The sequence below is a fragment of the Gossypium hirsutum genome, chromosome A07, assembly GCF_007990345.1.
Source record: "Gossypium hirsutum isolate 1008001.06 chromosome A07, Gossypium_hirsutum_v2.1, whole genome shotgun sequence".
NCBI classification, from domain to species: Eukaryota; Viridiplantae; Streptophyta; class Magnoliopsida; order Malvales; family Malvaceae; genus Gossypium; species Gossypium hirsutum.
The window spans coordinates 29,936,081-30,008,169 of record NC_053430.1 but is presented as its reverse complement, the minus strand read 5'-3'; the positions used below and the strand labels follow the sequence as shown (position 1 = coordinate 30,008,169).

Below are 72,089 nucleotides of genomic sequence, written 5' to 3'. Positions count from 1 at the left end.
AGTTCAGCCAATAGACTTCCATCGTCATTGATACTAAACTGAGTAAACATTGATCACAATTCAATTGTTGTTTTCCTACTCAATGCATCAGCTACAACATTAGCTTTACCAGGGTGGTAATCAATAACACAATCAAAATCTTTCAGAAGCTCTACCCAACGACGTTGTCTCAAATTCAACTTCTTTTAATATAGAAGGTATTTGAGACTCTTATGATTGGTACAAATATAACATTTTTCACCGTATAGATAGTGTCTCCAGAGCTTTAGAGCAAAAACCATATCATGAGTCGGATAATTGCGTTCATGCATTTTTTGCTAATGAGATGCAAAAGCAATCACTTTCCCATCTTGCATCAAAACACAATTAAGACCGCCTAAGAAATCGTTACTATAAATGAAAAAATCCTTTCCTGATTCTAATAAAGTCAAAACCAGCGTTTTAGTCAACATCTACTTTAATTTATCAAAACTTTCTTGACACTGATCGTCTCAAATGAACTAAACATTCTTATGCAACAACTTTGCCATTGGCAATGCTATCTTCGAAAATCCATTTACAAATCTTTGGTAATAACCAGCTAATCCAAGAAAACAACGAACCTTTGACACATTCCTCGGTGTTTTCCATTGAACAATTTACCCTATATTTTTTGAATCAACTCTAATTCCATCTGCAGAGATAACATGACCCAAAAATACCACCTCTGATAACCAGAATTCACACTGACTAAGTTTTCTGTATAACTGTTTCTCTCGTAATACTTGTAAAACAATTATGAGGTGTTGCTCATGCTCGAATTCGGATTTCAAATAGATTAAAATATCATCAATAAATACCACCACAAAATGATCCAAATAAGGTTAGAAAATACAGTTGGAAAATACGATTAATGAGATCCATAAATGCTTCCAGAGCATTCATCAATCCAAAAGGCATCACTAAAAATTCATCATGACCATATCATGTACAAAATGTTATCTTCGGTACATCATTTTCTTTCACTTTCAACTGATAGTAACCCTATCTCAAATCAATCTTTGAAAAGACAGAAGCTCCTTTTAGTTGATCAAATAAGACATCAATACGGGGTAGAGGATATTGATTTTTAATTTTCAACTTATTCAATTATCGATAGTCAATACAAAGCCGCATTGAACCATCTTTCTTTTTAACAAAAAGTTTTTGAGCTCTCCAAGGCGATATACTAGAGTTTATAAAACCACGATAAAATAAGTCTTGCAATTGTACTTTTAATTCTATTAACTCCATAGGTGACATACGATAGGGGGCATTGACATAGCAACTGTACCATGAAACACTTCAATTGCAAACTCAACCTCTCGATCTGGTGGCAATTCAGATAGTTCCTCAGGAAACACATTAGGGAATTCAAAAACAGTTCAAATTTTACTGCACTAGCTATCAACAAAATTCGAATCGATAACATAGGCTAGAAAAGCTTCACAACCTTGATTAAGAAGTTTATTAGCTCGAATTGTTGAAATGATATGAGTTAAACCACTTGTTCGAATACCATTCACCTTAATCATATCATCACTTTCACTCTAAACAATAAACTTCTTTTTACAGCAATTCAGAATCACCCTGTGCTCCATAAGCTAATCTATACCAAAAATTATATTAAAATCTCCAAACAGCATTATCAATAAATCAATAGGGAAGGTTATATTCTGTATCACTAACGAACATCTCCTACACACCTGATGCATTAACACATATTGTCCCAATGGACTAGACACCACTATCGATACTCTATACGTATCAGATTTTAAACTTCCCGACTAAACCAATTTAGTATTAACATATGAATGTGAAGATTCTGAAACTATCAAAACATAAACAGGTTCTGAATGTAATAAAAATATATCTGTCACAATATCATTAGCATTACCATCCTTACGAGTCCGCACAACATAAGCTCGAGCTAGCTTTCTGGCCTCCGACTGTTGAGTAACAACATCATTTCCCTTTCTAACATCACTTCTCGAAAATGAACCACTTCGACTGGACCCACGACTCCTAGAAGCAGACATAGATCTCTGAGAAGTAACAGGTGTAGCATTTTCAATCTTTAACACTCTAACAAAATGTTCTGTAGATCCATAGCGAAAATAGCCTCGAGTTAACTTCCAGCATTCACCATAATGCTTTTTCCCATAATGCTCACAATTCAGAATATCAATATCCCTGAATGGACCTTGCACGCTACTCGTAGGCACAGCCGGTTGTCTATCACGATTTCTTTCAGTTCTATTTGACTTAAAATTTGATCTCCAACTACAAAAAAATTCTTTTGATCTCTTCAGTTGTGGATTTAAACTTGCAGCTCCAATACGTTTTCCAACAGTACGAGTGTTTTTAGTCTTTTTATCAAAACCCAGGACTTGTTCTACCATTCTTGCCCGTTCAACTAAATTTGCAAACTCAGTAATTTTGTGCAATACTAACTGTACTCGTAACTCATCTCGTAAACCATGCAAAAATCGCTTGCAACTGTAAATTTCAGTTAGCACAAACTCAACAACATACCTTCTAAGTCACGAAATTCTCGTTCATAATCAACCACAGGTGTTTCACCTTGTTTCAACATTAAAAGCTCTTGTTTTTTATCTTCAGTATACAATTCACCCAGATATTTCTTTTGAAATTCCTTTTAGAAGAATTCCCAATTTACCTAATTTGCAGATACATGACGCATCACTGACTGGCACTAGGTATATGTTTCTCTTTATAGTAGAGAAACAACACATATTACACTTTCACGCGGGTTGCATTCAAGTTGTTGCAAGATACGTTTAGTGGATTCAATCCAAACTTCAGTTGCGGAAGGATCAACTCCTTTCAATCCTAAGAATTTAGTTACACCGTATTTACTCAATTCTTTAATCGGAACTCGACGAACAACAGGTGCAGATGTCGTAGCGAAAGTGGTTCCCACTACACGCTGAAGAGCATCAGCAATAGCTCTAAGTAACTGTGTATCATTTCTTTCCTCAATATTACCTCGTTCAACGTTAAGTTGTTGAGTACTAACTGGATTAACACTTGGTGTTGCCGATTCGGTTCCATCTAACTTATTAGAGACATCATCTTCGATATACATCTTTTGATCAATATCATCATTATAGTCATCCGACATTTTCAACTATCAAACAAAAAAAAATATTTCAGCATCCAAATCCTAACTCAATTCAACTCAATTATAGCATGTACCTCTAGACTCAATTTCGAGCTTGATTTAATCCGAGAATCAGCTAAACCTGCAAAACTCTGATACCACTAAATGTAACACCCCTAACCCATATCCGTCGTTGGAATATAGTTTTGAAGCATTACAAAAGTTTATCTATCAAACAGGTAGAATTCTTAAACATTTCATATCATAAAAACATGTCATCAAAGCATCATTTTAATGCAAATTATAAACATGCCAAATCTAAATCAATTTGGCTAGTCCATAAGCACTTAAACATAGAATTAAATTCACATGCGCATATCTAGATTTAGTTCAATTTACCATTTCATAATATGGCTTCAAAAACAAACACATATTTATATGTATAAAACCAACCAATATTAAACTTATAATCTCATTTACATTCAATCCAAAAAATAACTATTATTTACATGCCAACACAAAAGAGTAATCATCACCACGTTTGAGTTCGGGAGCGTTGTTGGATGTTGAATCGGTGATCAAAATTAAAGTACCTAATCTATTCCCGGAAAACAAAACCGTACACTGAGTAAAACTCTGTGGTATTTCTACAATCCAAATATTTAAAGAAAAGATAATATAATATGCATATTTTAATTATAAGCACATTTGAATATTTAAGACCATATTTATTCATACAATGGCATTATCCATTCAATATTCAATTCATAAATACATCATTTCATACCATTCTCAAATCTTATCACTTGCTATATAATAGCTTTTCACAATTTAATATATATCATTTAAACAATAATATTATTCAATCCATATCCAATTCATGAATACGTAATTCATGTGCCTTATTTTCATGTTTCAATTTGCTATCCCATTTTCATTTACATACAATATCATCCAATATAAATCATAGTACTATTTTATTTAATTACCCCTATTAACATTGTAACGCCCCAAATTTCTTATATATATTTCTGTAAAATTTTGACACAAATTTATATCTGCTTCAGTGGTTAAGTGTTCTGGGTGTGTGTGTGAGGCCCCAAGTTCAAGCCTTACATTTGTTAAATTTTGATGTTTTTCTTACTTAAGCCTTATACTTGTTCTGTGGGTTTATCTTTAATTATTATTAAACCATATTAGAGTGAGCCTGCTGGTTCGGTGGTATGGGAATTGGTGTGCTGGAGGTCCTGAGTTTGAATTCCTGCGTGAGTGTGGATGATATTTTGCTCCGTTTTACGTCAGAGTTTCGGTGGAATTTAAATTCTGAGGAGTTGGGTGTTAGTGGGTTAGTGGAGAGATAATTAAGGGATTTGAAAAGTTATCAAATTTTATTTTATTTTTTATTTATTTTATTCTTTTTCAAAAATTTTGACTTTCTTTCCTAAATTTTATTGTTCTTCAAAAATTCCCTTTTCACCTTTGCAGTTTTTTTTCCCTTACTTTTGTCAAAGAAACATTTTTCTTTTCCTTTCACAGTTTCTCCCTCGTGCCTTGTTTAGCGGACGTACTTGTATTGGTAAGTATGGTGTCGATTGGTGAGTGTTAACTTTCGGTTGGAAAGCGTTGGTAGAGGTTATGTTACAATGTTAATGTAGCGTAGTTTCTAATTCTTGTTTCTGCAATTGTTGATGTAGAGGAAGGCTGCGAATAGTAGTTGTCGCTTCAATTGTTTGGACGGAGGCTTTTCGATGAGGGTAAGTCAGGTTCTATTAAATCATTGTCAATTTATTAATAAACCCTCTAAATTAGTATTGGGTATTCTGATTTTAGGTTTTAGAAGGCTCAGGATTATTTTAACATCGGATCAATATCAGGTGTGTACCTGAAACACAAAAAAGGGATTCGGCGAAAACTGAAATTGTAATCTATCGACACCACACGGGTGTGTGGTCGCCTATGTGGTAGGCTGTGTGCGACGACACGGCTGTGTGGTAGCCGGATTGTGGCAGTGTGGGCTACACTGGCTAGGCTAGGTTATGCATATGGGCCACACGGACGTGTGGGCCCACACGAGTAAGACCAAACTGGGTGTGTGGGCCTATACGAGCAAGCCACACGGGTGTGTAGGCCCATTTATCTGAATTTTTCCCTAGGTTTGCACGGGTTGTCCCAAATGACTGTGCCTACTGTAGGGTCAGTAAGGGCTAATTAAACCCTAAACTATATGAATTGTCTGTTTGATATTATGATCTGGTTAGAATTCTGATGGATGTCTGCTTGCATTATTATCCGTTATTTGTATACGATCATAAGCATGTGAGCATGTTAGGTTATTATTTTGTACTTAAGGCTTACCGAGCTTAATGCTCAACTGCAAGAGCTTCTGGACCGTGGTTTTATCCATCCTAGTATGTGTCTATGGGGAGCACCAGTTCTGTTTTTTCAGAAAGATGGGACCATGAGGATGTGTATCGATTATCGGTAGTTGAACAAGTTAACTGTGAGGAATAAGTATTCGCTTCCGAGGATTAACGACTTGTTTGATCAATTCAGAGGGGATTCCGTGTTTTCAAAGATTGATGTTTATTCTGGGTATCATCAGTGGAAGGTTAAGGAGGTTGATGTACATAGAACTACATTTAGGACTCATTATGGGCATTACGGGTTCCCAGTTATGCCTTTTGGTCTGACGAAAACTCCGACAACATTCATGGATCTGATGAACCAAATGTTTCAGCCTTATCTGGATCAGTTCATCGTGGTCTTCATTGATGACATTCTGGTTATTCTAAGACGGAGCATGAGCATGATGAGCATCTTAGAGTTGTACTTCAGATTCTACGTGAGAAGCAGCTTTATGCCAAGTTAAGCAAGTGTGAGTTTTGGTTGCGTGAAGTAACTTTTCTGGGGCACGTGGTTTCTGCTGAGGGGATTCGTGTCGATCCTTGAAAGGTTGAGGCTGTGCTGGATTGAAAATAACCTAAAAACGTATCTGAGATCTGTAGCTTCCTAGGTTTGGCAAGATCTTATCGACGGTTTGTCGAGGGGTTCTTTTTGATTGCAAGATCTTCTGCGTAAGAGTATCCCTTTTGTCTGGACTGATGCACAGTAAGAGGGCTTTAAAAAGCTAAAGTCTATTCTGACTCAGGCTCCCATTCTGATACAGCCTGAATCTGAAATGGAGTTTGTAGTGTACAGTGACGCGTCGCATGTCAGTTTGGTTTGTATTTTGATGCAGAATGGTAAGGTTGTGGCTTATCCTTCCCATTAGCTTAAGACACACGAAGGGAACTATTCGACGCATGATCTAGAGACATTATCTGTATAGTGAGAGGTGTATCATCTACACCGATCACAAGAGTCTCAAGTATCTCCTTACTCAGAAGGAGTTAAATTTTAGGCAGCGTCGTTGGATTGAGCTGCTTAAGGACTATGATTGCACGATAGAGTATCATCCTAATAAAGCTAATGTGGTAGCCGATGCTCTAAGTCGTAGGGCGATGTCTGATATGGAGGTAGTGTTTGCTCGCCTCAGTTTGTTTGATGATGGGAGTCTATTAGCCGAGTTGCAAGTTAAGCCAACTTGAATTGAACTGATTCGAGATAAACAGTTAGTGGATGAGAGTCTGGGTATGCGGTTTCGTCAGGTTGAGACTGGCAGCACTTTAGATTTTAGATTCAATAATGATGGGGTATTATGTTTTCAAGGTCGGATCTGTGTTTCGAATGACTTTGATTTGAGGCAGTCGATTCTGAAGGAGGCGCATAGTAGCCCTTATGCTATGCATCCCAATGGTAATAAGATGTATCATGATCTCCGTGAGTTGTATTAGTGGACGGGGTTGAAGCGTGAGGTTACGGATTTCGTTGCTTGTTGTCTAACATGTCAGTAGGTTAAGACTGAGCATCATTTACCTTCGGGTTTGCTACAGCTGATTAAATTTCTCCTTTAGAAATGGGAGCGAGTGACGATGGACTTCATTATTGGGTTGCCTTTAACACCCATTAAGAAAGATTCTGTTTAGGTCGTCGAAGATCGATTGACCAAGTCTGGTCACTTCATTCCGGTTCGAACTGATCATTCTCTGCAGAAGCTAGCGATGTTGTACATTTCTAAGATAGTAAGACTACATGGGGTTCCTTTCTCAAATATTTCTAACAGAGCTCCTTGCTTCACTTCTTGGTTTTGGAAGAAATTACACGAGGCTCTGGGTTTAAGGTTTGACTTTAGTACGACGTTCCATCATCAGACAGATGGTCAAGCTAAGAGGGTGATTCAGATACTGAATGATATGCTTCAGAATTGTGTGATCGATTTCTAAGGTAGTTAGGAGGATTATCTGCCACTAGCTGAGTTTGCCTATAATAACAGTTTCCAAGCTAGTATTCAGATGGCACCTTACGAGGCTCTATATGGTAGTAAGTGTCGCATTCCATTATGTTAGACTAAATTGGGTGAGCGACGAGTATTGGGTCCTGAGTTGGTTTCTGAGATCGAGGATAAGGTTCGACTGATTCGGGATTGTCTAAAAGAAGCTTCCGATAGATAGAAGTCTTATATGGATCTGAAGAAGAGGGGTATTGAGTATTCTGTGGGGGACTCCGTCTTTCTTAAGATTTCTCCGTAGAAGAAGGTTCTGAGATTCGGTCGTAAGGGCAAGTTGAGCCTTAGGTTTATTGGGCTGTATCAGATTTTGAAGCGAATAGGGCCAGTTGCTTATTAGTTAGAACTACTTCCAAAGTTAGACCGTATCCACGACGTCTTCCATGTTTTGATGTTGAGACGGTATTAGTTTGATCCTTCCCATGTTGTTTCTGTTGAGGAGGTTGAGGTTAGACCAGATTTGACCTTTAAGGAGGAACCGGTTCAGATTCTAGATCATAATGTTAAGGTTCTGAGGAGGAATTCTATACCATTAGTGAAGGTTCTATGGTGGAATCATGGTGCTGAGGAGGCCATATGGGAACCTGAGGATTCAATGCGTCCACAATATCCTCATTTGTTCTGATCAGGTAAATTTTGAGGTCAAAATTTCTTTTAGGGGGTAGAGTTGTAATGCGCCAAATTTCTTATATCTACTTTTGTAAAATTTTGACACAAATCTGTATCTGCTTCAATGGTTAAATGTTCTGGGTGTGTGTGAGAGGTCCCAAGTTCAAGCCTTACATTTGGTAAATTTTGATATTTTTCTGACTTAAGACTTATACTTGCTTAGTGGGCTTATCTTTAATTATTTGTAAACTATATCAGAATGAGCCTGCTGGTTCAGATGGTAAGGGAATTGATGTGCTGAAGGTCCTGAGTTCGAATCCCTACGTGAGTGTGGGTGATATTTTGCTCGATTTTGTGTTAGAGTTTTAATGGAATTTAAATTCTGAGGAGTTGGGTGTTAGTGGGTTAGTGGAGAGATAATTAAGGGATTTAGGAAGTTATCAGATTTTATTTTATTTTTTATTTATTTTATTCTTTTTTAAAAATTTCGTCTTTGAAACATTTTTCTTCTCCTTTCGCGTTTTCTCCCTCGTGTCTTGTTTGGTGGACGTACTCGTGTTGGTAAGTGTGGTGTCAACTGGTGATTGTTAACTTTTGGTTGGAAAGCGTTGGTAAGGGTTATGTTGGAATGTTAGTGTATCACAGTTTTTGATTCTTGTTTCTGCAACTGTTGGTATAGGGGAAGGCTGCGAATAGTAGGTTTCGCTTCAATTGTTTGGACGGAGGCTTTTCGACGAGGGTAAGTCGAGGTTCTGTTGAATTGTTGTTAATTCATTAATAAACCCTCTAAACTAGTATTGGGTATTCTGATCTTAGGTTTCAGAAGGCTCAGAATTACTTTGGCATCGGATCAATATCAGGTGTGTACCCGAAATGCAGAAAAATAAAATTCGACGAAAGCTGAATTTACAATCTGTCGACACCACACGAGATTGTGGTGGCCTGTGTGGTAGGCTGTGTGTGACGACACTACCGTGTGGTTGACGAAGACATGGCCGTGCACAGCACACGGCCATGTGGTGCCGAAGTGTGACTGTGTGAGCGACACGAGCTAGGCCAGGTTATGGCCTACACAGGTATTTAACACGGGCGTGTGGATTTTTGGCCAGGCCGTGTGGGGCCACACAGGTAAGGCCAAATAGGGTGTGTGGGCCCATACAGGCAAGCCACACTAGTGTGTGGGCTAATTTTTTAAATTTTTCTCTAGGGTTGCACGGGTCGTCCCAAACCACAGTGGGCCTACTGTAGGGTCAGTAAGAGCTAATTAAACCTTAAACTGTATAAATTGTCTGTTTGATATTCTGATCTGATTAGAATTCTGATACATGTCTGCTTGCACTATTATTTGTTATCTGTATACGATAATAAGCATGTGAGCATGTTAGATTATTATTCTGTACTTGTATATTTGTATCTGATATTGGGGTTGGGATGATGTGTATTGGAGGAAGTGTTCTCAAAGGCAATTTACGCCTAGTATCTGGCAGCATGGCTGCATTATATCTGTTATGTGCCGCATCGGTACAACATGGTGTGTAGGGCTGGGTGGGTGTTTTAAATCCCACATGGTGTGCAAAGATGGTAGAAGATGGTGTGTAGAGGATCGGTGTAGGATATCTGATTTTTTATTCTGATTTACACATCTGTATCTGTGCTTGGGATGGGCTTAGGTCCGAATCTGCATTTCTATCTGTAATGGGCTTAGGCCCTAACCTATATCTGACTGATTATAATTTTTTGGGTGTTTGCATGCTTAATTCTGTGAGGTTACACACTGATTTTACTTAAACGCACTCTTTTCTGTTTATTCTGTACAAGTAATCCACAGTCTTAGGCGGATCAGTGATATGGAGTCCCTCAGTGACTACATGTTCGAACTGGTTATAGTTACAGTTAAATTTTTATGTTCTAGTTTATTCGGGGTTTATTTTATGTAATTCAGAGGTTTATTTTATGTAATTCAGACCTTACGAACTATTTTAATTTAATTTGGGTTAGACTACAATTTTACGATTTTATAACCGCAAAATGTGATATAACTCGGTTTTACTAAAAGCAAAGGTTTCTAAAATCTTGCACGATTTTCTAAACACAACGTATTTGTTTTAAAGCTTCCACTACAAAATGTTTTACCTCTTAGCAATTAAAAGAAAGAGAGTTTTGAAATTGATAATGACGATAAGGGCTAATGAACTGGTATGGTTTAACTTAACGACAACGATTTTCAACCCCATTTCATGTGACACTTTCAGATTTGGCCATAACGTTTAGGCCGGGTTTGGAGTGTTATAAACACGACTTGGACTCAGACGGATACACAAATCCGACCAACACACCATTTTGGCTCCCAATGCCTCATCGAATAAATCCAAAGTAATAACTGTGCACAGTGCTATATAAATTTGACACCCAGTGTCACATTGGTTAAACCGAAGTAAATTGGCACCCAGTGCCTCATCAATTCGATGTCGAAGAAATCCCTAAACTCTTCCAATGCTATTGCATGCCATATATATCTGACTCAGTCTGATACAGTTAATAGGGTTTAATTTCACTTTCAAAATACAACCAATATTCAATTATCATATTTGCACATATATATTCATTTCAATTCAAATAATCAATATATTCATAATATATATCAATTGAATCCATTAAATCAACTTTTAATTCAATTCAATGTCAAAGTGTCAAATACTCACCTCAATACTTACCATATGCATTAAATAAAAAAAATACAATAATTAATAACTAGTTTCGGATTATAGAAATACAAACCAGAAATTTCGAGCTATTGATGTCGACTTTATCTTTCCCCTTTTTAGTTCAGGATTTCGGTACGACGTTAGCTGTGGCATTAAAACAATTAAAATTAATTAATACAACACAATTTAATTTCATATTGAAAATTTCAATTTTGACTCAATATTTGCCTAATTTCCAATTTAGTCCCTAAACCGAGACTAATTTTTATTCTTCACAATTAATTTTATATTTTTATACAATTTCCACTTTAAACTAAATTTAACTCCCTATTTTCACTTAAATCCCTAAATTTTAAGTTTTTCATAATTTAGTCCATGTTATTCAAAATTTACAATTCATTCTACAATTTAATCCTTTTTCATTTCTAACTTAAAAATCTATCAATTTAATACCTAATACTAAAATTATTCAATATTAACAACATTTAAAAACTCAATAATTGCTAAAATTTTGACATGGGTCGGATAGTACTTAACACCGAGATTCCAAAAACATAAATATTACAAGAAAAGGGGACTAAATTGACTAACCAATTAAACTTGAAACTTTGAAACCCCTAAGCCGTGGGTTCTTCTTTATTTCTCTTTTTCTTTTTCTTTCTTTCTGTTTCATTTTGCTTTTGTCTTTTTTTTTCTTTTATTACTATAATATATATTTAGTTAAATATTAAGTAAAACGTATTATAATATATATATTTTAACTTTAATTTATTAACAATATATAATAATTTTATACCTTATCCCGCATCATTAAAGAAGTATGGCATAATTGTTTTTTTAGCCCATTTAATTATTCTTTAATCTATAATTCTACTTTCACCCTATATGCAATTTAGTCCTTATACTTAATTACTCTTAATTCATGCAAATTCACTTAACCAAAACCTAATTAACACACAACTAACTTCTTAAATATCATTAAAAATATTTATGAGTCCGATTTACGAAAATGGAGTCTCAAAAATGCACTTTTTGACACCCTGACTATCGGGTCGTTACATATTGAGTTATCGTTATTCTGTCACAAAATAGTGGTAATTTATGTACTTTGAATAAATTCGATTTTTCAAAGAATTACAATCTTTATTAGTTTCTATTGAGAGAATTACTTTCCTACAGAAAGTAATAATCTTGTTTCTTATTATCTGTTTGCTTCATGTTGCTCAAGGCCACACTTGATGCAATTCATGGTACAGGGATAGCAGAGAAGGTCGTTCAGTTGAAAGCTAAGATTGATTCAAATTTATCTACACAAAGAACGATAATTTTCGGTAAAAAAACTAGTGCTATAAATATCACAAATTGGCTCGTTTGAAAATTTTGAACTTCTGCTATAACTGTAAACCAGTTTCTTAACCCAATTTTTTCAACACCAAAAACATTGAAATTAGTTGAGTAATTAAGCTTACTCAGCGCTCCCCTTTTGATGACTAGGATTTTCGATCCCCTGATCTGGAACTATTGTCATAAGTCACAATGGGGGTTTAAGATACCACCATTTGAAAAGAAAGAGGAAGGAAAGGTAAATGATTTTGGAATTTATAAAACAAGCTTTCTTTGAACTTATAGATTTGTGTTTTATTACTACTGAAGGTATCGTGTGAAAACTGAGCATTAAACATAGCCTCTTTAAGCACATCGGCGACTGTATTTGATTGAGAAAAAATGGAGACTTCGCAGCTGAAATTCTCGAATTTAAGGTTGAGGTTATTAGAAACGATGGTGGGGCTAGAAAAAAGAATGACAAGCTCCACTGGAGATATTGGAACGACATCATTAGTGTTTGGTGTACTCTAGTGGGATTTTATGAAGGATTAAGTAGAGCTGACAAATTAACGGGCTTAGATTAGCTCGGGCTCAGATTTATTACGGGCTTGGATTTTCTCGAGCTCAAGTCCTTACAAACTCGGATTTTTTTAGATCAAATTTTTTCGAATTCGGGCTTAGATTAAGTTAGAAAGGCTCTTACAAATTCAGATAATTTTGAATTTTATAAGTTACAAATATTTTAATTTTAAATATATTACTTTTATACAATGACAACACAATTCATATTTTCCTTATAAAAATAATAAATTATATATATTTAATAAATTTAGTTTATATAAAATAATTATAGTCTTTATTATATGTAAAATTTATTATTTTAAGATATTATATGAATTAATGAAAATATTTTGTATTGTTCATTATTATATTATATTGACAATTGAATAATTTTTTATCTTCCTTATTAAATTTATAAACCTAATACTCATATTTTAAAATATTTATTCCAAAATTCAAATATATTATATTAAGCCCAAATCCAAATAATATGCTCATTATAACCCGAACTAAAAATAAACCTAAAACTCAAGGTTATTATAACCTGGATTCAAACATATTAATATATAATATATTATTTCATTATATAATACTATATCACATTCTATAATAATAGAGTAATACATAATATATTAGTTATTATCATATATTATTATTTATAATACTAGTTGAAATATGCTTTAAGTCTCTATATTTTTCTACATTTGAAAATTAGCCCTCATAATCTATTATAGAATGCTATATCATACCATATTATATACTATATAATATGTTAATAGTTTATATATATGCATCAATGATTAAACATTATAATATCATGTAATGCTAAATCTTTTACTCTATTCTATAATATAATAGTACATTATATAGACATTATTACGATATATTATTGTTTATTATTCTACTAGTTGAAATATGCTTTAAGTCTCTGTAATTTTCGTATATTTGAAAGTTAGCATTCTTACTATAATGTTAGACAATATCATATAGTATATAATATATTTGTGACACCCTACACCCGACCCGGTCGTCAAATCAAACTCGAATCATTTACAAAATCATTAAGCATATGATTACATAATTCAAACCATTTTCAACTACGAGTATGATCAAACATTCCAAATGTACAACGTTATCATTTAGAAAGTTCCAGGATTATTTGGGGTCGATTACAGAGTTAGGATTAGAATCCAACTCAAATTAACAAAATTCAACAGTGTATCTGGAGAACTAGAGTTCCATGTCTTAAAACTGCTTCCCTTATTTCATATCCTTGTGTTTAATGTTTTGGTGACTCGAGACATTGGAGTTTATGTCTCGTTAGATTGAGCAACTAAATGAAGGTTAACTACGTGAGGAATAGAGGATTCAATCCTTACTCCAACACTGACAACTCGAGGTGGCATGACTATCCTAACCTTAGGTGGCGAGGGAACCGAGGAGGTCCTCAAATAAAGGATTCCAAAACTTCAACACTCACCAACACAATGCACCATATCAACCTCCATTTCCATTTAAGGCACCCTTAAGATCTAAAGAGGAAACCCACATTTAATAGCGACCCTCCAATGTCGATTAAGGTAAGCAAGGTTGAGGAAGGATTGTATGTAGTGCAAGTTGATGTGCATCAAATTCGTGGTCAATTAGACCAAATTTTACATTTTTTTCAAAACAAACCAACCTCTAGCATACCTAGTAATACTGAGCCCAATCCAAAAAGAGAAGGGAAAGAGCATGCCAAAGCCATCACTCTTAGGTCAAGGGCAATGGTAAAAGAACTTATTCGGTCAGTTAGTGAGGAAAAGGAAGTGAGTGAGAATTATGTAGATACTCGAACTCTTAGTGTTGAAGATGGGGTGGGAGAGATAGTTGAACCCAAAATTGAACTCGTACAAGCTAAACCAGAAGATAGAACTGTTTTACCACCACCACTCGGTCCCATACTGATACCTTTTCTTTCATGTCTAGAGGATAAGAAAAAGAAAGAGACAAGTTCCTGGACTTCCTCAATATGTTCAAGGCCTTGAATGTGAACCTCCCATTGCTAGAACTCCTTTAAAAAATTCCCAAATATGTCAAGTTCCTTAGAGATGCCTTGTCTCATAGGAAGAAAATAAGGAGGGGAAAGCAAATAACTCTTAATGTGAAATGCAGTGTAATAATGTCTAAGAGAGTTTCCTCCAAGCTTAAGGACCTCATTAGCTTCGCCATCCCAATAAAGATAGGAGGAGTAAGTTTTGGGAAAGACTTGTACAATTTATTGGTAAACATTAACCTCATGTCATTGTCAATATATAATAGGTTAGATTTAGGGGAGCTTAAGGAAATGACAATAACCTTGCAATTAGCTGACCGATCTTTAGTATGTCTGAAGGAAGTTCTTTAAGAAGTGTTAGTGAGGGTTAGACAATTTATTTTCCTCGTTGATTTTATTGTGCTGAATATTGATGAGGATCTTGAAATGCCTATCCCATTAAGGAGACCTTTCTTGGTTACGTCTAAAGCCACAATAAACATAGGAAAAGTTGAGTTGACCATGGACATTGAGGGGGAAACTGAATCCTATAAATGTGTAGGGCCCAAGTCTAGGTCTAATGAGGTGTTTCCATCCCAAGGGGATGAGTGCTAGGTGGTTGAGATGAAGCCTTGTATTGCTAACTATGTGGTAACGTTTTTGGAATGGTGTAATTTTTCAAGTGTGCGTTTGATACATAAGAGAATCCAAAGGACAAAAAAGATTAGGAAGATTTTACGATTCTTAGGATGTCTCAATTGCACATTGAATAAGAGGCATACCCAAGTATAGAGGAAACCGACAAAACATCATTTCGGGTGTATAACTAGTCGACCTGAGTTGCATTTTTAACTTGTCACATATGGAAATTAAACTCTAAATTTGTAAATAATTGAAAGCATGGACTCATTTTATTTTTATTGCTTAAATTAAATTTACTTTCATGCATATTTTAATTTTTAGACTACTAGGTTAAACTTTTGATGATTAGGAGGAAAGAATACCATTTTTATGTGTTTTGGAGGGTTTATTATAGTCAAATCGCGATATCTAATGGGAGGAATCACGATTTCCTTATCAATTTCAATGGGAGGCTGAAAACATGATGGATATCGCGATACCCACCCATGGTATCATGATATCCCTAACAGTTTCACGAATAAATTTTTTTCGCAAAACCCAATGCTATCGCGACATTGAACCATTGGTATCATGACTCTCTAGACAATTTCAAAATAGGGGATCTAAACAATACATGGGTATTGCAATACCCACCCCTGGATATCGTAATACCCATGTCGGGTCAAACGATACCCAATTAGCTCATCGTGATTTATGTGTTTTGGAGGCTGAACACCCTCAAACCATTCATTCTCCTCATTTCTTCTAACTTTTAAACGCTAACCCTAAAAGCATCCCCCTTTTTCATATTTCCTCTCAATCTCTTCTCGAATTTCTCCCTATTTTCCTCTCAAAATTTTTTTCTTTTTCTTTTTTATTTTCTTCCTCTTATTTTTTGCAGGTTTCTTCTCTTATTGCTTAGGAAACACAGAGCTTCGTCGATTCAAACAACCAATCCATAATATGATTCAAACTTTCCTCTTTTTCTTTTATTTCCATTATCACTTTTGTGTTCTTTATTATGTTTTTTTCTATTTTATTTTAGTAGTAATGTTGGACTGTTGTGGTTAGTTGGTTAGATTATTATTGTTATTTTTGGCTTGATTAAACTATTGAATCCAGAAAATGTCACCTCGTCAAAATAAAAGAATTAGGTCCCAACCCGAGGCTCTTCTTCCACTTCCACCGCCGACGATGGCACTAGAGTATTTTCAGAACAAGAAGGTCAATAAATGTTACTTATCTATCCAAGGTCTTATGATCATACTTGAACGAAGGTTAGACCTATCTGCCTCATATTGTAATGAAGTTTGGGACATAGTTTGTCATCATGAGTGGTTTAATTTTTGCCTCGTTTTGAAAATGATCGTGGTTATCCCTATTGTTTTTGAGTTTTATGCAAATTTAAAGGTTTACAATAGAGACAATGTACTGGTGCGCAATTCAAAATTTGACATTTACCCAAATGCTATTTGTGAGAACTATGGTGTCCCATGGAATAAAAAAGATATTATCAATGAAATTGACCTTGAGTTTTATAAAAATGTAGACATAGACGCCATATTAAACTATTTGACGAAGGTAGTGGAATGGAAATAAGAGAACTACAAACATTTTTCACTTTCATTTAATCAAACTATAATGTTTCCCTTGCTAAACTCTAGATTCAATTCATTTCAACTCATGTTGTAATATCCTGATTTTCGGGTTTTGTCGTGCTTCTCGATATTTTGGTAAAGTTTTTAAAATTAGGTATTTGATTGTGAAATTCATAATTGGAGGGTGTAAATGGGCTTATGGAAGGCCCATGTGTTGGCCAAAACCAGATAGTATTTTTGAATTTTGGACTAAGAAGTTAGGGGATTTGGATAGGTGGTCTTATTAAAAATTGTGGGTAAAATGTATCACAAAAGAGCCTCTGGTAAAGTGGCTAAGTGACGCCACTAGGGAGCTAAAAAGGTGGCGTGTAAGTGGTTGAGGGAAGACCTGTGTTCGATTCCCTGTGATGGCAAAGGTAATGTTAATTTTTATGCTTTGAGCATGCAAGAGTTGTAGCCGAATGGAACTCTATGGGAGAGACTTTGAATAACCCAAACACATGGATTAAGGAGTGATAAGGGGAGAGATTTTAGGGATTTGAAAGAGGGATTAGATTTGGCCGAATAGGGGGGATTAGGGAGGAGAAATCGGCTAGGGGGAATTTGAGGGTTGTATATTCGGCATTAGGCTATAGTTGTGTCGATTTTCCTCTGTTTGAACACCGTAGAACCATTCTTTTCTTTTTATTCTTGTCTCTAACCAAAACTGCCACCCTACCCATTCATCTTTCTCTCTTTTCTTTTTCGAAACCAGCCCATTATCCCCTTTCGCTTCATCTACTACTCCTTTTCTTATCTTCACCTTTACCGAAAAGCTACAAAAGCCGAAACCTGTGAAGCTTGGTTGTGTCGATTCCATTGTTGACCAGTAACTTTCTTTGCTCTTCACTTTTTGGTGGCCAATTCCTTCTTCTGTCGAACTCTAAGTGGTACAAAGGAAGACGGTGGTAAGTATTCGTACTCTAATCGATCCAGTAGTAACTGTTGACAAAAGTCAAAACCCCCTATAGTTTAGGGAGGTTGCCGATTTGAGATATAGGCCTTATTGGGCTTTTTCATTTGATTCTTATGGTCTGTATAGCGGAGTAGATAACTTTGGAGGAGCAGCAAGGCTTGGGGTATCGATTTGGATAACTTGGATCGAGCGTCAGACTCGGTGAAGGTAAGTGATCTATGGCCATTAGGGGGTTCTTTGGCCGAATATGGTAGGGTGGATTTTAGGTTTGATAAGTATGATTTGTACACTAAGTATGGTGATGGTTAATTGTAGGTTGGCGTGGGAGACTTTGCTAGTGAACGTCACAAAACAGGTGTGTAACGAACCCTCTTTCGTAGCTTAACTCGATATTTACTGAAAAGCCGAAATGCCGAAATTCTGGCATTTCGAGGACTCTTGAGCATGCGAACGCTCATAGGTTAGTTAGATTCGCTAATTTCGATGATCGGGATGGTTGGAACAGGTAAGGGCACGATTTGGTACACGATGGTAAGTTGGGCCTCGAGGGGCTAAAATCGGGCCCAATGGGCTTCCAGGCCCATTTGGGTAAATTTGGTAGAAAATGGAATCCTGTCAGATTGCGCATTAATACAGCTAAGACCGTTATGGAAGATGGGCTAAATGGGCCTAGATGACTAATTCGGCTACGTAGGGCCCATTAGGGGTTTTGGCCCAATAACTCGGTTTCGCTAAGAATGGGCTAGGATCACTATCAAAACACATGAAATTGTTAGTAACTGATAATGAACACGGAGAACCCTAATATTTGGTAAAATTAAGAAATTACCCTTATAATATGAAAAATGACTGTTTTGCCCCTAGGTAAAAATGACCATTTTACCTCTAGGGTTTAATTATAAGTTTGATGCATGAAATTTTGATATATATATGATTTGATACGATATGCACATGATATGTATGATATGCACATGACGTATTCATTTATGCATGGGTTGGGTTTATATGGATGGAGGAAGTGCAAAAGGGCTATGCCCCAGTTACCGAAAAGGGCTTTGCCCCAGTTTACCGAAAAGGGCTTTTGCTCCAGTTTATCAAAAAGGGCTTTTGCCCCAGTTATTAAAAGAGGTTAGGCCTCCAGTTATATGATAAAGCAACTATGCTACCAGTGGAGAGTTTGGTTGGGTTGGTTGAGTTATTCTTCACATGGAGAGCTTGGTTGGTACGGGTGGAGAGCAGCGGTTGGTGGGTTGAGTAGTCTCCCCAAATGGGCTTGCATATGTTCATTGATGTTGCATGTATTATTGAAATAGGCCTATAGGCCATATTGTTGCAGTAAAGGCTTCGGCCCAGTGATATGAATAATGAAAAGGCTTCGGCCCAGTATATGAATAATATAAAGGCTTCGGCCCAGTATATGCTGAGATTGAATTTGGGCTTAGGCCCAGCAGGCTGATATTGTTTGGGTTCTGAAAGGGGCTTGTTGCACACTGAGTTTCCAAACTCACCCCTTTTCTTAACCTTGCAGGTGAGCCTTGATTTGGGGACTTGGAGTCGGAGGGGATTCAAAGTGGCCACGGTGATCGCTTTTGGGCTTTGAAATAAGCGACTGGTTTTCTTTAGTTTATCTTATTTACTATTTTTTGGGGGGTTGTAATAAGGCCATTTTAACTTTGTTTTCTTCTTCTTCTTCTTTTTTTTCTGGATTATTTTATTTTTAATAACTTTAAACTGGTTGATAATAATTCAAATGGACTAGACTTAGGGCACATTTTCAAAACGATACTTGTTTTCAAAATAACATAACGTCACGATTATTCTATTTATCAAAGATATCCACTCAAAGAAATTTCAAACCGTTATAACCAAGTGTGGTAATGGTTGTGGGCATGTCTAGGATTGGATCCAATCGAAGAGCTTGGTACTTAAGCAGCCTTCATGGCTCACCTCCTCTGTTACAGATTCCTACATGGTGCCCAGCTTCCATTCACTTGGTTAAGCTTAACAAAAGTTGGTTTTAAAGCGCTAAAACGAAACGTGGATTTTTAACTTCAATGTGGCACGTCGGATTCGACCGTAACGTCTGGGCTGGGTTTGGGGTGTTACACATGTTAGTTCTCTGCTCAACACTAGCATGATTAACATTTTCGAGCAATATTATTATTTGCTATTTTGTAGTGGATGCGGATTTGCCTCGATAAATGGATAAATCGAGAAATGAATAAATGTGTTAGGGGTAGCAAAGTTGGCATCTACTTCCCTCACTTGATTACGGACTTGCTTAGTAAAAAGGGGGTGAGGATGGACCCAACCGAGCAATTTCACCACCTTACACAGAGTGTGACTGGAGACATAATAATGATGCAATTCTGCGAGTTGTATAGGAAGCAAATACATGGGTGGAATCAAAAGCGAAAAAATAATATGGATATGCCATCAGCCCTACCGAAGACAATGAAGGTGAAGAAAGCTAATGAGGGTACCGATTGGTAGTGCCAATTATTTAGGAACATGCGCTACACCACTTATATGCTCAGTGCTATGAAACCATTTTTGGACCGTCTAGCAATGAGTCAATGGATCAAAGGCCTGTAGAGGCTTGAAGACTCGAGTGGAGGAGTTACTAAGAAGGAAAACAAAGAAAAGAAAAGAGAAGAGGATGATGATGAGGCTATGGAGGAAGACGACTTCGAGCCGTACCATGATGATTTTAAGAATTTCTATGTGCCTATGCACCTATCTGCCGCAAGCCTCATCATCAGTGGCCCGACCGCTCAATCAAAATATTCTTATAAGATGAGGGTCATGCAGGGCAAAAGAAAAAGAATTGTAAGATTGAACAAGGGTCCTTGAGGAAATTTGATATAGTTACAAACTTTCGCTTTTTAGTTTTATTTTAGTTTTATTTTGTGCGTCATGTAAACTATTTAAACTACACTATTTTTGAATTTTTTTTTGTTGTTTTTATTTTTCGTATTTTGTTATTATTTGCTTAGTTTTGTTTTTGGTTTGTTTATGTTTGTTTTATGTGAAATCAATTACCTTGAAAGACCACACTACAATTGCGAGCTTTAACGAGGAGTTGACACCCGAGCTAGTCTGGTGCTCTATTTAAGGAAGTCTAGTAACCTTCTATCCTTTTTTTTAACACACATTAAGGATAATGTGTAGTCTAAGTGTGGAGGGGGTGATGCACACAATTTTATGTTCTTTATTTATCTTTTTTTTGTTTTTTTGTGTGTTTATTTTCATTTTTAGGCCCTTTTCAAAAAAAATTCAAAAATCCCAAAAATATTTTTCATTTCTTTTCTTTGTTTTGTATGTTTGCGTAGTGCTTGGACTATAATTAGCCAATAAGTCATTAGTAGTAAATATTGAATAAGTATGTTGAATTGTCAAGCTTGTAAATTTTGAATGATACTAGATAACTTGATGTTATTAAGTATAGACTAATTAATTCAATTAGTTAATCTGTATAATGGATTAGAGGTAATAATCTTAAGTGAAAATGTATAAAGTGTACTATAGGATGAATGAAGTATGTTGATCCTTATTGTCAAAAAATTTGAATTGTTAATTGTTCATGTGAATAGATGTTTGCACGATAGAATTGGTGTTTTGTAAACATTTCGGGAAATACTTTAGGCATTGTTTGAACTAGTTTATAACTTAAAAGCTTAGCTTTTGCTATGTACCTCTAGTTCTTGTATTTTGAGCCTCAAGTATCCTCTTTTTGTGGCCTTAATGTTGAATCATTGAGCCTAAATGAGTTGATTACTCAACCCTTCTCTGTCTCAATTTTTAAAGTGCATTATCTGTAATGGACGTCGGGGCCATAAACATTGAGGGCTAGGTAGAGACATTATGGCTACTTTGTCTACGGTAAAAGAAAATGAAGAGATTACGCGATATAGTACGTTAAAAAACATTGTGAACGAAAAAGTGTAAAAATAAGAAAAAGAGAGCTTAAAAAGAAATCAAAGTTGAGCTCAAAAAAAATCTTTTAGTTCACAATGTATTTACATGTACTAATTTTGTATGTAACAATATCACTTAATATCTTCTTAAATTTTAGAGAAATAAGGTAGGCGAGGGAAGGAGAAATAAGGAGGTGAGTTTGTAAATAAAATGGGGGCGAGTAGGGAACAATTTCATGTGCTTAACCATTTATAGTGCTTGAACCCGTTTTGAGTGCCTGTTGTTTGAACTCTAAATCATTCCAAGCCTCAGAACGTTATAAGCCTAGAAGACCTTTGGGACCTGAATAATTAATTAACACAATAATTCTTGGATTGCTTGCATTTGTTTGAATGAACATGACCAATTCTTTTTAAATATCTATGAGCGATCCACATAATTCATTTTGATGGATAATACTTGTACATATATTCATTTTCATTGCCTCTATATCTATTAGCACTTTAGCTTCTTGAACTAATTGTGTTTGCATTAAGAATGCCCGGGTTGTCTAGATATCACGCTTAAGTTGCATTTGAGGTAGTTCTCGTACGAGTTTGATGTTTTACTACCATGTGACCTAATTGTCCGATTTAGCCCAAGGGTCATCTTTCTTTTTGCATGTTTGGTGTTCTTTCCTAGTATACTTGAGAGGTTTGTTTTCAAGCAAAGTAGTGTCTTTTACATAATTGTTGGTAGTTTTTAGTTTTTTTTTTATTTAATAAGTGAAATTGCCTCTTTTTATTTATTTTTTAGACCCAATTTGGCCAACCGTGCTGTATTGACCCGATAGTCACGGGTAACTGGAAAGTATATTTTCAGGTCTTCGTTTTCGTAAAACGGACTCGTAAATATTTATTAAAAATATTTACAAAGTTAGTTGTGTGGTTAATTAGGTTTTGATTAGGTCAATTTGTTTAAATTAAGAGTAATTAGGTGTAAGGACTAGATTGCATATAAGGAGAAAGTTGAATTATAGATTAAAGGAAAAGTGAAGGGACTAAATAAGCAATTAAGTCATAAATTGACAAGTGGATGGTGTTGGTAAATATATGTGTAATAATAATAAACATATATATTTAATAATAAAATATGTATTGCTTATTAATTAAGTAAATATATATTATTATATTATTATAATCAAAACAAAACAAATAAAAAGAATAGAAAAAAGGAATAGAAAAAGAAAAGAGAATAGAACGAAACAAAGGGGAAAGAAAGAAAGAAAAGGAGAAAGAAAGGAGAAAAGTTAGGGTTTCAAGAGTTCAAAGCTTAATTGGTAAGTCAATTTAGTCATTTTTCTTGTAATTTTTATGTTTTTAAAATCCCGGTATTAAATACTAACCGATCTATGTCAAAATTTTGGAAATTATTAAATTTTTAGATGTTGTCTATCTTGAATAATTAGAGTATTAGGGACTAAATTGATAGACTTTTAAACTAGAAATGAAAAAAAGATTGAATTGTAGAATAAATTATAAGTTTTGAGCATTAGGGACTAAATTATAAAAATTTCAAAATTTAGGGATTTAAGTGAAATTAGAGAGTTAAATCTAGTTTAAAGTGGAAATTTAATGAAATTATAGGATAAATTGTAAAGAAATAAAGTTAGTCTCAGTTCAGAGACTAAATTGGAATTTAGACAAATGTTGGATAAAAAATTAAAATACTCAATGTGAAATTGAATTGTATTGTATTGATGAATTTTAATTGTTTTAATTCCATAGCTAACGTTGCACCGGAAACCCTCGACTAAAAAGGAAAAAGATAAAGTTGACGATGAATAGCTCAGAATTTTCGATTTGTATTTCTATAATCTGAATTTAGTTGTTAATTGTTCTAATTCAATTTAATGTATATGGTAAGTGTTGAGGTGAGAATTATTGTGTTTTGCAATTGAAATGGATTGATTTAGCATGTGATGAATTTATTGAATTTATATTGATTGAATTGGTATATATATATTGAATATATTGATTATTTGAATTGAAATGAATATTTGTTGTATTTAAAAAGTGAATTGAAACCCTATTAATTGTATCGAGCTGAATTGGATATAGATGGCATGCATAGGATTGGAAGAGTTCAGGGATTTCTTCGACTTCTAGTCGATGAGACACTGGGTGTCAATTTACTACTTCGGATTAAATTGATGAGGCGCCGGGTGCCAATTTACTTCGATTCAGCCGATAAGACACTAGGTGACAAATTATTACTTCGAATTATCCGATGAGGCACTAGGTGCCAAATTGGTGTGTTTTGGTTGGATCCGTGTATTCGTCCGAGTCCGAGTCATGTTAATAGGGGTAAATGAATAATAAAGTTTTATAATTGATATTGAAATGGCATGATATGTGGAATAAAAATAGGACAGTGAATTGAAATATGGATTGAGACACGTGAATTGTGTATTTATGAATTGCATATGGAATGAACAATATTATTGTTTTAATGATATGTGTATCATTTTGTGAAAAGCTATTATATAGCAAATGATGACAATTGAGTATGGTATGAATGATGTATTTATGAAGTGAAAAATTGAATGACTAATGTCATTGTATAAATTAATGTTTTTTTAAATATTTAATTGTACTTATAATTAAAAATGTACATATTATATTATCTTTTTGTCTATAAATATTCAAATTATAGAAATACCACTGAGTTTTACTCAGCGTACGGTTTTATTTTCCGTGAGCAGGTTAAGTACTAAATTTTGATCATTGACTCAACATCCAACAACGGTCCCGAACTTAAACGTGGTGATATTTTTCCTTTTGTGTCGGCATGTACCTAGGGTGTCTAAATATTAATCATTTTGTGGATTGATTGTAAATAAGATTATAAATTAATATTCGATGGTTATATACATATAAATATGTGTTTATGTTTGAGGTCATATTATGGCAAGTTTAAGTTAATGTTTAAATGAACATGAAATAGGTAAAATAGATTGAATTTGACATGGTTACAAATTTGATTTGAATGAGGTCCTATTGAAATGTTTTAATAATATAATTGAAGTACCTAAGAAGGTAGATTGGTTAGATAACTAGGTTGATTATTCTGACATGTTTTAAATGAATTTGATTGTGTTTTGGATTGGTTGAATAAATGGTTTTTGAGTTGCTTAGTGTTTAAGATTGCAGGGAATAGTAAACTTGATGTTTAAGGTTCATTTTGAGTCCATGCGGCCTGGACACACGGGTGTGTGTCCTATGTTTCTTTGAAAAATATTGATGTTTTTGGAAAAATTTCTTGAATACCCGGTTTAGTCCCGATTTGTTTCTAACACATATTTTAGGCATCGAAGGCTCATAAAAGAGATAATTTGATTAATTTATTACATGTATGCTAAATGATTTGGAAATGTTCGTATTTGATATGTTAAATCTGATAATACTCTGTAACCTTGTTCCAGTGACGGATAAGGGTTAAGGGTGTTACACGTGCCATTTGGTGCCCTAACCTTTTTTTTAGTGTTATAGGTATTTGGCAGAGGTCTAAAATCGCACGAAAACTTCACCAAGGAAAGGGTATCACGATATCAAGGCTCTAGAATCGCGATACCCTCACCAATCTCGGGACCAAGGTATAAAGCAACGGTATTGTGATATCCTCCTAGGGTATCGCGGTATCCAAGTGACAAGGAAAACCCTATTTCAAGACTGGTGATGATATCATAATACCAAGCTATTGGTATCGTGATATCACTGTCTTCGGGGGACAAAAAATGACATTAGGGGCAATGTTTGCCTAACCGAAACATTAATTAGAGGAGGCCCATTCAAGGGTATTTTGGTCACAAAATTCGGGTCAGAATTGCTGCTAAAATCAACCAAAATTGATTGAGGAGAGAGGAGGCCACGCATAGAGTAGTTTTAGCTTTAGTTTTCTTAGGTTTTCTCTTAGTTTTCTATTTTAACTTTCTAGGGTTCTTATTTTTCATCATCTTCCATAGTTCTAGAAGTTATTTTTCTACATTTTTCTTCTTGTTCTTGTTGCTTCCATAGTTAGTTAAGTTAGTTACTACTGTAGCTTAGGTTTATTTGCACTTTTAACTCATCTCTTTTACTTGTAATGACATTTTACTTTTGTTTAATGCTATTTCAGTTTCTTTTACTTTCGGTTGTTAAAAACCTTACCTTTAATGCTCACTTGTGTTTTATTTTGCTTCTAGTTTATCATCTTCATCTTCTTCTTTTTTCAAGTTTTATAGCTTAAAAATCCAAACTTTATTCTTTTTATTAAGCTTTACTTTCATGGTTGCAATGGTTTCTTCTTTCATGTTCATTAGCTTATTTTTTATATAGGTAACTAAACTTTTAAGGGGGTTGATTGATGGAGATACGGTGAGCTAATTTTTGGATAATGGGCCAAATCGTAATAAATTAGACTAATTTGAATGAACCTAGAAACTTAGGATTAATGACCTTAAGGGAATATTTAAGCAAGTGAGATCGAAAGGATATCTTGTTGAGCACTAATTCGTTAGTTCCAGGTTAGCTAATGAGATCGAAAGAGAATCTGGATTAATTTGTCTAACTAGGTAAAGTTGAGAACGAGAGGTAAAATAGAGCCATTTTAGGAGTTTTAGCAATTTGGATCCCCAATTCGAAGATTGGTAAACCACATTGAGATCAATCAACCACCATTTGTTTTTTATTTGTTAATTTCGTAATTTTACACGTTTTACAATTTAGTCCTTAATAGCTAGCTTGTAGAATAGTTTGATAGAAGTTATTTTTCTACATTTTTCTTCTTGTTCTTGTTGCTTCCATAGTTAGTTAAGTTAGTTTCTACTGTAGGTTTGGTTTATTTTCACTTTTAACTTATCTCTTTTACTTGTAATGACATTTTACTCTTTGTTTAATGCTATTTCAGTTTCTTTTACTTTCGGTTGTTAAAAACCTTACCTTTAATGCTTACTTGTGTTTTATTTTGCTTTTAGTTTATCATCTTCATCTTCTTCTTTTTTCAAGTTTTATAGCTTAAAAATCCGAACTTTATTCTTTTTATTAAGCTTTACTTTCATGGTTACAATGGTTTCTTCTTTCATGTTCATTAGCTTTATTTTTTATATAGGTAACTAAACTTTTAAGGGGGTTGATTGATGGAGATGCGCTGAGCTGATTTTTGGATAATGGGCCAGATCGTAATAAATTAGACTAATTTGAATGAACCTAGAAACTTAGGATTAATGACCTTAAGGGAATATTTAAGCAAGTGAGATCGAAAGGATATCTTGTTGAGCACTAATTCGTTAGTCCCAGGTTAGCCAATGAGATCAAAAGATAATCTGGATTAATTTGTCTAACTTGGTAAAGTTGAAAATGAGAGGTAAAATAGAGCCATTTTCAGAGTTTTAGCAATTTGGATCCCCAATTCGAAGATTGGTAAACCACATTGAGATCAATCAACCACTATTTGTTTTTTATTTTTTAATTTCGTAATTTTATACGTTTTACAATTTAGTCCTTAATAGCTAGCTCGTAGAATAGTTTGATCCCTCTTGACTTTATGACTTGTCGTAATATAACTTTTAGTGATTAGTTGGTTAGACACTCTATTTTGCATGCTCTTTAGGAGAAATTGTTCAATCTTCGGCTCTCTTGGGTTCGATACTCGGAGTACTCTTGTACCCTATTGTACAAATATATTACAACTGACATGTTACACTTGTAGACAATGCACCTATTAGTTTTATCCAATCCTTTGTTGTTTTCAGTGTTGATTCCTCTCCTCCTATCGTTCGCAAGAGTGAAGGGGAGAGGAGCGATTAGTCCTCTTACTATATTATATAATGTTATATCATATCATATCATATCATATCATATCATATATTAGTAATTTATATATATGCATCGATGATCATATAATACTATGTTTTTTATTATAATTTATTAAAATAATAGTTATATATTATAATATTATTTTATGTATTAGTAATATTTAATTAAGTATATCAATTTAAGGTCAGTTTCGGTAATAGTTATATAATATATTATTATATTATCATTAAAGTTTAATTTGATAGATTTTAATAATTATTAAAATTAACAATTATTATACATATATATTATGGTATTAAAAATATTTTATATTAAATTAATATTATTGAAAATTTATTTCACTTTATAATATTGCTTTTCTTATTAATAAAAAAATTTAATATGAATATACAATGCTTATGAATACATTTAAAAAAATTTATCATTTACTTATATTTTAAGTAATATAATAAAATTATATTAAGTATTAATGTTTATTAAGGTTGTTCGGTTATAAAGTCGGGCTTTGAGTTGGATTTATCTCGGGCTCGAGCCAAATAGGTCTAGGTCTCAGTCTAGGGCTTGGCTATGTTACGAGCTCAGGCTCAAGCTTTCTCGAACTTAGATCATTATCAGCTCAGATAGGCACAAGCAGGCTCTCGAGCTTGGGCTTGTTTTGCCAGCCCTAGAATTAAGGATGTTGTTTTCAAGGCTTGAAGGAGTATAAAGAGTGCAAAGATGGGACTTGGATGTAAATATTGGGCTTTAATATGGGATTTTGATAGGGATTTAAGGGATTAATTTTAAATTTTTTTAATTTTTAAAGGGACTAAAAGAACAATTTTTTTTTTGGTCTAATAAACCATCTTTTAAGGGTTTAACGACTGAGTGACCATTTTAGTCAATTTTTCTAACAACAGTGACTAAATTAACAAAAAAAAAAAATTCAAGTGACCAAAATAGGAACAACGTTATTTTAGGGTAACCTTCAGTGTAGTTTATCTTAAAATAAAGGTAAATTACACAATTAGTCATTAAATTATGAGTAAGTTTTCGTTTTGATCACTTAATAAAAAAAGTTACAATATAATCATTAAAATTTCCAAAATGTTTTTTGGGTCACTCAACTCTTAAGCAACACTTTTTTAGTTGGTATAATAACAATTTTAGTTTTCAACTTTTGTATTTTTTTTGTCAATGTGACCTTAGTTCTATATAAAAATTATAAAGAAAAAAAACTCAAAATTAATTAAAAATAGAAAATTCTATATAAAAGTCCTAGAAAAATAAAATCTTGACAATGTTGTTGAAAAACGGCTTTTTTACTTAAATAAATTAAAAAATATTTATCAAAATAGGTTGTCAGCCCGATTATATACGAAAATGGGGTGCTTTTTTCATTCGCGTCTATCTGACAGGCGCGATATTCATTATTTTATATTAATTTTTTTAAAATAAAATATTTTTTTTTATTTTTATTAAAAATATTTAAATATATATACAGGTAAAAATACGGTTTAACGGGTCAAAATACGGGTAAAAACGGGTCGCGCCTGTCGGATAGGCGCGATTAATCGCACCTGGCAGCTAGGCGCAAATGGACTGCCCTGCATGCTGCCCACGCGGCTGGCCTGCTGCCCGAACAGTCTCTCCCTGCAGCCTGCATGCATGCCCCCTCCTTAGCTCCACAGACCTGTAGCTGTTGCCACTCGTTATCAATCATATATATTTTCACTCGTTAATAGGTGATGAATTTTTACTCGTTATAAGAATTAGTTGACTTTTTTTCGAATTATATTGTTTTAACAATTTGTTTTCCTTAGATGGAGCACTAATCCAGGTATCGGGAGGTCATACACGGTTCCGATATACCGTTTGATGATTGAGAATCATGCTAGAGAGGGGGTAAGTTTTTCTAATATAAACTTAATTTTATTATTTTATCTCACTCGACCCGCATTAATTAAAAATGTTATTAACTGTACAATTCGTTTGGATGTCGTATTCCGTTCCAGAAATTATGGCGGTTATTCCCTCATCTCCCCACGTCCATTCAAACCTATGGTACATTAGCGCACCTGTTATTAATTTTCATATAGTGGAGTGGTATCATGGCAATCGAGTACTCCGGCAGTTCGGTTGCATACAATATATCCCGACACTACTAGTACAACTGAGGGATATCCATGGGATGAGCAGGAGGGGGGCGTATGAAAATAATTGGGGAGAAGTGCATGAAGAATATATTACGACATGGAACAACCGATTAGGGAGGGTACCTCAGATGGATCATACTTTAGATCTGCAGCCCTCGTAGAGTACATACAGTGGTATTGTGAGATAGGGAAACCATTTTTATTTGGTGGGTGGTCGATGGTAGTCCCTCTGCATACGACACGAATTGGGCAACCGTTTTTAGATTCGCATCATGCACCAGAGCCAGAGCCGGAACTACACTCTGGAGATAGTTCTTATCATCCAGATTTGGGGGGCAATGACTATTTTCCAGGCTCGTCAGGCCACGGATATCATTCAGAGTTTGATACCTTCAGCCCACAACCACATCAGTACTCCAGTCATCTTGGCTTGTATCCACCTCAGTACTCCGCTCTTTCCGACCTGTATCTATCGTCGTACTCCACTCCTCCTGGCCCGTATCAATCGCCGTACTCCACTCCTCCTGGCTCAAGTTCATTGATGGTGTTTGAGACATATGATTTTTCATCTATGTTTCGCACACCCCCACATACGGATGAAGAGAATGTTGATCGCCGTAATCGCCCGCAACGTGAACGTCGAGCTCCACAAAAATATACCCCTAGAACAACACAATAAAACCATCAATTTTAAGGGGTTTTGTAATATAAATAACTTCATATTTATTTATGTAATAAATTTTTTGGCATTTTAATTAACAATTTAAATTTTTTTTTGCAATTTAAATAGTTAACTTTGAATTTATGTAATGACTTTTTTGCCATTTTATTTATCAATTTTATGGTTTTTTTATTTATTATTTAAATAAATAAACTTTATACTAATTATGTAAGTCAAATTAGATTAATTGCAACAAATTGTTGACAAATTGTGATTCAATCCTTTTAACATGTAATGAACTACATCTCAATTTCTACCCGATTGCGATGATTGTCCAACATGGTAGTTTCGGAGCGGGCATTTACTTCGATTATGACCGACTAATCTGCATACGCCTTCTCCCTAATGTCCATTTCGTTATAGATTCTGGATGATTGCGGACGACCTTTCGGGTTCCTACGTAACCCTTTATCTGGAACAAGCTTGAAGGTCGTCAGAGGTACCTCCCAAGTAGATAGGTCAAGAAGCACGGGGAACTCCTTCTCCCATACACGCAACGTGCGTTCGAGGGTGTACACTTCATCGATAAATTGATCTACATTGAGTGAGACTTTAGCACAAGCTGCCACAACATGTGCACATGGATAATGAAGTGTTTGAAACCTCCTGCAATCACATCGTCTGTTTTGAATATCAACTCCATAGGATCTAGGTGGTATACTGGGTTGACGACCGATAGTCTCAGTAACTCGAAACATTTCATTACGTCGTAAATATACTTCTACAGTCATTGACCTCGCCATCCGACGGTTTGCAGCAATTGTATCCCTGACATCTTCTACAAACAAGTGTCCCGCCTCCATTTGGTTAACTTGTTGTTGACCCATTCTTGGCATCAAGGTAGCCAACCTGCAGAATATAGCTGAGAAGACAGATGAAATTGGAAGATGTCGTGTTTTTAATAACACAGCGTTGATCCCCTCCACCAAGTTTGTGGTCATTTGACCATAACGAAAGCCCTCGTCAAAACTTTGAGCCCATTGTCAAGGCTCTATAGTACCCAACCACTGTCGAAAAAATGTGTTTGTTTGACCCTCCATGTCTCTCTCAAGTCGAGTCATTCTTTAGCGAAAAATGTGTGGCTCTAACTCGTGCGCTGCATATGTATTAAGAAAAGATAAGTTACAGCACTGCCCTAAAACATTAAAACTTATATTGAAAAGATAAGGTAATCCTTTACCCATTCTCACAACTTGTCTCTTCCAGTCTACATTCTTATAATCTCGTTGGAAGTTAGCCGCAATGTGCCGGATGCAGTAAACGGATCTCTGTGGCACACCAGAATGCCTAATGGCGGCAATTAATCATTTTCCTCTATCGGAGATGATGCAAATATTATCATTGCTAATAACATATCTCCGTAGGTTGGAAAAGAAGAATTTTCACGATTCCATGTTCTCCTTATCGACAATGGCAAATGCTATCGGGAGCACGATCTTGTTGCTGTCTTGAGCAACCGCAAGAAGTAGGATCTGTGTATATTTTCCATATAGTCAGGTCCCATCTACTTGCACAAATGGCTTGCAGTGGGGAAATGCGCGACACATGGATCAAATGTCCAGAACATTTGATGAAAAATTCTTTTTCCCGATTGTAGTTGGTCATCCGGCCTGTAATAAGGTCATGTTTGCAACTCAATGACTGTCCCCGGCACGTATTCCCTCATAGCGGCTATCCATCCCTATAACTCATTGTACGATGTATCGAAATCTCCGTACAATTGTTCCATTGCCATTTGTTTAGCTATCCATGCCTTTCGGTATGATACTCGATACTGAAATTGTGACTGCATTTCAGCAATCAGTACCGAAACTTTAATGGTAGGCATGTCTTTCACCATTGGCATGATGCACGTACAGATAATTTTGGAATCAAGTTTTCAATGATCTTCTGTCATACGTGTTGAAGTGCATGTGTGAGGCCCAATAAATTTTCGTATCTCCTACATTTGTGACTTCTGGATAAATACAACTCGTATCCACCAATTGCAGCCTTCCGTCGACCTCCAACACTCTCCAATATATAATGTCAGTTTAGACGTTACAACTTTATAGTCTACTGATATATTCATGTTATACCGCTTAATGGCAAAAACGTATTCTTCCTTACTTTCGAATCTCTGGCCCATGAACAACTCCTCAGGATCAGAATATACAGACATCCGGTGAACAGATAGTATTTCAAGGTACTTCGGAAACTCATCTGCGTGCGTCGCATCGGGGTCTATCCGAGACATGTGTACCCCAGGATTATTGTGTATCACAATGCGACGAATCTGGTTCCCGACTGAAGACGCGTTAACATTTCCATCATCATTCACGCCTTCGTCGTTAATATCTTCCGGGACCTCGTCTACGTCGGGATCACTCTCACTATCGACTTCGTGATTAGAAGGATCACTACTATGGTATACATCATCACCAACCACATCAGTCTCAGGTGCAACATTAAAATCAATGTCGATCCCATGTATAGTTGATTGACTATCAACGTACGATATCGGAACCACCATACACAGATCTTGAGCTCCATCTTCTTCACCTAATGAAGTGGGAGCTTCAGTTGCCTCTATACCAGCTAACTCAGCAAATAACTGAATCGGTGCATTTTGGTTGTTTCGAGTCCCACAATAAAGAGCGACCATTGTCTCCACGTCTTCATCGTCTACAAGTTCCATTTCAGTGAATTTTATGGGATCCGTCAAAATTGGAAACTTGTAGAAAAGTTTCGACATCCTTCTCCCACAACGTCTATAAATTTTTCCACTAATTTTTTCCTTCATATCATCAAACGAGATATTTTTATTAAATCTCATTGCTACTTGTTTGCGACATTCAAATATACATCCCACGGTTGTTGTCAAAATTTCTTCATCGAAAAAAACACATACGAAAAACAGATTCTCCATCCTAGATCTATTAAAAAAATTTCAAAATTTTCAAAACAGTTTCGAATAGCAAAAAAATTTTCATTCATAAGCTAACAAAATAGCTTTCAAATAATAAAATTACTAACAAAACTTTACATTCTATTTACAAAAAAATATACTAAAATACCTTATCCTCCTCCTTGTTTTCTTCTCCTTTCTTTTTGTTCTTCTCCCTATCTTCTTATTTCCGTTCAACTTGCTATGCTAAATTTTGTGTATGTGTTCATTTGATTTTCAGGGGTATATATAGGGGAAAAGGTAAGCACGTGTGGGCCCCACCATTTGCACATCTGGGATAGGCACAACCATTTGCGCCTCTGAGATAGGCACAACCATTTGCGCCTCAGAGAAAGGCTCGATTAGTCGAGCCTCTCAGGTAGGCGCAACCTGTATTCATATTTTTATACACGGGTCATACTGACCCGAAAATAAAAAAATAATATTTTATTTTAAAAAATTAATATAAAATAATGAATCGCGCCTGTCAGATAGGCACGAATGAAAAAAATAATCCATTTTCGTATATAATTGGGCTGACAACCTATTTTGATAAATAAATTTTTTTAATTTATTTTAGTAAAAAAACATTGAAAAACTAACATGTATGAGAAATAAAAACTATATATCATTCAATAGAACCCCATAATAAAAACAAAACAAAACAAAGTTTGATCATTACATGTCTCCTCAATGTTCAAAACCAAAAAAAAAAAAACAAAACCAAACCAAACATGTAATAACAAAATCAAATATATATATATCATTAGAATCTAATAACAAAAACAAAACAATTATAATTTAATAATAAATTTCTCAATGGTGTTCCATGTTCCTGAAGAACATCTAGAACGAATATTACAAGAGCTCGTGAAATTGACTTTGATGCCATTTATTTTAGCAAGAAAAAAAATAAAATATACCACAAAATTTTTTTTAGACTTAATTCAAAATTTTAATTCATTTAAATTATTTTTAAAAATCTAAATTGTAAAAATAAATTATATTTTGAACTTTTTTTCTTTTCTTATAACGAAAAAGTCATGTCAAGAAATAGAAGAGATAAAAAACAAAAAACAATAATTTTGCATCATGTTTTTTACTTTTTCTATCTTTTTTTAAAGAATGAGTATCGGATATTTCTATATAAAAAATATAGAGAGAAAATTTGGAGGGTTTAAAAACAATTTTCCCTCATTTTCTCTCACTTTATCTATTTTTGAAAATTTTATCTACTTTTATTTTATTTTTATTTTTACAATTTTATAAATTTTAAAAAATCAAATTTATCATTTTATATATAATCAAGGTTAAATTGATAGAAAATATAAAAACTGAATACTAAAATTGTTATTATACCAATTAAAAAAGTGCCACTTAACAGTCGGGTGATCAAAAAAATAATTTTGAAAAGTTTTATGACCAAATTGTTATTTTTTTTAGTTAAGTGACCAAAATGAAAACTTATTCATAGCTCAGTGGTTAATGATATAGTTTACCCTTTATTTTAAATGAAAATTTAAGTCACAAGCTAGGGATGTAAGTAAGATATCAGTACTCGCGAGTTATTTGAGCTTGATTCGAGAAAAACCTCAAGCTTAATCTAATAATTATCAAGTCAAGCTCGAGTTCAAGTAACTTGAACTATTAGTCGAGTCAAATTCGAGCATTGTAATGGCTTACGAGCTTGATTGAGCTTTTCTTTTTTTAGTATATTTTATAGGGCTAAATCACTATTTGGGGCTTGAACTTAGCAACTACTCTCATATTGAGATTAGATTTTTTTTGTCCAAATTAGTCCTTAAACTTGATAATTGTTCCCACATTAGGATCTAAACTTTTTTTGCCAAAACTAGTCCATGGTATTTCCTTGAAAACCCTAAGTTGCCCAAAAAAACTCGGACCCCATGTGGAAAAAATTGTCAAATTTATAGACTATATTGAACAAAAAAAAACTCAAATCCTAATGTGAGTATAGTTGCCAAATCCAAATACGAAAAAGTGTATTAACCTTATCTTATATTATGAAATTACATATTTAACTTTATTATATAGAAAGATTTCAATTACAACTGAGCTCGAGTGTAAATATGAACGAGCTTAATCGAGCTTGAATGTAAAATTGAATATGAACTTACCTCTATCTGGGCTCGGCTCACACCCCTAGCCGTAGCGTAGCCCCGGGCAACTTAACAGTGTAACATTTGTCGATTTCACATTTCTCTGAACTGAAAAGACGTACTTTTTTTCCATAAAAATGTCATAATTTGAGAAATATAAAAAAGATAATGGTAAAATTTGAAATTTAAATTCTAAATTTATTAAATGTTAGCATTTAAAACTAATTATCTATTTTAATTAAATTAAATTCCAGATTTAGATTGGCATGATTTTGCTACCATTGAAACAAATATGAGATCAGAGCTGCAGGGAATCAAGATACCAAACCCATTAACAGTTCCCAAAAGATGAGATCAAATATACAGCAATCGGAATCATCATTCAGATTTCTTGGTCCAGTAATGTTCATACGACAGTGTGGCTTTGTCAGGGATTGCATGGGAATTTCAACTAAGCAACATTATAGTGGTGGCCCCTCTTTTACCCATTGCTCCTTATTTTAATATGTTTTCCCTTATATTATTTTCCTCTACAATTTCCCCTTTTCACTCAACTTCTTTACTTGCATGCGACCGTCATCATGTTAAACCTTGGAAAAGGTGGTTTTATTAGTACTAAACAGATGCAGTTATTGCTGATAAACTTGTCTTTCACGGTGACGAAGAAGTAATTTTGAAGGAAAGATCAAAACAAGTAGTATGGCAGTCGATGACATGTAGGGAAATCAATTTCAATGTATAATGAGTGGTTTGGGATTGGAAATTTGGGAAGATAAGAATATGTGTCTGGCAGAATTCAGGTAGAGATTTCCTTCAGAACACGACGTGGGTCTTCCATTATGATTTTTTGGGAATGCTACCATATGCTCAAGTTTGTGGGTACAAAATTTAAACATTTGCAGGTTCATCATCATCCATCTTACTTACTGCAAAAAGGAAACATCATTTACAAGCTTCACTTTATTTATGGTATTCATTGCCAGGCTCTGATTCTGCACATACAATAATAATTTCAATAACATCCAACAAAAAAATAAACGTATCAGAAGGAAGAATGCTTGGAAATTAAGTTAAACCCAAGGTTTGGAGTGATTAACATCTTTAAGGAACATATATAATGCCACCTTTGCCAGGGAAATATGAGATCATTGTTCTGTGAATGTGGCACTAAGTTTCGGTTCAGCAGATCCCAATCCGCCACTCCATTATTGTTTGAAGTAAATAAATTAATGAAAACAGCATTGGCACAGTCACGATAAAAGCGTTGATAGAGAGTCAAGGACAGGTGACTACAACCCTTCAACCCTTGTCTTGTCTAGTAATCTTTATTTTTTTTTTACAAGGTTTTGATATTTTTTTTGTTCCCTTTCTTTCTTTACTTACTCCCACTTAACCCCAATTCTAGAAATACCAAAGATCTAGGCTTCATATTTGGAGCACTGCAACAAAAAGGTGTTGTGTCATAAATCATTTTTATTTGGGTAAAGGTGGTTGTTTTGGTAGGAAGGAAAATGAACGAAGAGATGAATGGTGGTGGGGTGGGGAATGAAGAAGAATACGTGCCAGAGAAAATAGATTATGTGTTCAAAGTGGTGGTGATCGGAGATTCAGCAGTTGGGAAGTCTCAGATTCTGTCGAGGTTTGCCAAGAATGAGTTTTGCTTGGATTCCAAGTCCACCATTGGGGTTGAGTTCCAGACACGAACGGTTACCATTAAGACCAAAGTCATCAAAGCCCAGATCTGGGACACTGCTGGCCAAGAAAGGTGAGCACCCCTTTCCCTCTCTTTTGTCTCTGTTTTGAGATTGATGCTGCCTCTTTTGTAGCTGACATTTCTTTAAATTAATAAGCCAAATGAATCAGAATCACTGCTGATTTTTATTTTTATTTTTTAAAATTTAATGGTAATATGCAATCTAAGCTTTAACCGAGTTTGAGTGTGTAATAGCAGCATCATCATCAGTTGGTGCTTCTTGATAGTTAAGAATAGCAATACTTAGATCTGTTTATTTGTCGTATTTTATGTTTTTATTGTGTTTATTAACATACTTTTTATGGCTAAATTTAGTATCATTAGTTCAGTAAATCTAACGAATATTATCTTAAAATTGAATGTTTTATATTTATTTTTGTGCTATTTTTTTATATTTATAGCATCAATTTTTTATTATTTAAAATTAAAAATGTATGTTTTGCCATTTTTATATATTCACATCTTACTTAAATTTTATATTCTTTATTTTTACATGTAAAATTTGATATATATATATTCACACATTTATATACATGTTGTATAGGGGTGATAGTGATTTGGTTTGATCAAGTTTTTGGATTTTTGAAGTAATTTGGTTTTTGATTTTTTTCATATTAACAGTTAATTTTGGATTTTACATTTTTTTAATAAATAAGGTTTATTTTATGGCTTTTAAATATTATTTAGTAAATTTAAAAAAAAAATTCATAAATATTTTCAAAAAACTATAAAATTTTCAAGTAAATACAAAAAATCAATAACTTTTGTAGGATGTTTTCTGAAAAATATTCTTATATAAAAAAAATTTAAATTGTTTTCAGTAAACATTAAAATTAAATATAATTAAATAAAAGTAGAATTAGGTGGCTCAAGTTTTTAATTTACATTCCATTAACTATCAAATGGGGTGGATTTTTCTTGTTTAGCCCACTGCAGTGTTTGAATTTTTAATTACTTTTGAAAGAAAAATTATTTAAATAATAGTTATTTTAATTTTAAATAAATGTATTTTAAGGATTCCATTCAAACATTTACTTATTTACTTGCAAAATATTTTTATTTTTAACGATATATTTAATTAGTATTTATATTTATCACCTTACCTCTATTTACAGATCTAATTATGTGAATTTTTTTTAAAATTAATTGTCTCTTTATTTTTGTTTTTTTAACTACATTCAATAATTAAAAAAAAAAGTACGAAATAATTTTCATGTTTTATTTTTATTCATTTACTTTCTGCAAATGGGAGTGAGCAGGTACCGAGCAGTAACAAGCGCATACTATAGAGGCGCATTGGGGTCGATGCTAGTGTACGACATCAGCAAGCGGCAGAGCTTCGATAGCCTGGCGAGATGGGTGGAGGAGCTCCGGGCCAACGCCGATAACTCCATCGTCATCATGCTGGTCGGTAACAAGGCTGATCTAATGGACCAGAGGGCGGTTCCAACCGAAGACGCGGTTGAGTTCGCCAAGGAACAGGGACTGTACTTTGCCGAGACATCTGCGCTTAGCGGTGACAATGTGGATAAGGCATTTTTCAAGTTGCTGGAAGAAATTTACGGTGTCATGTGCAAAAAATCTTTGGAATCTGCCAACGGCAAATCCAACGGTGCTGAACATCTCACGGCTTTAAAGGGATCGAAGATTGACGTGATTGCCGGTTCTGATTTTGAAACAAGTGAGATGAAGAATTTATCTACATGCTCTTGTTAAATTTGTTTTTCAATTTCCTCCTCATTTTTGGGGAGTTTTCGTTATAAATTGCCGTATCATATCATATTTGTGATCAGAGATCGGTGAATCATATCAACCTTTTCTCTTACTTTCTATGATAAGGTAATTTTCTAGTTTGATAAACTGTTAAAAAATTTTTAAAAATTAAAATTTATTTATTTTTTAAACACGTTGAATAACACATAATAAATTTACTAGATAGATTTTTTTAAAAAAATTATAAAAAATGATAAGTAGATAATGATTTACTTATCACTTAATACAGAATAAATTCAATCGTGTCACAAATTCATTGATTAATGCAAACCATCAAATTTGTTATCTTCTAACACCTAAAGAATTTATAAGGTGTTTTATTTCCCTTTTTGTAATCTCCTGTGATTGAAGACCTATAAATAGAGTACAAGTATAAGCTTTTGGTATTTAAGTAAAAGTTGAATCATTTTTATTTTTTATTTTTTATTTTTTATGCTCTCTTCTATAATTCTCTTACTTTATAATATGTTATTGTTATCTTGTTTAGAAGTAAAATTCTTATGTACTAAAGATTAGACTTATGTTTAGAAGTAAATTTCTTATGTACTAAAGATTAGACTTATCATTCATTATTTTTCATTTGAAGCTTTAGCCACAAAATAAAAAATTTGTTGAGAGTTTTTATTTAATGTTTCATATTGCATTATTATTATTATTATTTAAACTCTTGATTAATTATGATGATTTTGTTTACTTTATTTTATTTCTATATTTTAAGGAAGGTAAAAGACTTGATTTGTATATAAATCTTGGTCAAAAGTAATTTTATTGATTGCTTGAAGTTGCTATTGAAACTTTCATAAAAGATAAGAAATTTAGACAAATTTAATTATCATATCACATGTCCATATATTTATCACATCGCATGTCTATACGTTTAAAGCTTTTCATTTTTTTTTATGATTTTATAATTGTTTTTTGATTTTTTTTTACTTTTGTACTTTTTAAATTTTATGTATTTTAAAAATAAAAATATATTTGTTAATTTCTAGAAATTTTATATTTTTTTATTGTTAAAGTTTTTTGAATTTTTTGTATTTTCTCTTTTCTTTTAAAAAAAACTTAAATAAACGGTGAATAAGAACGTATAAAGAAGATCAAACACACAAATCTTTACGTGAAAAAACTCATCCCGTGAAGAGGATAAAAAGTCACGAGCAAATAGAGACTTCATTAATGAGCAAATAATCGAAGAGTACAAGATGGAGAAATTCTAAAACAAACCCTAAATCCCGAATACAAAGCTCTTCGACTAAAATACAAAATTCCTTTAAAGCTCTCTCTTAATTTTCTCTCTAATCTTGTGTTAAAATCCCCAATTTTAAGGTTGTTATGGCCCTATTTATAAACTAAAACTAAAGGATTAATCTGACTGAAATATCAGAGTTCAACTAGAAAAAGATAACAAAATTTAACTTAAGAGAAGAAACCCATTTATGTAGGGAACATGTCACATCGTTGCGATGTCATGTGTCTCCTCGATGGGACATTGTCATCGTGGCATCCTGATTTCCTTTTTGGGACGTCGTTCATTTTCGTGACATCCTGTGTCGCGTTATCTCAACGTCGACTCTTCTTTAACTCTAGTTTGTTCAAAAAATGCGAGACATACTCCACAAATCTCTACCTTGAATCGTATTTTACCATGCATTCTTTGCCAAGCCCTATCATGGTCCCAACTCGTCCTTTGTAGGATACTAACCAAGTTCAAGCAGTGTTTGAACTTGAAAATTGGAAGACTTTTTATTATCATATTTGCTGGATTATCTTCTGTGCTGATTTTATGAATCTGAACATCTTATTGAGCAACCACCTCCCGAACAAAGTGATACTAAATATCTACATACTTCGTTCTTTCATGATGCATCTGATCCTTGGTTAGATGTATAACTCTCTGACTATCGCAATATACGATAGTTGCTTCTCCTTTCTTAACCAGCTCCCCCAACAGACTTCTCAACCAAATGGCTTTCTTCACAACCTTTATGGTTGCCATATAAATTGCTTTTATAGTTGATAGTGTCGCGATGGCTTATAGTGTGGCTTTCTAACTAATAGCACAGTTCCTAAAAGCAAACAGATAACCTGTGAGAGATTTACTTTGATCTAAGTCTCCTACATAACCAGAGTCCACATAGCCCACTAGTCCCTCTAAACTTCTATCCAAATTCTAAGCAAATATTATGGTGCCCCTCAAATACCTGAAAATTCACTTAACTGCTTGTCGGTGTAATTTGTTGAGTCTAGCTATGTATCTACTCATAATACTAACAACATGCGAGATATCGAGGCGAGCACATACCATTGCATACATTAAACTTCTGACTGCATTGAAGTAAGAAACTTTAGACATGTGCTTTACTTCATCTTTGATTTGTGATGACTCTAACCGAAAGTCTAAAATGTGCAGCTAAGGGAGTACTAACTGGTGTCAAATATTGCGTCACAAACCGCTTAAAATTCCTTTTGACGTACTTTTATTGTGACAAAAAATAACTTCCTAGAACGATTCTCTTGAAATTTCTATCCTAAAATTTGCTTGGCTATACCAATATCCTTCATCTTGAACTTAGAGTTAAGCATGGTTTTTAAATTACAATTTCAAATGGACCATTAGTCGCAATCAACATGTCATCAACATATAGCTAGAAATATATAAACGATCCATCATCTAGATTATGTAAATACACACAACTATCATACTTGCTCTAAACAAAACTAATGCTTAACATGAAATAATCAAACTTCTTGTACCACTGTCGAGGAGATTGCTTTAGGCCGTACAATGATTTCTATAGAAGGAAAACATGATATTCCTTGCCTTAAACCATGAAGCCTTCAGGTTGTTGCATATAAATATCCTTTTTTAGATTTCCATGAAGAAATGTAGTATTCACATCTAACTACTCCAATTCAAGGTTTTATAATGCAACAAGGGATAATAACGCTCGAACGGATGTATGTTTCACAACAGGAGAGAAGACATAATGAAAATCAACTCCCCCTACTTGACTATAACCCTTTATGACCAATTTCACCTTATATCTAATGTTAGTTGGACTCGATCTTTCCTTCTTTGTGAACTGTCATTTGCAATTGACAATCTCTTTTTTGAGGGGTGGTCTCACAGATTGCCAAGTCCCTTTCTTTTGTAGGGACTTTAACTCATTTTCCATTGTCACAAGCCACTTTCTTAAATTAGGAGCCTAAACCACCTTAGAGTAATTTGAAAGATCAGCTGAATCAATGATCTTGGCAATGCCTGGAGCATATGCCACTAGACTATCATGGTAGAACTTATGCGGTGGTATAATTTCTCATCTTTGCCTATCATGAGCTAATTTATAATTTCATAGTTCAGCTGGAGTCACTAATTGATCTAGAGTGACTTCAGTAGCATCTTGTTGTTCCAAAGAAACATCAACCTAAAGTAAGTCACGATTTCGTCATGACACCACAACATCCAGAACCTACTTGTCATGATGTCACCTCTATTCATCGTGTCATTGTAACAGGCCAAATTGGGGCTAGTCAAAAAATTGGTTTCGAAACCACTAACCCGAGGTTAAGGAAATTATTTTAAATATTATTTTATGTATTGTAACAAAATTAGATAAGTGCATGAAAATTTTGGTGAATTAATTTTAGCGATTGCTTGCTTAATTACGAAAAATGACTAAATCGCATAAAGTGCAAAAGTCCTATTTTGTTAGATAAGGGTGTCAGTTAGCTAAAGAACCTAAATTAAGAGCCTTTAAAGAGCAATTAGACTCCAATGCTTAGGCTAGCCGGCCATAGGAGACAAAAGAAAGAAAAATGGTCAAAATTAGGTGGGTTGCTGACCAATTTTGACTAGAATATGAATAAAATAAAGAGAAAAAGATATCATCTTTTCCTCTTCTTCTTCATCACCAAAAAATGTAGCCATTAGAGGGTTTTTGAGCTTTAAAATTTTCAGCCACTTAGTCTCTCTACAAGTAAGTGATTTTAATGAGTTTTCTTAATGATTTTTACATTTTTGAGACCCTTGTGTCATAAGCTTTCTAATGAGAGGAGTATTTTACAAAATGGTTGAAAGTCTAGGGTTTTTCCATGAGAGAATTTAGGTTGTTTTCTGAATTTTTGTGGAAGAATATGAGTCTTAGATGAGTAATAAACAACGTTTGTGAAGGGATTTCTTATGAAAACCCTAATAGGGACTATTTTGCGTTGTAAAATAAATGATAAATATGTGAAATAGAGGAAATTTTGGATTGCTATAAGAGTAAAAAGGGTTTGGCTAGGCTTATAATAGGGAGAAATTCGATAAAAATCAACTTTCGAGCATAGGGGTAAAATAGTCATTTTGTGAAAGTCTAGGGGCAAAATAGTTATTTTGCCCAATTTTGAAATTTGGAGTGTTTAAATTGATGTGCTGATGTAATAAATGAAATTTATTAATTTAGATCAAGAGAAACGTGATTCGGGCCTTGATCGGGTAAGAACAAAGTTTACGAGTATTAAGCTCATTTCATCATTTTGTATCGAGGTAAGTACATATGTGAATAATGTGTTCTTGAAGCTTACTTTGGAATATTTTGATAATATACATGTGTAATTAGCTCATTGTTGTTATGTATCTAAATTCTATTTGTCGCCATGAATGTATAAATGACATGTTATGTGAGTAAAGTACATTGTGAATAAGTACGATGCTATTTGGCTAGTTATGAAACCTTGTTGGACCCTAGACATGACATAGGATTCAAAGGGGTATGTTATAAAAAAATTATGTAGTCTGAACTCATGAGTTGAGTCTGAGTTCATGAGATAAATGCTATAGGTAACGTGGGTCCGGGTACTGACTTTGTGTATAGACCCATGAGTGGCTCAATAAGCAAACATTACATAATAGCTATTGTAACACCCCTAACCCGTATTTTTCGCTAGACTAGGGTTAAAGGTATTACTGAAAAAATCGAAACATTTAACATTCATTTCGCAAACATCATAGCATCAAAGATCAAACATTAGCATAATGTCCCTTATTTAGGTCATCAAGGCCTTAAACATTCATTAGAAAAGGGTCGGCACTAAACAGAGCTCATACAATTTTTTTTTAAAAAAACTTAAACATTTCTTAAAGTAATACAAGTCACACGCCCGTGTGAAAAAGTCGTGTGCCTCACACAGCATTAGACACTCCCGTGTGTCTAGGCCATGTCAAAACATGGCATACATACTGACTTGCTCACACGGCTACAAGACACGCCCGTGTGTCTTAGCCGTGGTTGACACTGACTTGAACCACACGGCTAGCCACACTCTCGTGTGCCTTGGTCGTGCTCGAACCTGAGTTATAATTGTAGGGTACCCCAAGGGACACATGGCTGTATAACATGACCGTGTATAGCACACGGTTGAGACACACGCCCATGTCTCTGCCCGTGTAGACAAAAATAGGCTATTAGAAAAGCCAATTTGCCACCCATTTAAAACAAACCTACAAGCAACCAAAATCACAACATTTCTTAACCAATTCACAACCAAAACTTTAACCATTCATGTTATATCATTGCCAACTAATTCCATGCTTAATAACCTTACTATTTTATGCCAAAACATAAGATAAAAACATCTCAAAACATATGGTTTATAAACCTTAATACATACCACTCAATCTTATACAATGAACTTACCAAATACTTGCCAGATTGACCATTTATTTTGGCCAAACAAGAACATGTCATAAACATAACTTCATGTAATAGCCCAAAATTGGGTCTAGTTGGAACAGAGGTTTCGAGACCACAAAATCTGAGATAGAAATAATTATTTTATGATTATTTTGAGGTCTATGATATGATTTCATGATTGTGTGAAAATTTCGTGAAGAAATTCTATGCATAAAGTGCTCAATTTGAAGTTAGGGACTAAATTGAATAAGTTGCAAAACTTGCATTCTAGAAGTTTCTAGTATGAAATTGCTTTGAAATATTAATTAGGAGGTCTTAAATAGAAATTTGACCAATTTCTAAGTGATGGACAAAAATTGGACATGGATGGAATTTTTGAAAGTTTAGTAAGGAAGGGCATTTTGGTCATTTGGTAATTAAAAGAAATAAAAAGGGAAAATAAAGCCAAAATTGACTCATCTTTTTCATGGAGGCCGAAATTAGCATGGGGGAAGCCATGGCTAGGGTTTTCAAGCTTTACAAGCTCAATAGTAAGTCCGTTCTAACCCCGTTTTTCAAGTTCTTTACGTTTTTGGAATCCCAGTAATTTGATTAAGCTTATTCTAGCAATAATTTAAGCTAGGGTTCATATTTGGAAAAATACCCATAGGTGAAGTGTGTTTATTTTGATGTTTTATGATAGAATATGAGGTTTTAAATTATGTTAGACAACTTGTGCTACTCGGTTTTGTGTGAAAACGAGTAAAAGGGCTTAATCGGTAAAAATACCTAATAGTAATAAGTATATGTTAGAGTGAGAATTTGATGTTGCCATAGAAGAGAAAAGTGATCAGCATCTCATAAGACATAAGAATAATGGATGAAGTTTAATTCCCGAGCCTAGGGGCAAAAGGGTAAATATGCAAAAGTTTAGGGGTAAAATTGTAATTTTTCCAAAGTTTGAATTAAGGACTTTTTTGAATAGTAAATTAATTAAATAAGTAAAATATGATGTTTTAAATCCCGGAAAACGAGATTTGAACCTAAAATGAGAGAAAAATCAAAAATTGGGAAAGTTGGTAAAATTGCCGTTTTAGTATCGAGGTAAGTTCATATGTATAATAAGCATTAATTTATGCATGTTTCAATGTAAAATTGATATATTTATTATGATTTCCGAGGTGTTGAAAGTATGTAAGTTGGTATGATAATAATACAGCAATAATGCTGTAATTTATATTTGAAAGTTAAATTTAGTAAATTAATTGAATTATGTTAAATTAAATGATTATGGTGCCAAGTTTATGAATTGATTTAAAAATATGTCTATGGTACATGAAGTGCATTGAATTATCATACATAAATTTGATTTCTATGATTATGGATATTATGGGAAATTGTAAGTTCATATGATTTTTAATAAGGCAATGTGTAATTTAATGTTATTGCCTTGATATTAAATGAGATGTAAGTTTATATGTAAGTAATACATCAGCATTATGATATTTTATAATAATATTGTTAATATGTTTGTGGATAATTACTTGATTGGTGAAATTGTTGGAAAAAAGAGAGAAATTCCGGTTGAACCTTCGGAAAGATTGGATGATACAGATAGTATGTAGCTAGGTCACATGTATGGTGCTAAGTGCACATCATGTGTACAAGAGAGCTACAAGACATTATGATGCAGCTAGGTCGCATGGGTGATACTATGTGTACACCATGTAGACAAGAGAGCTACGGTATATATGTAGCTAGGTCGCATGCGTGGTTCCAGGTGAAGGGCACCATGTAGACAAGAGAGCTACGAGATAAATTGGCTAGGTCACATGGGTGGTACTGAGTGTTCACCATGTGTACAAGAGAGCTGAACTATATGATGGGTGGAGCTATGTGCTGAAACCACCAAGTATCGAGGATTGATCCGAAGTGTTCAACGGGAGACTCTCTATGTATTGCTTTGTGAGTTTTGTGATGAATAAGTGCAGGAACTTGGTTATGTGAATGATGTGTTCATTAAGTGACCAGGATGTGGTAAGGTTATAAACAAGTAAGTTATACATGAGGATGATTTTATGGTGATCTTGTGACCATGGGCCTATTCTTGTGATGTATGAAATGCGGTGAAAATGATTTGTGATATGTATGTTAAAATGAGGTTATTACAAAGAAAGTGTGAAAGAGTGAATTAGCAATAAAACTGTTTTGGACAGTAGCAGTGACGTAATTTTGAAAAATCACCAAAACTAGTAGAAATTGAATCAGAGACTAAATGAGATATCAAATTAAATATTAATGAGTCTATTTTCATATAAAAGAAACATAGCAAGAAAAGGAGTTCTATATTTTGAGATATTTATGTTTTGTGAGACTGGTCAGAATGATTATGTGATCCCTTGTTCTGACTTTGGAAAATCACAAAAATTTGGAGAAAATAATTAGAGGCTCAAACTTATATTTTTAAAATCCCTAATGAGTCTATTTTCAAGATAAATCAACAAGAACATAATCCAAGTTCTGTACTATGAGATAATTAATTTTTAGTGAAGAGAGGTCAGAACTGTCAGAAAGTGAAACAGGGAAAATTTTAATGAATAAACTGTACTAATTGGCTAAATGAAAAATTATGAAAATTTTATGGTGGAAAGATATGTGAGTCTAGTTTCAGGATAAATTTACGGATCTTAATTTTGATCTCTGTAGCTCGAATTATAAATAATTAAGTGACTATGAGTCGTGTGGACAGTTTGATGTGAGCATTTATTAGTAAATTGTGAAATCGTACTTACAAGAATGCTATATACATTAAGGATGTGGAATGGAGAGGAGGAGGAGGAAAATAAATATATGTGGAATACATGGAAACTATGGTATATGCAATATTGATATAATGAAATAAATGATATGTGTTTATAAGAAAACAGAAAGAGAATGATATGTATCATGACATGTATATATATATGACTAGTCTCAATGTAATGCTTGTTGGGTATGGAGTTGAATTGAAATGTTTCAGGCAAACATGTTATTTTGCGCATCTGAATAGTGGTATTTTATAAAGATATGATCTAGTTTTAAATATGAATGCTTGATGATTAAGCTGAAGATATTTGGTAAGATGATAATCTTGGTATAAATGTATAAGTGGTACTATAATAAACAAGGTAAAATGAGTATGAGAGACACATGTATAATGACATACAAATGCTATGTTTGTGGTTTAATTGAGAATATTTAATCATTAAATGAATACCATGTTATATGCTTTTGATTTTGTATAAGTGTGTAAGAGATTAAGGTTGACCAAAGCTTGGAAAATAGCCTAGGTATATTCCACACAGGCAGAGACACGACCATGTATTTCAACCGTGTATGGAACACGACTTTGGGACACGGGCGTGTGGAGCCTTAAAACATGAGATTTCCAAGATTTTCGTAAGTTCTCGGTTTAGTCCCGAACCCTTTCTAAAGTATGTTTTGGGCTTCGTAGACTCAAATAAGGGACTATGTGTAAGTAAATAAACGTTTTGAAATATGAATGAAATTTTATGGCCCGTATTTTAGTTTAATGTTTGTATGTTTGTCCGGTAATGCCTCGTACCTTATCCCGGCCTCGGGTACGGGTAAGGGGTGTTACACTTCATCATATAACTATACCACAACTCATTCATAAACATATCCATAATCAAGCCAAATCACATGGCTAGATATATACACATTTCAAAACATATTCAAAGTACTTCTAGCCTATATATGTCATACTCCAATATTTACATTTCCAAAATGTACCAAAATGAAGTTCGATAGTGCAGTGATGATCCACAATGATCCCCAAGCTTCCAGTAGCTATGATACCTGTGATACAGTTAAAAGACATACAGAGTAAGCTTATAAAAGCTTACTAAGCTCATACCAAAAATCATAAACAGTATATAAATTATGAAACATCAATATATAAGTATTTATAATTTCTCAAATCATCTATCAATTCTATGCCAACACAATTCATATGTTCATACCAATTCAATGAACTTCACATACATAATATCATCTACCACATAGGTATCGTACATACCTGAACCTTTCGTATTTATTAATTTTTATCCTCACCTGTTGTTCAGATATTTTGAGACTCTCTATGAATTACTATTGCTTCAAACATCTGCACACTAGTGCTTTAAAGGTTAGCCGAAGCTAGAACAATTCTGCACACTTAGTGCCATCTTAATTAACCGAAACTATATCGGTATTGCACACTTAGTGCCTTATATAGCCGAAGCTAGTTTAAATCGTACACTTAGTGCCAAATACCATTGATTTACCATTGTATTAATTCAAACCAAATATATATACAATCCATGTATAATCAAAGCATCAAAACATACTTATAACATCATATTTTGCGTACGAACTTACCTCGTACTTGGAATTTGTTAACTCGGATTGTTTACTCTATAATCTTCGACTTCCCTCGATCTAAGTCCGAATTCCTCTTTTCTTGATCTATATTTATTCAAAATTAACCCATTCATTCACAAAATCATTCAAAACAATTCATAGACACATATTTAGGGCATTTTGCAAACTAACCCTCACATTTTCACATTTCGACACTTTAGTCCCTAATTCACAAAATCACAAAATACACATAATTTTCTTATACACAAGCTTAGCCAAATTTCATATCTCTCATACAAGTCCATACATTTCATTTATTTCACATTTTAGTCCCTCAAAATAAAATTTTTACAATTTAACCCAAATTACTCAAATTCATCAAAAATTCAAAGACAAAACATGTAAACCCAACATTAAGCTTTCATATTTCAACATATAACATCACCAAGCTTAAGAATTCATCCAGACACATTTCAAAATCATCAACAAAATCATAAATTGAGACATGGGCTTGATAGTATACGAAGCAACGAATACAAAAACATATAAATTATCGAAAACCGATCAAAATACAAAACTAAATCAAAGGAAACCAAGGCCGAACCCTAGGTAAGCTTTTATCTTTTATTTTCTTTTCAATTTCGGTGGATGAACACATAAATTAACATGTTTTCTTGTTTTTGTTTTATTAATATTAACATATTAATTAAATGACCATTTTGCCCTTTGTTATAAAATTATTCATCCACCTAACACATGCCCTTTTACGTCCATTCAAACTTCCAATAGTCAAATAACCACATAAGGACCTCACAATTATAAAGCCAAGTCAAATCGGCACTTTTAACATCTAGCACACAACTTTTACATTCTACGTTATTAAGTCATTTTTTTCAAAATTAAACACACAAACGATTAAAATTTCAGAAAAAACTTTCACACATACTATTTCACATATTTTAAGCATGAAAAATAATATTAAAACATTTATCTTACTCGGATTTGTGGTCCCGAAACCACTATTCCAAGTAGGGTCAGAACTGGACTGTTACAGCTATGGAGTCCGGGTTCTGACTTGAAAAAAAGTCCGTGAGTAGCTCAAAAGTAAGTGTTTCATAGCATGACGTAACTCTGACTACTTATATGGAATTTAAATGTAAACTCCCCAAGTATCCGTATGTATTCTGAGAGTTCAACGGGTAACTCAAAGACTTAGTTGATGGAAACTTTGATGAGGTACGTATATTGAACTCATGGTTAAGACCTGAGTAAAGAGCGTGGTGCATTAAGTATATATGAATGAAAGGAAGAGTAAGATAGAGATGTTAAGTGATTTATATCTTTTGAGCATGATAAGTCATCGTTTGATATGATTTTCTTTTAATTACACTTTATTTGCATATATGTACTTACTAAGCTCCCATGCTTACCCTCCTTTCCTTTCTTTCCTTATAGTGCCGCCAAGCTAACATCGGGGATCCAGTAACATCTCAAAGCTTTGATCACACTATCACTTAAGACCTTGGTATAGTTAGTTTTATTGTTTTATTTTCTGGCATGTATAGGGACTCGAGTCTTTGTTTAGTGTTTTGTTAGCTAGCCATAATGTGTTGGCTCATATGATGAACATGATACTCATTTTGTATAAGGCCATGGATGATGGTCAATACTCATTTTGATTTATAAATAGAAGATGATGTTTTTATGGATGAGTAAATTGCATAAATGATATGTTGTCTCTTGTGGTTATTTTAGCTATGTGATGTGCCCTTATATTAGTATAGAGTGATTTTGTGCAGGTTACATAAGTAAGGGTGACAAAAAAGCTTGGTAAATAGCCTTATTTTGTCCTCATGGGTAGACACACGGGCATGTGTCTAGGCCGTGTGTGTGACACACAGTCAACCCCATGGGCGTGTTGTTCAGCCGTGTGTCCCTTGCATGTAAAAATTTCAAGTCAGTATGCATAGTAGTAAACACACGGGCAAAGACACGACCGTGTGTCTCAGCCGTGTGAAAGGCACTGCCTAGCACTCAGGCATGTGCCTTGGCCGTGTGGCCCTTAAGGATTGCTAACATCAGAAACAAAATGTCCAAGTTTTTGTACACGGGCTAAGACACGGGCGTGTCATGGCCGTGTGAAGGACATGGTTCATGGACAGAGGCATGTGTCAGACCATGTGAAAACCCTTGTAGGTTCGAATTAGAAAATAAGTCCACACGGGTAAGGGATACGGACGTGTCCCAATGTGCTCACACAGCCCATTAGCACGACCATACCTAAATGGTCACACGGGCGTGTTGCCGGTCTCACACGGGCGTGTGTCCCTGTGTTAAATGTTATTTTTAGAATTCTTTAAAAAACCCGGATTAATTTCGAATGGATTCCAATGGATGTTTTGAGCCTCATAGGCTCTTATTATGAAGTTTATAATAAAAACTGAAAAAGTTTTAATTTAACCATGTTTTGGTGATATGAAAATGTTTGTGTGCATGAGTTCAAGTTGGGGTAATGCCTCATATTCCGTCCTGGCGTAGGGCACAGATGTGGGGTGTTACAGTCATTGCAATGTCGTTTGTCGTGTTATCGCAATGTCACTGTCTGGCTTCGGCTTTGGCTCCACCTTGGTTGAGTCACTCTGTTTTATTGTGCTGTCAAGGACAAGTGACTCTTTTCTGGGGTGAAGTATCACAGTTTCGTCAAAAGTAACACACAAATCTTTACGTAAAAAAACTGCTCTGGTGAAGAGGATAAAAAGTCATGGGAAAATGGAGACTTCACTAATGAGCAAATAATTGAGACTTCACTAATGAGCAAATAATTGAAGGGCACAAGATGGATAAATTCTAAAATAAACCCTAAACCCCGAATACAAAGCTCTTCAGCTAAAACACAAAATCCCCTCAAATCTTTCTCTTAATTTATTTCTAATGTTGTATTATAATCCCCAATTTTAAGGTTGTTGGTTGCCCTATTTATAGACTAAAATAGAGGATTAATCTGACTGAAATATCAAAGTTCAACTGGGAAAAGATAAAGGAGTTTAACTTAAGAGAAGAAACTCATTTGCGAGGGGAACACGTCGTGTCGTTGGACGTTGTATGTCTTCTAGTTGGGACGTTGTCGTCGAGACGTCCCGTACTTCCTCACTGTGACGTCTTGTGCCGCATTGTCACAATGTTGACTTTGCTTTGACATTGGTTTGTTTGAAAATTGCAAGACACACTCCACAATTTTGTATTGCATTATTATTTAAATTCTTCATTAATTACAATGGTTTTGCTTTGTCTATTCTATTTCTATATTTTAAGGATGGTGAAAGATTTTATCTCTATATAGATCTTGATCAAAAGTAATTTTATGTCAAATTTTATGAATTGCTTAAAGTTGCTATTGAAACTCTCACAGAAGATAAGAAATTGAGGCAAATTTACTTACTACATCATATGTATGTATGTTTAAAGCTTTCCATATTTTTTTGAGATTTACTTTTTTATTTTATGTATTTTTTAAAAAAATTATTGATTTTTAGAAATTTTATTTAAAGTTTCATTTTTATTGTTAATTTTTTTAATTTTCTCATAATTTTTTGAATTTTCTCTTTTTTCATGTGTTTTTATGTATTTTAAAAAATAAAAATAAAAATTCTTAGAAACTAAGAATTTTATATAATTTTATATTTTTTTTATTTTTTTTTAAAACGAGAATTTTTTTGCTTTTTTTATTTTCACATTTTTCCATTTTTAAATTTATTTCAAGAAAATAAAGTTTGGGTTAATGACTGGGACAAATTGATAATGGGTTGGAAATTTCAGATACTAAATTGATACAAAAAATTCTTTAAGTGCCAAAGTGATAATTGGATGCAACTTTGGGGGGTAAATACTATATCAACCCTAATATATATTTAACATTTGAAATTTTTAACATCTAATAAATAACAATAAAATTTAAAATTTAATTTAAATTTATATGCATTATCTATATAAATAAAAATAAAATATTACCGAGTTAATTTCATTGTTAACTTTTTATGTCTTATATTTATCTTTTTATTTTTTCTTTATTTATTATTGTTATTATATAAAATTTGATATGTTTGTGCGTACTTGCCATCTTTACATATTTTTCTTACCATATCGTGTTTTAAGCAATTTATTACAGTGATTGAATTTAGAGAACATTTTATTTATTTATCATGCTTTATGTAATTTATTATAGTGACTGAATTTAGAAAATATTTTATTTACTTATCGTGGTTGCGTTTAATTTATAACAGATTTTAGATATTGTTATAATGATTCATGTTTTATATATTGACATTATGTTTGGTTGGGTGTAATAGGAATAGATTACAACCCAATTCAATGGGCCCACCACCAAACCAATGTTTGGTTGGCTGTAATGCCATTACAGCCTTATTCAATTCAGCCTCTATTCCCACTAAACACGCTGAATAGCATTCGGCGCCTTACCCACAGAATAGCCATTCAGAGTGTCTCAGTTTCAATTTTACCCTTCACACTTCCTCACGTTTGAAGCCTCTTCTTTTTTTCATTCTTTTTCCCATTTCTTTCTAGCCTTCTTGTTAGGGTTTCGATCGAAGAATAGGCAGCTATTGAATCCACTGCTAGAATGGAAGAATTCCCTGCACATGAAAAAGGACGTGACGATTGGTTTAGACTTTATTTGGCCTGACTGATCGAAGGCGTGGTAGGCTTCTTTCGTGGTAGACCAGGCCCTTTTCTCTTATGTCTCTTCTCTAACTCTTCTTGCATGTCTTTCTTTGAGAGTGCTGCTGCGAGATCAACCACGGGGTCGATTGACCCGTCTCTTCTGAGGTGCGTCGCGTTGATAGGTGTCACAAGGAATTTCCTTCTATCATCGGTATGCCTTGTGTTTCTTATTTGTTTGGAAGTATGTTTTATTGTTTGCTTGGTTTATGGCTGTAGGGAACCTTTTTTGAAGGAGTAAAAGAAGAAGTTGTGCTATCCCCTGCTCATGCCCTCTCTCTTATAGCGGCTGGGGAAGGTAAAGCATGTTGACTTGACTTTCAATATCCAAATTCCAGAGACAAGTTGTCCAAAATTGAATTGGAAGATTTTGTAGAGAGCTTCTACAAAACCAAGCTTCAGATCATTATGTTATCAAAACTGACACTAAAATTTATTTTTCAGTTTGATAAAATAACTAAATAGTTTTAGATGTGTGTTTCTATGTGAATGCTCTCTTCATTGCATGCCTTGTCAATGTTCCTTATTTGAACTAGGGTCAATTTCCTGCTAGCAGTAATGAAAATTTTTTTCATATTATGTGAATGGATTTCACTCTTTTAAAACAGAACACGGACATGTTGGATCAACAAACTTCAATTTATTCAGCATCAGGAGCCATACAATATTTACACTAGTATACGTTCTGTTACTTTGCATCTTTTAGAAGTTTCCAATACCCCTGTTTTTAGCTTTACCACATTAAGATAAAAATATGTTTGCTGATACTATTTTAAGTGGTATTAACTACAATCTTTCTATCTAAGAATTTGCAAGAATAATATTGATTCCCTGTTTTGAAATGAGGATTTTCTGTTACATGTCAAATATGTATTCACGTTTGCCATTGTTCTGGTTTTGGATGGTTCATTTGATTAGTTGATTATTTCCTGTGACCAACTTATCTCTAGACAATAGAGAGCAGTTCATGTGGTGAAAATAGTGAAGGTGAAGCAGTAAATCTCTCACAGCTGGTAAATTCTATAGCCTGTCTTAGACTAGTTTAGGTTTTTTTTTTCGGTTATATATGTTTTTAGTTCTTTTTCTTATTTTTATTTGGTATGTTATTTATATATGTTTATTGTCTTTCCTGTTTTTTGAAGGGGCTAATACTTTATATTTCAAGTTTTCTATATTTTCATGTTTTACATATACATGCAGAACCTCATTGATTTGGCTAGTTCTGAGAGCTCAAAGGCTGAAACAACTGGCATTAGACGAAAAGAGGGATCTTATATCAATAAAATCTTGCTAACATTAGGAACTGTGAGTCAAAATTTGCCATTTCTGTTCTGGCCTGCAATTAAGTTCTTTCTCTTTAATCTCTAAGTCATCAATTATTATATAGTATATTTCTGGTGTGTGTGAGTGCACTATGTCTAGGTATATTATTGGTTACTTGATTTAAATTCTATGGTAACTTTAACAAGTGCTTGCAGCGAATAACTATAGCCTACTAGCATAGCATTAAGCCAACTTCCTATTTGATATTCATTCTCACTTCTGTAAAATATTGTTGAAATTGAAAGGGGGACACCAAAAGTTTTCCTAATTTATCAGTGTAACTATTGATTGAATTTAGTATAATATGTTTCACGATCTTAATTTTCTTCTTCAAAGATGTGCTTGCTGAGATATCAGTTTCTGAAATTGTTAAGACAAGTCTGTAGTAATCAGATATTTCAACCTAATACACAGATAAACTCATGCTTCTGTATCCACTGTCAAGTACACTTCATTTTGTTTTCTAGTATTTTATGACTTGTAAAGAAAATACTAAGAGAAAATGCTACATGACTGGGCTAAATCTATCTTGATTGTTATACAGTTCTGAATTTTTACTTGGATAAGGGTGGCTTATTTCCAAGATGTTGGCCTGTGACATAAATTTTGGCGCGTACACTAGGATTGCCAAGTTTCATAATACCCTTTTATTAGCAGTATTTCAATATTTCAGTATTTCAGTGTTCTTTCTAGTCCCACATATTCACTTATCCATGAATGAGCATTGCTATTTCCTTTACAATATGCTACTGGGAAAAGGCAAATTATATTGAAGTTATGTTTTTGGCATGATACATATCTTTTGCTGGTTATTCTACTTGTGATTAAGTTATAATCTTTCACTTGTTGCAGATTATCTTATCACAAGAGAAGAACATTCAGAGACTTCAAGAACTTGTGTGGAACCGTTAGTGTCAACTTTTGCCTATTATTTATTTTAACTCTCTATTTAATTTAAAGATAATTTTTAATTAAAACATATTTTTAATGTTTTATTTTAATTTTTAAAATAATAAATAAATTAATATAATTTTAAAAATTAAATTTAAGTTATATTTAATTTTCAAGTCTTTTAATTTAATAAATAAAAATTCTAATTTAATTTATTATATTTTATAAATTAAGTTATGGTTAACTATTAAAATAAAATATTTGAAAGAATATTTTTCTTGTTAAATTTGTTTTCAAACCTTCAAAATCAATATTGGGTTGTAACACCACTCACCCGTATCCGGAACCGGATCAGAGTTCGAGGCATTACCGGACTTACGTCATAACATTTAAACACATTCGAATCATACATTTTGCATACAATTTAAAACCTTTATCATTCACAATCATATTTTCCTTTACTAGGCTCATCACAGCCTTAAAACATACTCAAAAGAGGTTCAGGACTAAACCGATAACACTTGAAACCTTTTGGAAACTTAGAAAATTTTCATCTCTGTAGGGGTCACACGTACGTCTACCCCGGCCGTGTCACTCACACGGCCAAGGGACACGCCCGTGTCCCAGGCCGTGTGGAAACAGGGCATGCATACTGACTTGGGTCACACGATCGGCCACACGCCCATGTGCCAGTTCGTGTGCATTACATGGCCACAAGACACGCCCGTGTGTCTAGGCCGTGTCAAGTCTGTAGGGTATACTGACTTAATTCGAGAACTTACCTAGGGGACACACGGCTGTGTACCAAGGCTATGTGACACACACGGTCAAGCCACACGCCCGTGTGCTCAGCCATTTTGAATGAAAATAGGCTTGGTTAAAGCCATATTTCTCACCCTCCACAAGCATACCTAAATACCACACTTCATGCCATTTCAAAACACACATAGGAAATTACAACATGGAAAATTCATATACAAATCAAAACATTATATCACAAACCAAATCACTACTCAAAACTCAATCTTAAACATATCCAAAGCAACATATCATTATCAAAAAGTTTACATATCTTTCTTATGTATTATTCTCAATCTTTCATCACCTAAATCATGCTTCTCAAACATATCAATTCATTATTTATACTTCATACTAAAATATGCCAACGCAAAAGCATTATAAACATCACATATGTCATTTATCAAACACATACTTTAGGCCAACTTAAATGGCCAATACACACCAACCTTTATAAGCCAAATCACATGGCTAAAATCACAACAAAATATACCATCTTAACACTAGCCTATACATGCCATAAACCAAGCCTCAAAGTGTAAAAATACAGTAATTCAATAATCGGATGGTGTGATACGATCTTCGTTGACTTCCAACCTGAGCAAACATCCGAAACACTACAAAACATAAAAAAAAAAACACAAAGTAAGCTTCACAGCTTAGTAAGTTCGTATATGAGTTTAAAATGATCATAACATTCATATAACAGTTTCGAATTAGATAAATATTTAACAATTAAAGCATCAATTGATAAACTAATTTCAAATTATTCATGTCCTCATTCATAAGTTTTCAACTTCATATAACTCGAAAATCATATACACAAGTTAAAAAATCGTATTATAACATCACGTACACAAAATATCTATATGGCCGAATATACATGGTCTTGTATACACATATTCACAAACCAAATTCTAAAATATTCATATCATTTGATCATAAAACCGAATACACATTCCATAATCACATACATACTTCATTTGCATCACACATTATTTGTAATAAATCATCATGTTACTTACTTACCTTATATTAAATAGATAATAAGTTTATTCATACTTGGCCATTTAGCTCGTTTAATGAATTCGAATACCACATCAGCATGAATTCTTCTAAGCATAAACTTTTAATAATTCACCGGCATAAAGCCTGTTAGGCATAAGCCTAAATTACACACCGGCTCAAGGCTTACTAGACTTAAAGTCTGATTTTATATTCACCGGCAATAAGCTTGCTAGGCATAAAGCCCGATTACATTCACCAGCACAATCCTTGCTAGGCTTAAAGCCCGAATATCACTATTATAAAACTGTTTCGTACACAATTCATATAACAAAAACTTCAGATATTTCATATCGACCATTCGAACTTTCAATGATATAACTTAGTCAATTAAACTCAAATACAGTATTTTTATTTTTAAACACATTCGACTAACTCTTTTATGAATCTATAGATTCCAAAACAGCATATTAAACCAAGTCACATTCAATATAAATGATGTTTAATTGCTTAAAGACTTACACTTTCTTTCTCGACTTGACTTTGCCCGTTGAACCATTCGAAATCGTTAAGGATACACGGTAATCACATATAGCTCGTACAATGCCATATCCTAGATATGGTCTTACGTGTTATCATATATCGATGCCACTGTCCCACATAGGGTCTTACACGAAGTCACATCTCGGTAACCTAATGTCATGACATTTGTATCCTATACTATTCTTAAAGTTCGTACGGGCTTTCGGATGTCATAACTTTGTTGATTCTTGCTCATATTAAATCATTCAATATTCATGACAATTCAATGATAATAAACAAGTATTTATAACACAATTTAAATACGTTTATTAGCATACGAACTTACCTGGCTAAGTTGTAGAGATACCAAAGTTCATAGGCATTTTGGTAATTTTCTCATTTTCCTTGATTTTCCACCCGATCTTGATCTAAATTAATAATTTCATTTAATACATTAATTTAGACAGTAAAACACTTCATTCCATGCAATTTGGTCATTTTTGACATTTTTATAAAATTACCCCTAAAGTTTTACTTTTATTCAATTTAGTCCCTGAGCTCAAAACATGCAAATTAACAATTTTTAACCATAATTAAGCTTATCTGAATGTTCATGATATCAAAACAGCCCATAAATCACTTTATAGAAAAATTATATTTTTGCCCCTAATATTTCAACTTCTTTACAATTTAGTCACTATATCATAAAAATGCAAATTCATGAAATTGAGTACAATCCTACCATATCCGAATATCACCAATGTCCCTAGCAGCCCATAAATTTTATTTATTCACACTTTTACCACACAATTTATCATATTTCACAATTTAGTCCAAAATTGACATTTTTACTAAAATTCACTTAACAAAACTCATTAATCTAACATCAAAGATTTATTTTCTATCATTAAACGTCAAGATACTCAAACATTCAATAATGGCATCATCCAAATACTTTAATAATTTTGAAATCGGAAATACAAGCTAGCTAGATTACGAAGCAACGATCTCAAAAACGTAAAAATTATCAAAAACTGGGACGAAACGGGCTTACATGCATGAAGATGAATGGCCGAACCTTAAAAGAACAACCATGGCTTTCTTTTCTTTCATATTCGGCTGAAAGAGATGAACTTTTCATGCATTTTCATGTTTTATTTATTTAATTAACCTTTAATAACCTATTTACAATTTTACCCTTAATGTAAAACCACTAAAATATTTCATGCATGACCAAACATGTCCACTCACAATTCAAATGGTTTAATTACCATTTGAGGACCTTCACTTTAAAATCCAAAGCCAAATAACAACTTTTTCTAATAGCGTGCAACTTTTGCGTTTTACGCGATTTAGTCTTTTTGCTTAATTAACTATCGAAACGATAAAATTTTTCAACGAACCTTTAATACCATCTTATTTCCACTTTTTAAATACTTATAAAAATATTTACGACTCAATTTATAAAAACGAGGTCCTGATACCTTATTTTCTAAACGCACTTGACCTTAGGGTCATACCACTTGAACTTAATAATTCGCTTATAAAATAAAAATCACAATATCAAAAACATTTTTAAAATCACAATTAACTTGTAAATATTAAATATAATATTTACAAACCTACTCGTCGGATTTGGTGGCATCGAAACCACTGTTCCGATTAACCCTAAAAACGGGCTGTTACATAGGTGGTAAATTTTAATTAAAAAATCAAAGTTGGTGGAAAAATTCAATAAAATTCAAATTTTAGTGACAAAATTCAATCACATTAAAGTTAATTGACAAACTTAAGTATATTCTCAGAGTATAATGACAAAGTATAATGACGAATGTAAATTAAAATAAAGTATAATGCTATTATGGGGCTCTCTAAAGAGGTAAACAAGATGACTGGCCACGAAATGTGCTCCATTCTCATGAATGGGGATCAAACTCCAACCATAAGATAAAGTAGTGAATTTATTTTGTATTTTTTTAAAAGATTCTTAATATGTATTGTTCATTTTTCTTAATATGTATTTTTTTAAAAATCCTAAAAAGACCATTATATTTAGTTGTAATTTCTATTTTATGCTTTATAAAGATTCTTATTATGTATTGTTCATTTTTATTTAACAGGTTGTTATTGTTTCCTTTTCTTATTTGGCTTGTTTGATCGCTTCTTCCACCCAGACTTGAGCATTTTGTATTCACGGAATCACTGTAAGTTCTTTGGCAATTAAATTCTTTGATTTTGTTTTACTGTTATTGAAATTAGTATTGGAGAAATGTCACCCTTTTACTACGATTTGAAGATATGTAACACTTTAATATCTTGCAGTAATGGCTCGTCTGCCTTTAATAGTACAAAGTGAGAGGTATAAAAGAATTGGTCTTGTTATTACAATATGGTTGCAAATGTGTACAGTTGCGAGTTGGTTCTTAGTTGCATTGGGTGCCATCTGTAGCCTACATACTTATAGACCAAGGATTAGATCCTATATATTAGATTTTTTATGCAAAACGAGATTATGTGAAAAGACTTGTATATGCTAGTGACGAGACCTGTATTGAACAAGTTAGGATGAATAGAATTACCTTTTTTAAACTATGTGAGATGTTACAAACTTTAGGGGGATTGAAGTCATCAAGGAACATGCTTGTTGATGAGCAAGTGGCAATATTTTTACATATCATTTCTCATCACCTTAAAAATAGAGTTATCAAGTATCACTATAGGTCCGGGGAAACCGTTAGCAGATCATTTCACAATGTTTTAAATGTTGTTATACGCTTACAAGATGTATTATTTAAAAAGGAAGAGCCAATTACAGCTAATTCTACAGACCCAAGGTGGAAATGGTTCAAGGTATTAGAGTGAATTCTATATATAAATCGTACATAATTTAGTCCATTTAGATTTAAATATAGTATCCTAACTCGAGATTTTATACATGTGATGTAGAATTGCTTAGGTGCTTTAGATGGAACCCATATCAAGATTAGGGTTTCAATAGTTGATAAACCTAGATATCGAACGCGAAAAGGTGACATAGCAACAAATATGTTAGGTGTTTGTACACCTGATATGCATTTTGTTTATGTTCTTCCTGGTTGGGAAGGTTCTATTGCTGATGGACAAGTTCTTCGAGATGCCATTAGTAGGAGACATGGACTAAAAGTTCCTCATGGTAAAGCGCAAACTTAGAGGAATTTGAATTAATTTTTAAGATCATACTTTTTTGGGAAATTAACCATGACAAATAGTTTCTTTTTAAAGGTTGTTATTATCTAGTTGATGCTGGATACATAAATTGTGAGGGATTTCTTGCGCCTTTTAGAGGACAAAGATATCATTTGAATGAGTGGCGTCATGGTTACCAGCCAAGTACTCCAGAAGAAATTTTCAATATGAAACATGCTTCAGCGCGTAATGTTATTGAAAAATGTTTCGGGTTATTAAAACTTAGATGGGGAATGCTTAGGAGTCCATCATTCTATCTTGTGAGGGTGCACAATAGAATTGTTATTGCATGTTGTTTGCTCCAAAATTTTATTCGAACCTATATGAGTCTTGATCCTATTGAAGAGGAGTTGGGAGAAGTATTACCTAGTAATGTGATAGATGACGATGAACATAAATATTCATCCGTCGGATGTATGGGCTACTTGAAGGATGGAACTAGCCAACCAAATGTTCGATGAATGGCAAGCATCTAGAAATTAGTAAACTTTAAGTTGTTTATGTTATTTCATATATCTAATTTATGAAACTTTGGTGTGTTTGAACTGTTTTTTTTTTGTATTGTACTAGACTTTTTGAATGATAATTTGTTTTCTTTTGATTCATCATGTGTTATAATTTTATAAAGCGTTGACCTTTTGATGCACAATATTGAACTTAATTTTCATTTGCGTTTTTTCTTAAGCTAGTTATGACAGGTTTTTCGCAATCAAGTGTTTCTTCCCAAAGTTCTTGATGAACCAAAAGGAAATAGGTTCCAAAAGAAGATGCCGCGTTGGTTACTTGTATGGTCGACTTGCACAATGCTGGAACCTTTAATGCAGATACGGGATTCAAAGCCGGCTATTTCAATGAGTTAGAAAAAATGTTAGAAAAAGTTTTACCCAATGCCATGTTGAAGGCTAAACCTAATTTTGAATCGAGGATTAAGACATTAAAAAGGGATTGGTCAATTATTTATGACATGCTTAGTAGAAAAAACAATAGCGGGTTTGGTTGGGATGAGCATAGGTAGCTTATTGTTGCTGAAGATGCAGTGTGGAACTCATATATAAATGTAAGAATTATTTCAAGTCTTTATTATCTTATTTTGACAAAACTTATATCTAATATGAATTTCTCATTTTTATATAGTCATAAAGAAGCAGCTCAATTCAAACATCGAAGTTTCCCTTATTATGACCAACTTACTGCCATCTATGCAAAAGATCGAGCCACTGGAAAAGATGCTCAAACAGCTGCTGATATTATTGAAGAAATAAATCCTGAGGATGTAGCTGTTACAAATACTCATGAAGAAAGAAATGATTTCCATAGATCCGAAGCTGATGTTTCTTTGGATGACATGGATCTTTCAGCTATACAACCGCAAGCAGAACTGCAACAAGCTAGAAACCAAGGTGATTCTGCATTTTCAAAGAAGAAAAAAAAGATTTCTGATGCAAGTGATTTTTTTACTTCATTTAATGATGCTACCACTTTATTGGCAGAAAATATACGGACCGTTGGCCTTGAAATCAGTAAGAGTATTGCCTCCAAAGTGGTAATTCAACAAAAGTCAGAAATGACCATTCAAGAAGTGCTCTGAAATTATGTCCAACATTATGTGAAGTGGAAGGTTTAACTGAGGATGAACGCTATTGAGCATTGAGCAAAATTCCAGATCATCCAACGCAAATGCTCATTTTCTTTAGTTTACCTTCTGCTATGCGATTGGAATGGGTCAGAAGATTTTTTCCTGACCATTAAAAATCATGGTTGTGTTGATAGTGTTGATATTTTGGTAACTTTTTGTGTTTGTAATATTTGGATGGTATAATGACATGATAGAATGTCATTACAATGTTGTAACTTTTTGATGTTGTAAAATTTTAAAACATATGGATTATGACATATAAACTAATGAAATCATGTAACTTTCTGTTAATATATGAATATTATGCTTGGATGTGAAATATAATTCTCTAAGTTATTTATTACTTTTTTAGCAATGAGTTATTTATTACTTCTAATATTTAATTATTTTTTATTGTAGAATAATTAAATTATTTCTTTCAGTAATGATATTTTAGCACATTAAATATATATTGCAGTTTAAAAATGATAAAGTAGATTATATTTTTTTATAGTATCATATATTTTGATTTTTTAATTCATATAATAATAATTATATTAAGAATGTTAATAAATTATATTTTTATTAAATTATATTTAATAATAATTATGTTAAAATATGGATAAACTATTTATTATTTTTATTAAATTATTTTCAATAATAATCTTATTAAAATTTAATAACAATAACAATAATCATCTACCTTAAAAAAAATTCTGCTAAGGGTATTTTTGTCATTTTAGTTTTTTTCCTTATGCTATTACAACATCATTCCATTCAATCAAACACAAGAATACTATTATAGTTCTATTCCATTCCATTCAACCAAACAGTTGAATTACTTATTACAACTCTATTCCATTACAGCTCTATTCAATTACAGTGAACCAAACGCACTGTGAGTGTTTGTATCATGTTTTTTTTTTCTTCCCTGAGTATTATAATTTATGTACTCTTTTTAAAACATTAATAATTCCTTTTACATAAATTTGATAAAATTTATTGGAAAAAGAAATATTCCATCTTTTTTTCCTATATTAAGAATTAGATTATATTTTGCTCTTCTAATCAAAGAATGGGTAAATTAATCTCTGCGTGTTAGATCAAAAATATCTTTTCTATTAAAAATTGTATCTTTTGTATTATTAAAAACTAACGTGGTTGATAGAATAACTAAACAGTTCACATGACATGCCATATGTATCTCATGCCGACGTTCAAGTATTGGTTTTTAACAATAAAAAATGGATGAAATTTTCAACGAAATGACCAATTTACTTTTTGATTTAATGTATAGAAACTATTTTACTCATTTTTAAGTAAAAAAAAAGCAAAATGCAATTGATGTGTACAACAAAATATTATGTTATTGGAAACATGTTTAAATTATTATAAATATTTTTGGCCAGAAATGTCAGCCCAAAGAAGGATTCATTGTATAGATTGGTGGTGGAATAGTTGTGTTGACCCGGTATCAAAATATTAATCAGAGAGGCTTAATATGTAAAAGACGGTGAATCAGAAGTGCCAATCCCACAACTTTCCTTATCTTAACCAACTGTGGGTTTGACATTTTGAATGGAAACAAATCTTTTACAATTCCATTTTGTTTTTGAAATGGCTTTTGGTAATTTCACCAATTTCCCCACTCCACCTATTCGTCTGACACATAAAGTAAAGATGGTGTTGGGTGCAAAACGTTTTTATTGAAATTGCAAGCGCCCATGGAAGTTGCCTCAATGTCTTTTGTTTTTAGTATCATGTGCATCGTCTCATTCATCGAAGATGTCATCCACGCTGCCCCTATTATCATTCCTTAAAAATTCTGTATTAAGGATCAAATTATATAAGACGTAATTGATAAAAATAACAAGACTGACATTTCACTTCTTATAGTGTATATAGATAAATTTTTAATAAAAAAATAATTTATTTTTTAATTTGACCTAAAAAAAATTAGTTTACTCAATTTAAAATAAAAATAAAAGACAAATTAAATCTATGTGCATTTCCCTAGGTACATACATACCTAAAACCTAGACAAATAAAATCAAGGGAGCTACTTGAAAATGTTTTTCAATGCAAAAAGCTGTAAAAATAACAATATGGGCAGTTTACCACGATTCAACAGAATCTAATTCTATTTCCGCTATCCAGATTTTTTGTTTTTAACAAAAAAAGAGAGAAATCAATAAAACTACAAAGCTAAAGGTTCTTCCTATTCATCATCATCATCCGCCTTCCTTTTGGTCACCGTTAAGATCGAAGGATTGAGATTTTCTACTGCTTTTGACCCTCAACAATCCGTACAATTTCTTAAACTCCTTCACCGCATTGGCTCCTTCCTTACCAAAAACCCCACTCCCTTCACCCATTTCACCTGATAATTTCCTCGGCCCATTCTCGGTCGACCGCCGCCCGATATTCAAAGCCCCCCTCCCATCGCCGTCCGTTTGCAAGGCATGAATGACGGATTTCAAAGCTCGGCTCGGCGAATTCCGGTTGGCGATCATTAACTCCCCAATCTCAGCCGGGCTTAAACTCGACCCGTTTTGGAAAATCTCCTCTACTTGCGGAAACAGCTTATGATCCTTGAGCCCCAGGTAACTATTGGCCAGCGTTTTAAATGCCGTGAAATCGCATAGGGGGAAATGTATATGAACATCAATCCTTCCCGGTCTGAGAACCGCCTGGTCGACGTGATCCTTGCCGTTCATTGTGAAGACCATGACCCTTTCTTCGCCGCAGCTGGAGGTTAACATCCCGTCCATAAAGTTTAAAATTCCCGACAAACTGACGGCCGTTGATTTCTCCGACAAATACCGGTCAAGATCCTCGATGACAATCACGGATTTGGCCGAGCTTTGTAACAAGAGAAGTTTAAGGTCGGAGTCATCGGAAACTTTGGACAAATCAATGTCGTAAACATCGTAACTCAAGAAATTAGCCAAAGCTGCGATAAAGCTTGATTTTCCAGTACCTGAAGGACCGTAAAGGAGATAGCTTCGTTTCCAAACACGACCCAACCTATGGTAATACTGTTTGGCTTTGAGGAAGGACTCGAGATCGGATTTGACTTTGTTTTTAAGGTCAGATTCCATAGCTATTGTTTCAAACGTTGAAGGATGCGTGAAGGGAACGCATCTCCACCGTCCCTTTTGATCATCGCCATGGCCAACGACGTTCATGTAAAGCTTCAAGTCTCGTTTCTTCTCATCTAAATCATCGGAAATTGAGTGGATATGTTGAACGTAAGGCCGGAGAACTCTTCGTTTATCGGCTTTTCGAATCTTCAACACCAAATTGTTATCTTCGTTGATCCAGAGAATCTTGGCACCCAGAAAATCGTCTTCGATTATTTGGTTGGGGTCGAGGCGGGGAAGGATTTCATTTGGTTTTTTGCCGGTGAAGAGATTGGTGAAATCGGAATCTTCAACGGAAGTGAGTGAATTGAGATAAACAAAAACTTTGTGATAAAGTTGGTTTCTTTGCATGCTTTCATTGAATTTGGGGACTTTGAACAACTGGTAGACATGAAAGCAATCTTCAAAAAGACGCCACTTTTTCTTGACAGTAAAAATCAGTCCGGTCTTGATCAAAACAACCCGGAAAAGAAACAGGAAAACGAAAGTTATAAACAAGAGAAAAAATGGGTTATAAAGAATTGTCATCGGTCGTCAGAATCCAGGAAGAAAGGGGGGGTGGAACTAGAGGAGGAGAATTTCAAAGGCGAATTTTTTTGCACCTGGAAAGAAAAACATGTTTTCTGAGAAAAGGAAAGAAGAGAAAATACGAATTTAAGGGGATTTGACAGAAATCTTGTGATTGGGTTGGGGGCAGAGGGTTGAAGGGAAAGATTAAAGATTAAAGAAGGGAGAGTGTTGGGGGGGGGGGGGTGTGACAGACTGGTAAGTTTTAAATTGGGGAGAAAGTTACCGGCAAGTTTGATGGGTCAAAATTCAAAACCGCAGCAATGGGAGCAGATATGGTGTTTCAGGAAAGTCACTCTTAACTCTTCCATATCTATATTATTTAAATTTATAATTGAATTACTATTTAGAGTTAATTAAATTAAAAAATTACAATAAGTAATTAAATTAAATTAAATTATTTAAAAGTATTTTTATTTTTTATTTTAATAAAAGTTAATAAAAATTAAAATATGCATATGATAGAATTTGAATCAACACTAATTAGATTAATAAAATTTTAAATTTACCGTATAATTAAAGTTTTATTTTGATGTATTTTATACATTTTAATTTTAATATGCACAATTAATTATTTTCATAAGTTGTATATATATATTAATAATATTGTTAATTGAGTTAGTGTCACAAGTAAACTCAATACCAACTCAGGATTGATGACAACACAATGATAAACAATTGTATTGCATTTAGTATTGTTAATCTGATGTATTTAATCTAATTTTTTTATTTTAATATCATACATATTTTGCGTGTTATTATGATTAATTAGTTTCAAACCACATATTTTATTATTTATTATATATTATATTTAAACACACATTTATGTTCTAAATCTGTGGTTTTCACATACATATATGTGTGATAGGATTTCTAGTTATATATAAATATTCTGACTGAATTAGTGGCACCTATAATTGGTCCCAACTCATTTATTAAATTACCAAAATGCTTTTATTTCAAAAAAGAAATAAATACTAATTTAAGGGTATTTTTGTCTTTTACATAAAATTTAGAAAAATAATTATACTTTTGGTTGGATTTGAACCAAAAACACCAATCATGTACTCTTCCAACTTTGCTATTCCAAATTAAAGTAATAATTAATTTTTATACGAGTTCCTAATAAATATATTATATAATTATTGTACTCACATAATGAGTATGTCATAATTTTATTGATAATACTCTCAATTGAGTTAATGTCACTCGATACTAACTTAAGAAAAATAACAATACTATAATAAATAATTTGAGTGCATTTAATATTCTTAATATGATATATTTACCTATTTAAATTTACTTTTACTTACAACTTAAATTATTTTTTTATTTTAATTCCGTACATATCTCATATGTGTTATTATTACTAGTTTCAGAGATTACATTTCATTATTTATTGTATTTTATTTATAAGCGCAATCATGTATTCTAAATACGTGGTTTTCATACTCATACATATGTGATGGAATTTCTAGTAATTATATAATAGGAAAATATTTAGTACACTATCAATAAAGTTTTTAAACTCTACAAATAAAATTAAACAACTAACATATAGTAAAATATTTAAAAAATAAATATTAATGACAAAATTTTAAAACTATTTATAACACTAATATATCAAATATTAACCCTCTTATAATTTCACCCGTAATTATATTTGTAATCTCAAATTGGATCAATTGGCTTGTATTTTTGTAATAATTGATTACATTTATTATTTACATATATAGTCCGGATTATAATTATGATTATATTTCACTTACACTTGAAATCTACTAATACTCCTTAAATTAAAGAATATACGGATTATGTTAAATTCGTTTAAAAAGCACAACAATTATTAATTTATTTCACATTTAGGATGTGAGTGACCATTTTAGGTAACAATTAATAAAAAATTTAATTGAAATTTTTGTTAAAATTGGGACAAAAAAAATCCATCAATTTAAATTGCTTTTAAAAGAATATAATTTACTTTATAAAAATAATATTTTAATTCTTAAATGAGTTAGTATCCAATTCACTTGCGATGTCAACTTAATTAAAAAATTAATATATACTATATAATATAAATAATCATGTGGTGTGGTGTGGTGTGGTGTTAGTCACATCATTGCTTAATCATGAGGTTGAGACTTTAATTTTTAACCACGAGAATAAAACATATTTCAAATAAAATATTTTTTACATTAACTAGATGAGAGATTTGAGAAAGAGATATTCAAACACCTTTTGAAAAATATAAAAATATTATTCAAATAAAAAAAAATGATTGTTGAAAGTTGAAGCCTAAAAATATGAAATTGATGGGGGTAAGTTGATTAGTTTACGTTCCTGATGGCTTGACTTGTACCTAACACCGTTAGTAAGTCACGTATTTAATTAATCTACAGATGTATGGAAAGATGGCATGTCCCATTCCATTAACCCACTTCTTATCTCATCTACACACGACGGGAATCTCAAATTATAATTACTCCAATCAAAGAATTGTTAAGCCATTCATTTTATATTTTATATTATTACAAAAAAAAACTTAAATTAAAGTATAAATGAAATGAAATCGTCTTGTCATTCCAGAATAATGGAGAAATGGATGTCACCGACTCTAACTTTAGAAAAAATGGCTTGGACTGTAAACAAACTGGCCTTGAGGTTTCACAGCTAGATGCAAGAATTTTTCAAACGGCAAGTGGCCAACTTTTAAGTAGTCCTTTATTCTATTTTCAAAACCTCCTGACGTCAATTCATCTAATCACAGCTTAATCCTTTTTTATGTTTTTATTCCTTTGCAATTTTATGTCTTACGCGGAGTCACAATAATTGCGTCTTTATCTATTTTTTTAATTAAGTTTAGTGTTAAATATTTTAAGAAAAGTCGAATTTTATCATCAATCTTTGAAAAAGAATTAAATTATTTTTTAAATAAAATCTTGATTAAAATGTTAACTTTTTAAATATAAAAATTTGCATTATAATCCGAGTGTATATCATATTAATTATTTTGAATTTTTTATGTTTAGAATATTTGTTAAACGCCGTATAAGATAAATAATGGAATGTTAGTATAAAATATATGAAAATTGCAATGCAAGTTACCATGCTAATATTTTTTAAGAATTAATATTTAAATTAATATTCCTTTTCTCACTCTTTTTTAAAGATTAGCAAAAAAAGATTATTATCTATCTTTTTCCTTTTAAAATATTTATTTAATGATATTTTATAAGACATTTATCAAATATTTTTCCTGGCTAAATTATGATTATTTACTATTCTTTCATCCTATTTATGGCATTACTATTAAAAAACGAATCAGCAGGGATGACAAATAAAAACATTATATAGAATAAGATCAAAACCCACATTTTCATACTGATTCGAATGTGAACGTAAATTTCAAGATTTTAAGATAAGATTAAGTATTAAGAAATGAAATTAAATAAATGGTATTTTTTAAAAGAAAGAGAAAAAAGTTGGCCACTAAAATCGAACTTGCTTTAATGTAGCTTGAGGAAAACCATTTTTGTTGCATAAAAGGCACTTTTAGAAAAGGGTAACTTTGTGGTAAAAGTTTAAAAACACTAGGCAAATTGTTTTCCTTTTCTTGTCCAATTAAGCTTAAAATTCAAAAATGTTTTAGGCCACGAAATTCCCACCACATTACTTTGACATATATTCTCATCAAATTGTGAAATGTCAACCTCAATTTTCATACTTTAATTTGGCTGTTTCTTTCTGCTTTACTGTTGGGGCAAATACGGACAGCCTTTCCACTATTAATACCTTTTATTTTTTGGACCATCCCCCAAGATATAACAAAATATGCTAATTATTAATTCACTCTTCAACAATAAAATAGACTATCCTCTTCTAATAACGTCTTGATTTCATGCGGTGATTCTTTAAGAACCACAAAATATTTAATATCACTATTAGTCATCTTGGCTAAACAATCCATCACTTTATTATTTGTTTTTCGGATACTTCTGAATTTTACTCTCTAATTTTTGTGATACAAGTCATGAATCAATTAGATTTCAACAACATTGCTCACCGATGCAAGACCCTTTTTAAGAATTTCAATAAGCAAAGCATTATCACTCTTTCAATTTCACTTGCTTAAACCTTTTATTCCAAGCTAGTCTCAAGCCTTAAAAACAACTTTGACTTCAATCTAAAAAATATATGTGATATTTACTGACATCTTGAAACCAAACAATCAGTCACCACTTGATTTTTAAGCCACTCCGCCAATTGCTGCTCTTGAACCACATCTTGATAATGAATCATCAACATATGAGATTTAATTAGCGGAGGAAATTTGATTGATATTTCACATATGAGATTTAGATATAGTTGGATAAATATCTTATTAACGAATTAATAAATAAAATATTTTGTAATTAAAATTAAATAGTTACTATTAAAAACATTATTCAAAGATTGTGTTTTCGACAAATGAAACTTTATGCTATCTAAGCTTTAATCCAACTATAAAAAAATATTTATTTTTTGTTAATATCGCAAATAATATATACTTTTTTTTGCAAAGAAATATTTTTTTTTATTTTTAAATTTCAAAAATAAAGTTGTATAGCTGGATTTTGTTGTGTTAAAAAAAAAGGTTTTATTATAATCATGTAAAAAAGTATATCCTAAAATAAGTATACGTAAAACTTGTTTTTTAGAATAGGTTTTTTTTATATATCTACCTCAACACAATAATTTTGGGTGTCGAGGTCCCTTAAATTTTTTGTGCTGTTAAGTTTTTTGAGCTCATCAGAATTAGGAAACTGATTAAATAATCATTAAAACTATTTTGACACCTTTTGGTGTTGACTCAATGTTCTACTAAAATTTTTAAACCTCTAACCCTAACCATTAAGGAACTATGTAAAGGTTGTGCTTAATACTCAATTTGATCTCGACACCTGTTAATATTGAAGTCCTTTTAAAAACATTAAACTAACCAAATTCTAAAATGACCTTTAAAATAAGATAAAATATGTAAATTTTATACTGACGTGCCGAGGTCTGTTTAAAACCCATTCTTTAAATGACATTTAAAAAAAAATAGAGATAAAATATTAAAGTTTAAAGCTAGCCT

The 72,089-nt window shown here is 33.0% G+C and overlaps 2 protein-coding genes and 1 long non-coding RNA gene across 8 annotated transcripts; 2 read left to right on the top strand and 1 right to left on the bottom strand.

Annotated features, from left to right (window-relative positions):
* The first annotated feature begins 36,529 nt into the window (after positions 1-36,529).
* Positions 36,530-39,182, top strand: LOC107952977 (ras-related protein RABA3). Of its 3 annotated transcripts, none has more exons than XM_016888192.2 (3): positions 36,530-36,854; positions 37,073-37,334; positions 38,582-39,182. In XM_016888192.2, exons 2-3 carry the CDS (start codon positions 37,081-37,083, stop codon positions 39,036-39,038), a joined length of 711 nt encoding a protein of 236 aa, XP_016743681.1. In that variant the 5' UTR covers positions 36,530-36,854; positions 37,073-37,080; the 3' UTR covers positions 39,039-39,182. The 3 variants fall into 3 exon arrangements, with proteins under 3 accessions (XP_016743681.1, XP_016743680.1, XP_016743678.1); XM_016888191.2 differs by having other exon boundaries at positions 36,531-36,854; positions 37,057-37,334; XM_016888189.2 differs by having other exon boundaries at positions 36,532-36,854; positions 36,975-37,334.
* Positions 39,183-53,489: 14,307 nt separating this feature from the next.
* On the top strand, positions 53,490-63,623 carry LOC121232263 (uncharacterized). Of its 4 annotated transcripts, XR_005930617.1 has the most exons (10): positions 53,490-53,992; positions 54,104-54,182; positions 54,493-54,560; positions 54,835-54,897; positions 55,085-55,189; positions 56,060-56,114; positions 60,544-60,627; positions 62,338-62,705; positions 62,783-63,048; positions 63,139-63,598. It is a non-coding gene; the product is annotated as an uncharacterized lncRNA (long non-coding RNA). The 4 variants fall into 4 exon arrangements; XR_005930620.1 differs by lacking the exon at positions 54,493-54,560 and having other exon boundaries at positions 63,139-63,623; XR_005930619.1 differs by lacking the exons at positions 54,493-54,560; positions 54,835-54,897 and having other exon boundaries at positions 63,139-63,600.
* A 1,700-nt stretch (positions 63,624-65,323) lies between these two features.
* LOC107952978 (AAA-ATPase At2g46620) lies at positions 65,324-67,367 on the bottom strand. The gene has a single exon (XM_016888193.2). The coding sequence runs from the start codon at positions 66,932-66,934 to the stop codon at positions 65,495-65,497; it is 1,440 nt and encodes a 479-aa protein (XP_016743682.2). The 5' UTR covers positions 66,935-67,367; the 3' UTR covers positions 65,324-65,494.
* Between the last annotated feature and the right edge of the window lie 4,722 nt (positions 67,368-72,089).

What these genes read in the sequence shown, in the direction of transcription:
- LOC107952978 (XM_016888193.2), bottom strand. Translation starts at nt 66,934, where the DNA reads ATGACAATTCTTTATAACCCATTTTTTCTCTTGTTTATAACTTTCGTT.
- LOC107952977 (XM_016888192.2), top strand. Translation starts at nt 37,081, where the DNA reads ATGAACGAAGAGATGAATGGTGGTGGGGTGGGGAATGAAGAAGAATAC. An exon ending in GACACTGCTGGCCAAGAAAG is followed by an intron (nt 37,335 to 38,581) that starts GTGAGCACCCCT and finishes GGGAGTGAGCAG; the next exon opens with GTACCGAGCAGTAACAAGCG.